At 39.3% G+C, this 60948-nt stretch overlaps 2 protein-coding genes across 3 annotated transcripts; one reads left to right on the forward strand and one right to left on the reverse strand.

The window, feature by feature from the left end:
• Window positions 1-9905: 9905 nt before the first annotated feature.
• znrf2b (zinc and ring finger 2b) lies at window positions 9906-45705 on the forward strand. 2 transcript variants are annotated; one of them, XM_062422304.1, is made up of 5 exons: window positions 9906-10826; window positions 34587-34682; window positions 42661-42766; window positions 44086-44159; window positions 44265-45705. In XM_062422304.1, the coding sequence occupies exons 1-4, from the start codon at window positions 10430-10432 to the stop codon at window positions 44141-44143; spliced, it is 657 nt and encodes a 218-aa protein (XP_062278288.1). In that variant the 5' UTR covers window positions 9906-10429; the 3' UTR covers window positions 44144-44159; window positions 44265-45705. The 2 variants fall into 2 exon arrangements, with proteins under 2 accessions (XP_062278288.1, XP_062278289.1); XM_062422305.1 differs by having other exon boundaries at window positions 44086-44158; window positions 44260-45705.
• Window positions 45706-50671: 4966 nt separating this feature from the next.
• nod1 (nucleotide-binding oligomerization domain containing 1) lies at window positions 50672-59503 on the reverse strand. Its single transcript, XM_062422306.1, has 12 exons — window positions 59367-59503; window positions 57737-57935; window positions 57407-57581; window positions 54637-56449; window positions 54455-54538; window positions 53306-53389; window positions 53126-53209; window positions 52298-52381; window positions 52141-52224; window positions 51980-52063; window positions 51782-51865; window positions 50672-50910 (listed from the first exon to the last, which is right to left on the reverse strand). The coding sequence occupies exons 2-12, from the start codon at window positions 57911-57913 to the stop codon at window positions 50838-50840; spliced, it is 2826 nt and encodes a 941-aa protein (XP_062278290.1). The 5' UTR covers window positions 57914-57935; window positions 59367-59503; the 3' UTR covers window positions 50672-50837.
• Between the last annotated feature and the right edge of the window lie 1445 nt (window positions 59504-60948).

Genomic DNA, 60948 nt, shown 5'->3' on the forward strand with positions numbered 1-60948 from the left:
ACTCTTTTAGCTTAGCTTTGATTTCCATCAGCTCCTGAGGGGAATATCTGTCTCTTTAGCTGCTTAATGATAAACAATGTTGACCAGCTAATCACTAACTGTGTCTGCAGACAACTGCATGCCGTGCCAGAAAATGGGTTTGATTAGAGTGATGAGATTGACTCGACACTGTGGACTCTAAAACCAAAATAATGACTTGAAAAACACAAAAATGCTCCGTAAAGCTGAGTGACACCTGTCACATTACAAGTTGTCATTTGATCTTTTGATTATATGAAATTATTGATTGTGCAGCTTTAATTTTGTAGTTGCAAAGTCATTTGAGACTCAGCCAATCATGCAAGACTTGTCAACATAAACACTAGCTAAAACCAAAAGCACTTTACTGTGTGGTGAACAAGTGACAAGGGGACAGTTGAAATTCATTGCTTAAATAAAGGAATCAATCTAACAAACAAAGAAAACACTAGATGTATTTTCCATGAAGTGTTCAGCACCCTCTGTAGGGCAGAACAACCTCCAGGTAATTAAAGTTTTAGACCTATGCTTTGCCGACTCTATTCATTTGTTAAATTTATGGTCACAACAGCTAATTGATAATCCAAAATGTCCAAAAATAGTGAATAAAACAGTGGTAACTAGAGATAAAACCAATCAATCAATCTTTATTTATATACCAGGCAGATAGACTGTGTTTCTGCGGTCTTTTGCATTCAGTATACCAATTAATGTATACTACTAATGTTATTGTACTAAATCAGAGCAAAACATTACTACAAGTATGTTTTTTTTCTGTTACTGTATTGTGTGTGTTGTTAATAAATTATGATTATGGTTGGAATACATTTTCAGTCCTGAAGGCAGCAGATTACTGTTCAGTAGTATGTGTACTGTGTGTGACTCTTTGATTCTTATGTGGTCTGAAACAGCTGTGTTATCTATACACAGTTACGCTATCAACCACAGATCAACGCTACACAAAGACCCATTCTGTTGGGTGTATTGAGCAGGACTGATAGCTGGTCTTTCTATATGTGTGTGTAATACTTGACCACATAGTCTGATTCACTTGCAGCTGTATTAACAGTCAAAATAAAAACTCTCACAACAGAAAGGTGAGAAATCCAGTCTTTACTATTTGGGTCTGCTGCACTTTTGTGGTATAGACATTAGCTGCTATTGTTGACATTGATACTCTTTTGTCCTGTAAAAGTGCCTGAGTTGATTTTAATAAAGCAATTCTGACACCTAGTGGTGAGTAGGAGCTGAACATCTGTTCTCAGTGGGCTCATGAGATGTTACAAGTGTGTAGACTTACACTTACAATACAGTCCACCAAGGAGGAGTTGTATGATGATGTTTTCTGCTCTCTGTGGTATTGTTAGAGATTGTTGCCTCCCACAGCTTGAAGGCGGTTTGTTTCAAGTGTTTGCTTTACGTCTGAGACTTTATCCCTGTGCTGGATCTGTTAGAGGACACTTCTGCTTGGTGTCAAGAAGAGAAAAGGAGAGAAAAGTATGTTTGACCACCACTGACAATGCAAGCATGTTGGTCAGTCCTCTGGTTTGTGTTATGGATTACTTTGCAGTCTGCCTCTGTGTCCTTAGTAGTCATTCTCCACCAGGCCTCCAGAGGCCTTAAGACTTTTCTCTCTTTTTGTTTGGACTGGACTGAGTGGAAGAAAGTGTTTTTGAATTGTATCTCTTAAAGGATTCTGCCATGATATCATTGTCTTAATTGGTTGTCATTATTAGTCAGATTGTATTCATTGTGTTTCCAGGTTTGTGGTTTTCTGTTGGCCCTGTATTTTTCCTGCTTTTCCCTCCACACCTGCCCTGTATTCAGTCTTGTTAGCTCTGCTCCCAGTCTCCTCCCCAGCCAATCAACTCCCATCCAGGCCTTGTATCTCACCACATGTTTCCCATTTTTTCATTTGTTCAGTTTGTATTTAAGTCCTGTGTTTCAGCTCAGTTTTATTGGATTTATTTGGTTTTGTTCTTCTCTGTTTTTGATCTGCCAGCCTTGTGTTGCTTGCATGCGCCTTTAATAAAGAGATTAAAGGCGCCAGAGATTTTTCAGCCAGCAGTCTCCTGTATTGGGGTCAACCTGCTCCATTTCACTTTACAATCTGCTACAGACTGAAAAATCTCAACAACTAACAAAGATTGCCATGAAATGTTGTTCAGACAAAGAGGATGAATCCTACTGACTTTGGTGATCCCCCTGACTTTTATTCTAGTGTCATCATGACACTAATAACATTTATATTTTTAGTAAGATGTCTTAACTGCCTCACACAGTCATATCCACCTCAATCAGAAGATCGCTTTGATGATCCCTTAATTTTATTGTATATACTTCAATTTATGACCAAATACCTGCAAAACTAATGACAAGATGGTGGGCATGGCAAAGACAGTTTCACAGACCCACTGGAAGCGAGTAAATCATGCATCATCTCCCCTGACACTTTTCACCCATGACTATGGATGTGTCAACCCTCACTAGCTGGGTAGTACCCATCTGGTGCTGCGTTCAGTGGACCTTTACTGTTATTTGATTACATCTGACAGTCACCAAAGTTTCAGGAATCATTTCTTTATTTGCTGCCAGTAGACTAATTTAATATTTGAAATTTGCTTGTTGATTCTAAATACTCTAATATGCTAAAACAGCATTTAGATGATAGAACACTAATACTCTCTAAAAACCTTTTTTTTAAGAAATCTGTTTTGGTGGATACATTAGTTGGATTGGCAACAGGACCATATCTTTTCTTTTCTTTTTTCTCATCGACCCCAAACCCACTATAAGCTGAACTGTGGCTCCATGTGAATGAACAAAATGCTGCAAATCAGTACCGCATGTTGACGGTCAAATAGCAGCTGAAAATGCAAAAATGATGTGGAGATGGTGTATTTGACCAAGCAGTGCTGAAAATCCTACCCTGATTTTTACCCCTGGTTTTTGGGCTATCAGAAAGTACTGTCCCTGAAGCAAGGACTTATGGAGGGTAGGAACTGGCCCAAGAACTAAATTTAGATCCTAGTCCCTTTGGCTGAAACACAGGTAAAGATCTTGTGTTACTGGTCTACTGGTTACATAGAGCCTGTGAAGGTCCAGACTATGCCTACGTATTTAAAAAAAAAAAAAAAAAAAAACTCTCACCAGAGAAATCTAAAGGTTTTACATGTATTAGAATCAACTGATGGTGTCTTATTACATTTCAAACTAACTTGATAATAACAACAGACTCTTACAGTAACTGACTTTTAGTGAGCTGCAGTGTCTTCAGTTGACCAGCAGATGGAAGCAGTGCTCTGCTTTTACCTGATGGAATTCTGACAGGTATCTAATTCCTCCTGTCAGGATCACCTTATTATGCTTGCTAACATACCTGTATTCATTATAAAATGTTCTTTTATACTGGGAACAAAAACACAGGGTGATGAGATTGACGATGTGTGAATGATGTAATGTGGTGCTGTGACTCAAGCCGGACGGGCCATCCGTGATGCAACCCCTCTCAGACTGAGATCTGATCTCTGACTGATGAGCTGAGGGATTTGAATTATGGACTTCACCTTGAAGAGGCACAGCATAGTTTGGTCAAAGAGAGGATGAGTGTGAGAACAAGGCTTCAACAAAGACTTATTTCCACATCCTTCCACATGATGAAATGCTGGGTCAGATGTCTCCCTGACACCTTGATTCTACTTCTCAAAATGCTGTTTATCTGCTCGGATGAAGGATAGCAGCTGAGCAAATAGAGAATACCTGCGTTACATCACTGTCTATAGCACCTGGTATTAGACAACTATTTTTGTAATTAATACAGAAGTATTTTGTGTAACAGCTACTGTTATGATACTCAGTGCAGGTTGTGAGAATATAGATTTCCATAATAATAATTATCGCAATTACTTGATTTTTTTGATTTCTTTTAAATTAATTGGTATGGCTAAATCTGTATCCAACATAAATAACCAAAAACAACTGTTACAAAACCAAAAGAAAAAGTAAATAATCAACAAAATTGAGGCAAATGAAACATAAAATGGTAAATCTAATCGGTATGAACCTTTACACATAAAGGTGTGTTAAAACTGCATGATATTTTTATGGTTCTACAAGTAAAATTTAAAAAAAGGTCATCATGTTCATCCCTTCTTAACTACAACGTCTTGAACAGAGTACAGAGGTGTGCATTGCTGCTGCATGTAACACTCATTGTTGATATTATGATTATGATGATTTTTGTTGTTGTGTATTTGTGTTGAAGTTAAAGAGGATCCAAAGCAAAATCTGTATTTATAACTAATAATTGATTGTATCTGCTATTTATTCTAATCATTATGCATTTAGTCTAAAATGACAGAATATAATGAAAGTTGTAATGATAGTTTTATATTAATATATGCAGGGCTCCTTTAGGGCTGGCTGGATGGTTAGACAGGTCAGTAGATTTATCCGTACTATGAATAGTCCAAAACTGCACACACAGACTAAGTAGCTGAAAATATGGGTTAGTTCTTTATTCAGTGTAAACACAATGTGTATGTGTGCGTGTGTGTAGACTTTCTTCCCTGTGAACGGTTGTTTTTCCCTTTGCTTTCCTCCATATCTCTGAGCCATTATAGATGGTTAGTCTGAGTTTGAATTGAATTTGAGAAGTGGTGTTTTGTACTTTTTATATGTTCTGTAAAGAGTTTGTGATAAGTGCTGCACTAACCTCATGAGATCTTCATGGAACAGTTAAACAAGATGTTACACAGAGAGATTAATGCACTTTTGTATAAGTAGGTTTTCATTTCATAGTGGAAAAATGTACTTTTATTGTTTCAACAAAACTATACAATCACATTGTAAAAGTGAGTTGTAAACTACATGTGATGCTGACAGTTTGAACATCTACATTTATGTCTAACAGCTGTGCAGAGAAATAAACGCTGTGAACCTGAGTGAAGCTGTTGACAGGTCTGAGATTGAGCCGGAAAAGACGGTTACAGATGCAGAGATTATTATATCAATTTAGCATCACCAAGCAAAACAGAATATAGTCCCATTATGTTAACTGGCTAAACGTTTTGCTAATAGCTATAGCAACTTAATAAGAATGCATTATTGTGTTTATACTGGCCCCAAATAGCCTTCATGTTTTATTAGGTTTACCCAATCTAAAAATATAGTTAAGGATAAAATATCACTAAACAAAAAAAAAAGATAATTTTCTATATTTAGTCATTAAAATGTCATTGCTACCATTTGACCTATAGGGGGTGCAATTGCATATCTGCTGAAATCACAACTACTGTAGTGCAGATGGTAAAAATAACGTGTTGTCTGATTTTGTGCTTTAAAACATTAAGGTTTCAAGATATTTTGTTATTAATTGTGTTATATGATGCATTTTGACTACCTGTATGTATTTATTTACTGTTCCTGGGTTTTGGTGGACACAAGGTTTTGTGTGTGTTTTGTGTACTTAATACTTATTTCTACTTTCAGAATCCTGGACTTCCTGAAAGCAAAACCGCTCCATGAAATAAAGTGACACCCAGCAGTGCAAAAGTATTTCACCAACGCAGCACCATGAGGGTGTAAATAATACTGCCACACTGACAGTTCATTCAAACAAAAAACAGCCAATTAAGTCTAATGTAAGTGTGGCTGGGCTGGGCTTCCCTGTCCTCACCCTTCATTATGCAGGTGATGATGGATGCTGCTGCCCATCGATTGACAGATAACCCGGGCTATTTCCAGACAGGGGAGATTAGAAGGATTAACGCAGTCGAGGGTGAGAAAACCACTCACCTTCCACACTCTGAACTCGGGCTGTCTACATCATGTGCCTGCTGTTGTTGACAGAAATTCATTCGCCGTTCAAAGCCCTCAGAAGCCCTCGGGGAGCCATCAGTCAAGCTTTCTGCAGACTTTCTTACCACATTTTAATTTACGCTGATTTAGTGGCTCATGGTGTCGAGAAGTCAAACCTTAGCGACCACAAACCAGAGATCCTGCAAGCTATATATTTATACAGCACAAAATCATAACAGAAGTTATCTCATGGGGCTTTTCACAAAGAACAAGTCTAGACCTGCAAACAGTGGCAAAGAAGAACTCCTGTGTCCTGCTATTGACTTTTTAACTGATGACATGAACATTATTACAATTTGAAGACAGCGGTTTGACTATTGGAGATGCTTCGCTTCAGGCCAATCAGGTCCATCACAAACACTGAGTATTCAGGTAGCCATAGGTGAAACATATTGTCTTGTCACATTCACCACCTAAAGAGACGGAAATGTTCTGTCAATAATTTCCCCTCTCGCAGTGAGAGTGAACAGCACCTTCTGACAGGAAACTTGCTGTCCTGGTGTGTTTCCTGTAAACACGAGCTGCTGACTGAGTTTTTGATAGAGGATGGAGCATCTCAGCATGTCATCCTTCTCTGCTGCATGCATCAGGAAACTGTTTTCATTATGTGTTGAGTGTTGAGCCAGATTTTCATGTGCAGGCACGTGCAAGAGAAATAGAAAGAAATTACTGTAAATCCTGAATATTCACGCCCATGAATTTTACTGTCTGAGTTTCATCACTTTCAGACTGAGTGAACTGATTTCGGGGTTGTTTTTTTTACTTGAACTTAAATTTTACACCTGAAAAATACAGATTAAATTTCAACAACTTGAATATAGTTAATACATACAGTCACCGGCCACTTCATTAGGTACACCTGTGCAATGTAATTCAATCCAATACAACAGCTACTATAAATTCTACATTTATGAAGTTTGTTCATTTTCAGTTTTTGTTAACATTGGCAAAAAAGTGATAATTGTACTTTATGTTTATTACTGAGGTCGTACTAAGTGGTGATGGCATACTGGGGTGCATTATATTGACTGGTTTTCCTAATATTTTGCCCCCCTCATCTATGTTAATGTAGTGGACAACATATTAGGAACAACATTCAATGTAATGCACCCTAATACACCACCATCACCCACCACTCAATAATAAACAAAGTAGAATGAATTGGATTGCACATGTGTACCTAATACAGGCCAGTGAGTGTATATTTTAAATAATACATTCCACTTATGAAACCTAAAAAACACTTTTAAAAAAAACGTATCAAGCTGTTGAAATTGCACAATTTTAAATGACTTTCTGTAAATAAATGATCACAAATGATTTTAACTTTAATATTAAGTACTTAGTTACATATTTAGCTGCTCATCCGACATTTTTAAGGCCTCCTGTTGCTTCCATAGACACCATATAATCTCAGGTAATCATTATTGGCCTAACAGAACATCTGCAGCCACTAGTCAAGTCAATTTATGTATAAAGCACAGTGCTTTCATGCAGCATACATATCATTTATTGGATGGCTCTGCAGTGTGAGGCAGTATTAATAACTCCACACTGGACTTGAACACGGCAGGTTGTTTATGACTTTAACACATTTGAATGAGGAGTTCTCCAAGAACACCATAAATGTGGCGTTAGACTCTTTGGTTGTTGTTGACGTTGCTGCGCCGCTGCTGACGTCACCAGACGGGGGTAGTCTGTAACGCATCAAGCTTCCGTGCGTGTACACTCTGTTCTGATTTCAAAATAAGAGCATGACTTCCGTTTTGTACAGAATAAACACTGTCAGGTGTTTTGTTCAGTGGAGTGAGCTGACTTTTAACACGTGTGTTTACATTGCAGCATGTCATTTCATAACAAATAGACCCAGCTGTGCCAAAGGGAGGATGTTTACAGATGTGGCTGTGGTTATGCAGTAGTGTATAAACAGAAATATGTGTTTATTAAACATAAGTTTCAGTCTTCAGCAAAGTGTTATTAAGTGGCTTACGCAGTTGAAATGAATCTTGTGTACAGTAGTAAGTAAATACTGTAAATACTGATATCTATTATTTGGATAAAGCAGCAGATGCAATTCAAGCCAGCTTGACCTTGATCTGTATGTTTGGGAGGTGTTTTGAACATATGAAGCATGTTGTGCAGTTTCATCAAAGCAGTCTACAGAAATCTTTTCAATCAGTTTCACCATATTAAAAAGTAAGAGTTAGAAAGAAAGCGAAATCTCACTCTAGACAACTTCAAATGGTGTAGAATCAATTGCTAGTATCCATGAAAGGTGGTGTATTTTCTGGTATGGTGATAAAACTACTAGAGTACAAAAAGTTTATTACAAAGTGAAACTGTATTGTTATTAAATACACTGGTAGAGAGTGTAGATGCCATGCATACTGATCCCCTATATACAGGTGTGGGCTATATACAACACACCTGTACAACAACAACAAACCTCATTTTCACTGACAGTATTATAATGCTTTCTTTGAAGGATCATTTAATGTTAAAAGTTTTAGATCATTGAATATATTAGTCAGCACAATATACATATTGCTTTTATTGTTGTTAAAGTTATGTTATTGTTGTGTGGTGCATTTGAACATGCAGAATATATAAAATGCTTAAAGGCATGAAAAGGTTAAAAGATACAAGTTATGGTCACATAAAAAAAAATGTCTAGGACCCCTAAACTGACACTACAGACCCCCATCTCATAAGATGTCTGCTTTTTGACATCTTATTAGAGAAAGTAGCCTATATGATTACATGATGTCATTCTGTTACTAACAGGCGGGTATTTCTGGGTCTGAAAAGTGAAGCCAATGCCTTAAACCTACATTCTCTCTAAGGGCTATCAGGGAGCGACTACACTGGCTGCAAAAAATAAGTTTGTATATTAGTCTATGGGAAAATTAAGTGTGTATCTGTATACTGTAAATCATGGTTGGATGAAGAGAACTGGATACAACGTTGGAGGCGGAACCCTGTTCATTCCTATGGAAGTTGCTCAGTGTTGCATGAAGCCAAAGAAGACACTTCATGCTGAACAGAAATTGCCTGGATGAAAACATACAGTACTGTGGAGGTCGAGCTGTCTCGGCAGGAGTAGCGCCAGGTGTGTTGATTGGCACAGCTGGGCTGAGCTGTCTAATCAAGCTGTCCTGTTTCTGGGCAGTAGTGGCTGGACTGAGAGGGAGCTGCACAAAAGGAGTGTCAGAGCCAGAGGAAAGAGCTGAAGTATTTTGAGCTGTAGACTATTTGTAAGAAGAGCTGTGTGCCTGAGCGCGGGGCAGCAACCCATTGAGCATACACCCATTGAGCATGCTCACTAGAGACTTCTGTTGGCTGAGAGGGCTCATTTCTGGTTTAATCCTCCTGCTAACTTGAATGGGGATAAAACAATTCAATTGTGCAGCTCTTCTACACTTTCAAAATGTGATCAGACTGAATTGATCAAATTCTGATAGTGAAATGAGTTGTTTTGCAGGGCTTGCGATGCTCAAAAAATATATCCACTAATTTAAATCTGCCTCTTTCACAATAGAAGTCTACATTGCACAATGCTAACCAATCTAGCAGCTAGCATGAAGGTCAGCTCCACCCCTCTTGTCCAAATATGGTCACTGCAATCAGTCTTTCCTCCTCTTAATATAATTTTCTTGTATATTTTTGCTTCTATCTATCTATCTATCTATCTATCTATCTGTCTGTCTGTCTGTCTGTCTGTCTGTCTGTCTGTCTGTCTGTCTGTCTGTCTGTCTGTCTGTCTGTCTGTCTGTCTATCTATCTATCTATCTATCTATCTATCTATCTATCTATCTATCTATCTATCTATCTATCTATCTATCTATCTATCTATCTATCTATCTATCTATCTATCTATCTATCTATCTATCTATCACTTCTGGCTCCAAAAAACCAAGATGGCAACAGTCAAAATGCCAACGTCTGGACTTCAAAACATTAGTCCACAAACCAGTGGGTGATGTCACGGTGACTATGTCCATTATTTTAATACAGTCTATGGTTACTTAAGGATAGAATTGCAGTGAAAATAAATGATTCCCTTTGAAATCCCTCAATGGCCCCTGAACCAATGCTATAAAACACTGCAACGGCTTTATTTTGAAATCCGGAAGTAGCAGTGAGCGGCTGCAGCTTACTCCGCGTCTGTCTGCTGCCGCTGATTAAACGCTTTTGTGCACAGACTTTGTCCTGCATCACTTCCTCCCTCCCAGCACTGTGCAGTAGGCGGGGAGGTGTGAGGAGCGCGCGGCTCTTCACTCCTTCATGCTGCTCAGGAGCCATGGCGGAGCACCGTGAGCAGCAAGCAGCGGCTCCTGCCCTGCAGCACACAACACACTGCTGACACTCTCTAAAGTTTGACAACACATCTGCTGCTGGAGCTTGTCACACATGACCGCTTTAACTTTTCTCTCAGTGGCATGTACCTGACCTCCGTGGGATCATAGCGACGCAGAAAGTGCTTTTTCTTCTTACAGGACGTCCGTGCAGAGCGACTCTTTCATATTTTCAATCCGTGTCAGAGGAGGTGATCATGGGGGCGAAGCAGAGCAGCCCGTCGGCTAATCCAGCTGCTAACGGACGGACCAGAGCGTACTCAGGCTCGGATCTGCCCTCCAGCACCTCCAGCAGTAACGGGAGTAACGGGAGCAGGACAGCCGCCGGAGGGGTGAGGTACCACGCTTACAGTGCGTCCGGAGCCTCCGGAGCCACGTCCAGCACCAGCCAGCACATCGGAGCCAGGGCCAGGTCTGCGGGGGGCTCAGGAGGCTCAGGGATCAGACCACAGTCCGGCATCAACATACCGAACAGCAGCGGAGCCTACAGCTCCCAGGAGTCCGGAGGCAGCAGTCCGGAGGAGGCGGCGGACAGAGATAGGAGGCTGCTGATAGGTTCATTACCAGCACACCTCTCACCTCATCTGTTTGGAGGTAAGAGGGCAGAGAGAGAGTGTGTGTGTGTGTGTGTGTGTGTGTGTGTGTGTGTGTGTGTGTGTGTGTGTGTGTGTGTGTGTGTGTGTGTGTGTGTGTGTGTGTGTGTGTGTGTGTGTGTGTGTGTGTATACAGCTCAGTGAACTCAAGTGACACTGACACATGACTGTTTACGAGCAGGGCTGTCAGGATGAGGGCTAGTCTAATCCAAATGATACTGTGTAATTAATATACAATATTATAGAGGAATGATTGTTATTACTTTAGAAAGAGGTCACTACTGAACATCATTTCACATAAACATAAATGACATACAGATCATCAGACAAGCAGTGATTTTAGAAATACAGTGATCATGAACCCAAGTGCTTCATCACTCAATTATTATCCAACACCAAAACTTAAATTCATAAACGTGTTAACTTATTTGGATTTGTCATATTTATTCATAACCTGTGTCACTACATCTCCTTTCAAAGCCTGTTTTCAGAGCTGTCTCCACATTGGCCAGAAATCAAACCATGGCCATGTAAACATTTAAATCCTACAAATAGTCTATTTAAACACACCGAGTCTTAAAATAGTGGGATCAGCCAAGAAAATACAGTGTGTGTTACTTTAGTACATTTTTATAATGTAAATCCCCTCCATGTTGCTAAAACACACAGACTATTAGTGAGGTTATGACCTCTCTGCTCTGGGGTCGCTGAGGCTGTGGAGCCAAGTCGTAGAAATGAATGATGCTGAAACAATCAGTGGATTCAGTTCATTGGTTAATCAACAGTAATTCTGATATGAAGTGTTTCTAAATTATGAAGCAAAAATGTCACATCTGCTGGTTTCACTTCCTCAAATGTAACAATTGGCTGTTTTTATAGCACTTAAATGGAATGTTTTTAAACTGCTGGTCGAACAAAACATACATTTTTTAACATTTTTTAACCTCACAGGTTAATGTAGTTCAAAGTGCTTCACGGTTGCTTGACAAGCTGATAATAAGACAAAACAAAACAGGTGACAACATAAAAAAAAGGAACAAAAACAAAGAATCTATAATAAAAATCTAAAAATAAAATCATAAGAGAAAAAGTTTATTAAATGTTAGTGTAAAAACTAGGTTAAAAAAGACAAATAAAATCGATAATAGGATAAAATAAATAGAATAATGAATGATAGTAACAGTAAAATATATATATGCCCGACTGATCCATGCGTGATGGTTTAAAAGAGAAACTGACTAAATAACATACATCCTTATGTTTAAAAGGAAGATCAGTGATTTAAATCAGAGTACCTGTTACAAGCCTCAACACTTTCACCTACACACACACACACACACACACACACACACACTGCGGTTTGATAAGCAGACGTACAGAGAAAGCAGAGCAGTGTTAATATGACTGCTATGTGCACACACAATGGTGGAGATGCCTGGGCGGCCTGCTGGTTTATAATGGCGTTCATGTGTGAGGATGATGACTCACACATGTGATCTGAGCCAAACCTCAATGTAAACAGCAGGAAACCTCTTTGTCTTCTTGGTGGTTTTTTTATTGATCCGCCCGTGACAGCTGCAGGGAGTGCAAGTCTTCTGATGGCTGAACGTCGCTTAATTCAGGTTGTAAGTGAGTGAATCGGCTGCTTTGATTGACAGCAGCATCAACAGGTTCGTCACAGTTACAGCTCTTCATGTCTTAAACTGACCAATCACGCTCCAGGTATCACTGCAGATGTAGTAAGTCCCTAAATGTGCCTTAAATCAACTCAAGTTTGGGTTTTAAAATGCAGAGCTCGTTTAGTCTTTCTTTGTTAGTCACCTACAACACAAGTGTGCCTGTTTCTTCTTTCTTTTCTTTTTTCTATTTTTTTGGCTTACAGAGGAAAAGACAGAAATTCTCAGCAGCATTTGGAATCAGACAATAGGCTCATTTGAGATGAATTTGGCTTTTGTGCAGGGAGTGCGGACGAGAGCGGGCGGTAGCAGCGGCGGAGGGAAGTGACAAAAAAGCTGCAGTCAGGTTGGACCGGCGCCAGTAGAACATACTGTAGAATATTACAGGAAGTCATACATCTGACAGTTGATCGAATGAGATTCACATGACAGGATTTATCTATTTATAGTAAATGATGTCATACAGTAATTTCATAAAGATCCGGTGCACCTTGATCTTATTCACAATATCCTCCCAGTCGCAGTTGTTGCACAGGAGAAATATAAGGCACATGTCTCCATTGTTGACATTGTTTACACTCTCAGTGTCATGTCAGATTTTATAAAATATGTTCTTCCTCTTACCGATAGATAGATAGATAGATAGATAGATAGATAGATAGATCTTGTCACTGTTAAAACACAATGAAAGCCAGTTTGTAACTCTTCAGCAAAAAAAGAAATACACAATTTTATAGTTTAAAATTAAACTAATAAAATCTAAATCTGTGCCCTCAAGCGGAAAATGAAGAGTTTCCACAGTATGACTCAAGCCAAGCATCTCCCACCATGCACTGCAGTCCTGCAGGTCTTTTTCAGCCACCTTATCAGGCGTCCTGTGGATTTATTACAGGAGCTGGATACTGAGCTCAGAGATGCTGGCCATTCACTCCAATGAAAAACGCTTGCCTGGGTGTATAAGCCAGAAATGTTTTATAGCTTCTCGAGGTTTGCCACAGGGTTATGCAGCCCACTGCACATGCTTATTAGTGTCTTTCTCCTGCTGGCTCCACCCACATATTGGGATGACATCACTATTATAGGCCCATGGAAAGTTTTGTAAGTAGAAAACCTTGACGGTTTAAAAAAAATAACAATACAGAGAGTGATAATCGATGATCTTCAAATGACAATAATATCCTTTATCGCGATTATTTCTGAGACAATATATCGTCCAATAAAAGTAGTTATCATGACGGGTCTATGCAGTATTGCGAGTAGCCACTGAGACAAATTAGAGATGGAATATCCAGTTGTCTTAATGTATCCATGGGGAAGTCAAACCTGAAACAGCCCTGTGTTTAAACAACATACGGGATTGTGTTGATGGGATGTTGCTTTAGGTTCCATTGAGACATGAAATACAATCCAGAAAGTCCAGTTTGAGGAGACCGAATTTTACAACCGGCCAAATCATCACCTTGCCTGATGATGTCACATTGTGTCACATAAAAAACTTGAGGCAGGTTCAGCTGTTCTACCAGAGCCATTTGTGTTACCTCCACTGTGCTGACAGACTGATCCCATACAAATGAATGTGAGGGCTGTGTTTGTTGATGTGAACATGGCCCACGTCACTGGAAACACACATGGATCATCTTTCCTCTGTGTCCTCACTTATTGTCCTGACAGCTGATGATTTCCTGATGACATCCACTCATTTTATTGATATTTCACAGTGCCCATAGTCCCTTTAGTCTTAATATTGAATTCATCGAATTGTATGTGCGTGCACGTGAGTGTATTTACTAAAACAAACACACTGCACACCACACACACACACACACACACACACACTCTTGTGGCAGGCTGTGTACACATGTTTATGTGAGCGTGAGTCAGTGGACAGGCACCTGATGATTAGCTCCGCTCGTTAAGTTTCTTTCTTTTACAATGGCTGAATCAATTGTGTACACACACACACACACACACACACACACACACACACACACACAAGCAAACATCTACATATGTAGCTGCAGGCTGTGTTAGCAGGTGGTTTGATGCTCTCTCTGTGAATGGATCGTAATTCAAAGATTCTACATGGAGCCGCCTGATGAACACACAGCAGAGCAGCTTTGACACCTTCATTAACTCACTGATTGGTCAGTTTGGTCACTGCAGCGTGCAGAATGCTGACAGCATGAACGCATGTGAGGAATGCAAGTGACCTGTGTCAAATCGATTCCACATAACAACCTGATGAATGGAACAACAAGACGTGTTTTTCAGTTTGTGTTTGTGTGTGTATGTGTGTGTGTGTGTTAAGAAGCTCTTCAAGAAGCTCTTAAACATTACACAATCACCTAAAGCAGCAGTAACAACAACAGTTAAAGTGTATGTGGCATAAGTAGCAGCTCAATTAAAGGGTTGATTCACCCAGGTGTAACAGCAGCATCTCTTTGCACTCTGGTTAGTCCACAGACCTCATTAATAGCTGTTTCTATCTAAGTCCCTATGCAAACAGTTGACAGTCTGTTCTGTGCATCACCTATAGTGACAGGTGCAGTGAATTACATGCGCAGTAGAGAATAGATTATATAAATTGGGAAATCATAAATTATTGTTATTTCCTGATGCATGAACTTTGTGGGGGAACTCACCTTCAAACATTGACTATGTTTACATGCACATAATATTCCAGGTTTTTGCCCATATTTCAAAAAAGACAATACTCCCACTAAACTGTTTACATGGATAATTCAAATAAATATTCCACTAATATTCCTGTTTACATGCAGAGGGTTTCGAGTGTCCCTCTGCTCCAGTGGGAACGAGAATTTACAAGATTTCCACAGACAGCGAAGTAAACCAGTGAGGTGGAAAAACATTAGTGAGCTGCTGTCTGATGCTTATAAGTGATAGTGATATGACTGATATTATAAATGATGTGTAGTTACAGGCACGTCGTCCCCGTAATGTTTACTACACCGCTGAGTGTTTTCGGAGCATCACACTCATTCCATTCCTCAGTCTGATTTCCTGTTCTAGTGCAGGTGTGCATTACACAACCCAGCCCATCATCCATCTCTATACCAGCCTTACAAACTGTTGGTTTGTTTACAACACAAGAGAGCTGAGTCTGTGTATTGCAGTTTATGGTAAAACCCCAACTGAGACACATCTGAATGAGCTGTATACACGTCCAAAGAAAGCTAATCCCACATGTCTTAATAAGAAAATGCACAATTAGGCCTAATTCGGAATATCCAAATGGATTATGCTGTTTAATTGACCTGTGTCAAATTTGTAATATTGTCATATTCAGAATAATAGTGGACTTTTATAGTGTGCCTGTCAACATAGTTAATTTGGCCACATCCTGTGCTGAATCTTATTTAGTAACACAGTAGGTTTTATAGTAAGTCCTGACAAACATACTTCTCTGTTGTTTCTACAGGTGTTCAGACTTCATTTTTTTTTCACATAAATTTGACTGTGGGATTATTTGAGCAGTTCATGCTTTCTTACCCCGAACAGACACTGTGGTTTTATGCCCCCCAAACCTTGTTTCCAGCAGCAGCAGCAGCATGCAGCTGTTTTCAGCAAACAAGCTCAACACCAGCAACAAATGACACACAACACACAGCTATAGCAGCTACAAGGTAGAACACACAGCGGAGCATTTAGAAGCTAAACAAACAGATAAGAAGAGGCAATACTGAAGTTACATTCATCAGGCGGCCAATTCGAAGTCCAGGTGAATGCTAATGTGGCTTCGTATCGACTTTACAAGCCCATCGTACGACGAACTTGTGTGGTTTTTAGCTTTTGTAGTTGCAATTTAAGTAAAGAAACAGCAGTGAAGCGAGACCAAAACAAGTAAAACCCATTCGGCTTTGTGGTTTGAAGATTCTTGTAGTTTTACAAGAAGACACAGTTCACATTTGCATTTTAAAACATCAACAATGATCCTGGCATATATTTTGTGATTACACGGTGCCAACGGGGGCTGTAACAAAATCGAGGAGTGCATCTTCAACCTCAAAATATGGTACAAGCTGCCAGTACGAGAGTGTCGAACGGGAACATTGACAGAAAGCTGTGTATTAAACATTCCCCGTACCCACAGGCCCACATCTCTAATGTGTTGTACACCCCCATCTTCGATGCCTCACGCTGGAGCTGAAGACACTCTATTAATTTGTCAGTGTGTTGTTTGGAAGCATTTTGGCATTCCAGTTCGGCAACGAGATGGCACAGAGACAACTGAGAAGACACAGACACTGCAAGTCTTTTTTAAGAGAGCTTCCAGTTAACTCTGGCAACATGCTGAATCATGCACACGCACAAAACATATCCGTGGAAAGGTACATTGTGCCCTCAGGCTGCCACAAAAAAGGGTCTGGGCTGAACTCTGGATGTCTTCAAATACTGGAAACAAACCCAATGATTGAATTAAGAAAAAAAACAGAGAAAGGTCACATATTGGACGTGGACTTAATTTCCTGCAAGAACACTGGAGTAAACAGGAAGATAATGTCATAGTCCAAAGTCTGTAACCGTTCTGTTTGGGTTGTTTGGAGACTTTCCGTCCCTGATAAACCCTCTGAAAACATGATGGAAAGGCTCACCCATTGTCAGTTTGCGATTTGAATGAATCACAGAGCATGATAACAGTGCAACAGACTCCGTTTATCCAAATTCTAGCAAACTTTGAATTGAGCCAAGACTGACAAATTACATTGAAGGTCCTTTGAGGGATTTTTGTGCAGGCAGTCAAAAGATTTTCCATCTGCAACTCATCTATTCAGTTGCTACTTATTTCCCTGTATAAAGTCATTACAGCAGGGTCAGAAGGTTTAATATTTTAGTCTTACATGTTGTACAGAGTCTCTGAAGCATACTCTGTACATGTCTCTCTACAACTATAGCAACAGTAGTTTTAAAGGGGCTGTATTATACTCCATTAGTTGTGTTTATTCAGCGAGCGCCAGCAGGCACCGAGTAGTCCCCGACCAGCGTACTGATGTTTTTGAAGCTCAGCCTGAGCGAACCCAAAATAAACTGTGGTTTTGTTGGATGTAAGGTGTCTCCTAAGCCCAGTTCAGACCAAAGATTCATGAGGAGATGGAACCGTTTTAGAATGTTGAGGTGAAAAGTTGCTCGACTCAATCCAATTGGTTGCTTCGCCTGTGACTCAACTTGTCAAGTTGCTAGTGGCTGATTTTAGAACATAAGGCACATCGTTTCGGGATGCTTGATATTGACTTTTCTGCCGATATCCGATATTCGGAGGAACGTCCTCTCACTCGATCTTCTCAGCTGTTGTGTCTCCAGCAGAGTAGGACCCAGATAGGACCCACCTGACTCTGACGGTGACGTCACAGGGGCGACTCGCCGAAAGCATAACAGAGAAAATGACAATGAGGAGGTAAACCTTCTGTTTGTGTGTTCGCGTACGTGGCGGTGGACGCTATGAACTTGTTAGCCACGGTTAGCCACGGTTAGAGACCCACAAGTCTAGCGTGTTGTTGTTGTACGTCAGCAAGCGTGCGCCGGCAAAAAAGCCTGAAAAACCACAAGTTAGAAAGGAAGTCATCACCATGGAGACAATACACAGTCTTGTCTAGTCTCATTGTCTCATAAACTGGGTTCTACTTCACTGTAAAGTCCATTCTTAGTGTTTGTGCACTCACTGGAGGCCTCAGGGCTCCACATTACACTTGTGTAAGTTGAGTATTGGACCAGGATTGGCTTCCAAACTGGCTGCGATGCCACAAAAGCCCATAAGACCCTTAAAATCACATTTTAAATGAGCACAGAGAAAGCTTCAGCAGTCTTCTAGTGTCAAACTCTGCATAAGCTCAAACATTCAACCCTAGGAGCCAGAAAAGAAACATATTTTTGAGTTGAGTGCTTTAAGATGACACATTGCTCTTATAGTGCCATTATTAGCTCTACTTCAACAACGAAAATGTCAATTATATCAAGTCAGACACATTTGTGTTTGGAGTATAATGGAGTGGCACTAAGATAAAAAAAAAAGTGGCTAATGGTCTGTCACCCTTGTTTTAGTGGCAAATGCCAATACTTAGTTGTATACTGTCGTAGTGGTTATTCACTCTCGTACTGCTATTCGAGCTGCACAATTTATCAGAATGCAACCACGATCTCGAATCAGGCCTCTAGCAATCTCATTTTTATGCTACAACAATTCTGCCCTGTTTGTATTTGTGGGAAGACCCGTTGTATCAAAACAAATGCCTAATGTCTCATTTCTTCCTCTGCTGCCTCAACAATGTGTGCGTTGCTCCACGTGACCAACTGTGCATAGGAAGATGGGGTGGTACACTGATGTAATTAAATGCAAATGAATGTAGAAGAAACCTATGAGGAAAACAAGTGAAAGAAAAAGCTTCTTTTTTAGCAACAAACATGTCCAAAGAAAGGCTCAGCAAAGGTGAGAAAGACCAAGTAAAGGTATCCTTGCCCATTTCTGACAACAATGCTGTGCTTTCACTATAAAAAAAGGTGTGGAACCAGATTTAAAGACGATAATGAGACCTTACTTTCCAAAGAAATGTAACACCGTAAATTTGTACAACCACGCCAAATGCAAGTCCGAGGAAATCAGAGAATAATAACTAGTCAAAAACCTGCCCATATCACGTTGATCATACACCAAGTCTTCTACATCTTATATGAAGGAGTGCTACAGTTTATTAAGAGCTGCAGCCCTGATATAGGCAGGTTATTACACTACAGCCAGACTGTAAATGCAGCAGTCGTCCTTGTGTGACCTGTTTGAAACAGTGCCAGCAGTCTACTCATGTAGAATACTGTAGCTCACCTTAGACAAGGTCTGACGGTTAAGCGAGGACACCAAAGCAATATCAGTACATTCAATCAGAGTCTAATCATTTGCGAAATGAACTTTTAGGTCATAATAATGTAAGAGTCAATCAGTCAAAACATGCTAGGAGCTGTGAGGCTAATACCTAATCACATGCCAATTAGATCAATTACTGTACTGCTCAGTTATCGTAGGCTGTAGTTAAGAGTCAGAGTTAGTATTGCTGATCCTGCCACTAATATTAATATCATGATGACTCAATGAAAATCTGCTCCATATGAAAATGTGTTATGGCAGACTAAAAGATGAATGAGATCAACTTTTTAATGGAAAATCTACACTCAAATTAAATTCACATAAAGTATGACACTTTAATGATGTTGCACAGATCAGTTATAATTTATGACCTTGACTGAGTGTCTTCGTAAACTGAGCAGCGGGAAAACAGACTGAAACGATGATGTCATGTAGGAACAAACCCTGGAGCTACTCCAAACCCAGTCAATAGTGTAATTACCCGTTTTTTTTTACTGTCATAGCTGCTTAACAGCTGGAGGCCATAAAACACATCTGGATGAAACGGCCTCCAACTATGACATAATCCCAGATTGTCACTAATTTAGTGTCAATCATCAAATCAAAGTTGTGTTACCTGATGACATCATCGTCTTGTTTTGTATACAGTGTATGTTGACTTGACTGTCCAACATAGTGGGAGGAACCTAACTTTAAAGAATGCTTTACGATTTCTTCAAGTCTGTCTAAAAACAGCAGTCAGGTGTCCATATGAACTGCAATCATTTCTTGTGTTCATATGATTATTAAAACATCTTCTTCAAATGTGCTTTCAATGGAAGTGATGGAGGACTAAATCATCAACATAGTCATTTAAAAGTAGATATGAAGCTTCTATTCAGCTTCATCAGTCTGAGTTAGTCATATCAAGTGATATCTGACACATTTACAGTCTTTTTAGCATCAAATTCCCTCTTAGTGTTTCCCTGTTGAGCTGTGGTGGAAATATAGTAATAGACTGCAACATTGAAAAATTGATTTGCTTTGACTCATTTGGATAGCTGAAGCTTCATATTAGCTTCAGATATCCTTTTAAATTTTTTTTTTGTACAGAAAGACTTTGGATTTTGTCCTCCATCACTTCCATTGTAAGTACAGTACATTATGAAGGGATCTTCTAATGGTCAGTATGAACAGGAGAAATGATTACAGCAAGAAAAACATATTTAAATGTTCATTTGGGCTCCTAACTGTTGTTTTAAGACAGATTTAAAACATATGAATTTGTCCTTTTAATTATGTAATACAGGAAATGTAATTCTAAATTCAACTTTAACATTTGGAATTCGCACCATTAGCTAACTGTCTTGACAGTGCTGATCTTTTAGGGAACAGAGAGCCTGAGAGAGTAACACTAAATGTGACTATATTTTCAAATCCCCAAACCAGGACCCTTAAGTATGTGTGCACGTTCATGCACACATACATATGCACATATGCATTCACTGTGTCTTTATCAGGATGAGGGATAATTATTTCACTGCTTAGCACACCTACCGAGTATACCTTTCAACAGCATGGACGGCACCTTAGCATCAAAATCCATCCCAGTATTTGTCAGGGTGTACAAGCACAGGCTACTGGCTAAATGAGTGACTGTAACACACTCTCTGCTAGCTTTGTTGTTACAATAAAATGAGGTACAAATCTCTGTGGCCTATAGATAAGTTTATAGGCTATAACACAAGATTATTCTACATCTTCGCAACAATGTGCCACAAGCTGGTTGCGAGTTTACAAAGATTAAAACGTCAAAATATTAAATCACAATTGCACCTCGTTAATAGCAAAAACCGAGAAAGAACTTTGAACCGTAGTCACAGCAGACACGTGTACAGTATAACCCTGCTATGTCACACTATAAACTGCTCTACATTTTGCCGGGACGTGCAGAGTCCAGTTATATGCTTTATCTCGACATTAAGTCAGTACTTTATAAACTGTCATGGAACAGCATAGGGGAATATTGGATATAATACAATGAATCTTTTATAGACAGAAGTATACACACCCATTTAATACCATATAATACATATATGTACTTATTGGTATGTAATAATAGTTAAATATGACAGACTAACTGAGGTTACCGTTCTGCAAAGTTGCTCAGGTGGAAGTTTAACATTCCACAGTGTTTCATACAGAGACAGTTTGAAGTTTGAATTTCTCATGAGATCAAGCTGTGGCAGTTCTACACCATCACTGATGAAGATTACTTGTAGACAAAGCATTTGATAATATAGGCTGTGAGTCTGAATCTTTCCCAACAATAGCTGAATTATTTCTCTCCTTTTTGATGAAACATCAAAGAAGCTGCTGTATGTTGCCCATCAGTAAAGCGAGGACGGATTTGAAGCTTGCCTGTTTTTCTGCATAGAACTAAAGCCAGACTGAAGCCTGTAAAGAGGAGAGTAAGGAGACACCATGATGTCTGACAGTTACTTCTGCAAGCTGTCATTATTGCATGAACAAGGATGCAAGGACAGTGATCTGAAGCCCGCTGAGGAAAATAACACTGGGTCTGACTGGAGAAATGTCCGACAGGTCAGCATGACGTTGCAGGAGATCATGCACCATGAAGCTGAGCCGTGCCGTGTCTCTGCAGGTTAGCCGAAATCCGTCTTGACGAGATAAGCCGGCGACTACCTAACCTTCTCAATCTTACCTGCGCAGGCCCTTCATTTGAATACTGCAGCGGGACATAGCAGTGTGACGTCTCTCACAGGTTTCTGAAGGGATGTTTTGAAGCTTGGATTTGGTTTGGTTGCTGGACGCACATTAAAAGACGATTTAACCAATTTTCAAGTTGATACCTATGATATTTAAATGACTTTAATGAATACATGAATGTCTGTCTTCCCTTTGTTAAAGCTGCAACACTCCAGCAAGATGACAATTTGGGTCCATGATGTCTTGGTTCCTTGTCGTCCTAGCAACAAAAGAAGCAGTGTTTGTAGTTTTTCACTCCTTCTACAGATGGAGGTGTTTTGACAGACCGATGCGCTCTGGATGCATTCTGGTTTGTGTGCGGCTCTCGTTTGCAATGATCCGCATAACTCCAGCGTGATGTTTGTTGTTACGATCTTGGCGTACACCATCTGTTGCAGTGGGTGGGACCGCATGCATGCATTCTGGTTGTTGTAAGATATAGAGGTATTGGGGTTCTCCAAACTTTTTCTCAAGTTTTCCTTAGTCATAGGGGACCAATTTCAAAGATAATTGCACATTTCTACTACATAGATGAGTTAATTTTAAGAGACACTACATGTCACATTCAGCCATTCACACATTCCTCAGAGGGGTACTAACATTCACACACACATTTATACACCATTGTAGCATCGGGAACAATTTGGGGTTAAGTATCTTGCCCAGGGACACATCGTCATGTGGACTGGAGGAACTGGGAATCTAACCGCCAATCTTCCAGTTGGTGGATGACTGCTCCCTCTCCTGAGCCACAGCTGTGAAATTCCTCTTTAAAAGGAAGAGTTTTCCATTGAGATGCTTAAATAAATTCAACTTGTATTTGGAGAAGGAGGATGGGACTTTTTGGAATCAGTGTCAAGCTATTCTCATAAGTAGTACAGCTTTACAAGTACAGGTAGAAAACTCACTGTTTCCTCATCCAGACTTCTTGGGGCTGTAATAAGATTTTTTTTGCAGTTAAGCTTGTAATGCAAATACTAGAGACTAAGTCTTCCTAGGTACTGCTATGTCATCAAAGCTTTCTAGGATCAATTCTAAATGCAGGGCTACATGAAAAACAAACTACTTTATGCAAAGTGTCAGTGTTATAATTTTTCTAAATGGCAACACTGAACGGTGGAGCGAAAAGCTTTCCATCACTAAGAAGGGCAACACAATGAATCATACAAGTAGAGATAACTGCACACACCTTCACTGTTCAAAGCCATGCATGGTGCTGCACTTCTGTTGTACTGTTGAGAGCTTAGAGAAGTTGCGTGAAGTGGGCGAGATTGTTAGTATAGGGTAAGTATTGGGCCTAAAATCAAAACTGCCCATTTACTTTGCTCTAAGATGGAATAATAGTGATAAGATAGTAAAATAACAAAATGATTTTGGTCTGAAATATTAGTGTTGTAAATGCTAGTGGTACAGCATTTAGTCACTAATGTCAACAACTACAAAAATGTGGGGGGAAAAAGGTCTTGAACATTAAATTTCATATCAGCAGTTCCTTCTCACACACTACTATTGTGTCTACTATAGGGACATATGAGAGAGAGAGTAACGATGTGTGAGAGTGAGAATTATAGTGTTAATGTGAGTACATGTGAATGTGTTGTAGGCAAGTATGATTTATGACCCACACAGCCGCTCATAGTTTGTGATTATCACACAATCGGCTGCTATTCAGCTGTGTCATTGTGTTGCAGTATAGACAATGTTAGTACAGCCTTCCTGCTGATAAGACCAGACCTAGCACACTGCGGGTAGTATACTTTCCAGACTTAACTAGGCTAGGTGTACCATGTGTAAGTGTATTCAGTGCATGTTGTGGCAACACTCATAGAAGCATTCCCTGGGTCAGTCAGCAGGTACTTTAAGCTTGTGGTTTGTTTGCCAGCCATCTTTTCTTCTTTTTTTTAAAAAAAACTGTCCCTGCTGTTTTTCTGAAGTGTCGTCCATCTGCTGAACTTTACATGGCAGAAGATTAAGAGCACACACCACATGATGGAACCCTTACTGTCACTGTGGCCGTGACAGTAAGTTTATTCATGTATTGCTTTCAGTCCCTTTGATAGCCTTTCAAAATGCCTTTTTTCATATTACAACTGGGGGTGCCAAAAGTGAGAATTATTATTATTATTTTGAATTTTACACTTAGTTTTTGTGTATTTTTGGTGTATTTACCTTTTAAAGAAAGAGTCAAAGAATTTGGGGAAAATGGTTATTTGCGTTCTTCCTAAGACTGAGATGAATGATCTTTATTTGTGTGTATACACACGTACAATGGTTTGCTTCTCTTTGGTAACTGAATAAGAAAAAGCAAGACAATTAACTGAAAAACAAAGATAAAAGTAAGACAAATGCATAAAAAACAGATAAATTAAAAGTAAAAGCAACACCAGGATCCAGCGGCAGTGCAAAATGTACACATACACCTTGACCAGCGTGGTTAAACGTCACCCGTTGGTTGCATTGGAGCTGGTTTGAAGCCATCTTTTCCATTCTATTCCAAATAAGGAGTGTGGGTTGTTGCTACGACCCGCTACATTGTAACCAAGCTAACACTAGCGTACTCAGGCTAATGTTAGCTACCATAGCTAAATAGTTCTAACAGGACAGGTATCGAAATCAAGTAGCACTAAACGTACTGAAATATTACGACAGTCACAGTCAATCATAGCTGTCAATCAACACCTATCAACTATATGTCTTCAAATCTTATTAACGGACCAATCTTTTACAAAATGACCACCAGCACATTTATTAGAAGGCCTGGATTTAGAAATTGAAACAAAAATGACTGACTTAGTATTACTACTGTGAAATTGAAGCTTTTTGAATGGTCAGTTAGCATCTAGCAGCCTGGCTTTTGCCTCAATGTGGTAGTTGCCTTGACAAAAAACTAAAGTATTTATCTATCAGCCCGGCACTTTTATGGCAAGAGAAATTATTACCGCACTTCACTCCCCCTAAAACTACAAATTGTCTACTCTATACTCAAATAAAAATGTGAAAACTATAAAATAAATACACCACATTACTAGCTATTAAGCTAGTTATTTCCCCCTGCTTCAACTCGTTATGCTAAGCTAGGCTAACCACATCCTTCTGGCTGACTGAAGAGTGGTATTCATCTTCTCATCTCACTCTTGAGGGAAAAAAAGCATATTTCCCAAAATGTTGAACTATTCCTTTAAATGTATGACTTTAACTCTTATTTACCGCTCTTCTATGACCTAAAAATCAACCTGCTGTTAGAGGTTAGCTTTAAATGCTAATGGCACCAACTCAATATAATGTATTGATTCTCTTTGTTCGTTTGTGTTGTGACGGTGTTGGACTGTTATTTTCTAGATCACCTGACTGGGATAGTTTAGTCTTTCCGTTGCTGCCTCCTGCAGGTGCTCTGTGTTTGTGTGTGATGCTAATATTTACTGAGGGAGAGATGGAGACACACCGCCTGACGTAGGTAGAAGGCAGTGTTACATTAGCCTGATAACAGGAAGCCCTCTCATCATTTACCCTACTTAAAGCCATTTCCCAGCAGCCCAAAGCATATTTATTTATACTCCTCTTTTCCCTGCCCTCTCCAGCCCCCCCACCCCTCCCTTCTGTTCCTTTTTTTTTACTCTTCTCCCTTTTTTACCCTCTCCAAGTCCCTTGGAGTGCAGGTGGCAAGCAGTATGAATTATACATGCATCAACTGGCCAACTGTTTTCTCAGCTCTATCAATAGGGTGACCCTCAGTTGTCTCCAGTATTGACTCAGCTCTACTGCCTCTAGTATGGGTCCATAATGTTTTATCCAATCACAATCAAGCAGTAAATCTGCATATCTAATCTGAATTATTTAGAATCCCATATCAAATCAGTTTAGGCTGAGCTTGTCCACATTTTTAAGTAACTTAAACTTACTTATAAATAACTAAAACTCAGTAACTGAATTATAACAAGTGTATTTATCATATGCATAACAGTTTCACTGATTCTGACTAATGAAGCTGAATTGACATGAATTAGATTGTTTCAGAAGAGTAGACTGTCCACTCATTATTGTAGAGTGATGTTACAGACTGACGCTTCTTTTACCTCACAATCAATACAGTCTATAAATAGGCCGAGCGCAGACACTGGCCTACGAAGAGCACAACATGAGACGTCGCTAAATTTCATTACTCGCAGAATTATTATATACCACCTACAGCTGATATAATCTGCTGCTGGTGTCATTTCAACCAAAGAAAGTGACAGCAGGAATAAGAATATGCTGTTTATTGGTCTTTGTTAATAAAAAGAGAGGGATGAGGGACATATGTGGCTCTGTATGATGCTGATCTGGGCATATTTTAAAGGATCGATATCAACTAAAATAAAACCGATAAAATGTAGATTCTCTCACTGCTGCACTCTGATGGGTTTTGTCCACTTCTGCTGCTGCACTTCCACCCTGCTTGTATAGCTTTTTATAACAGTCTACTGTGTGCAAATGTGAAAAATGAATAGGATACACTGGTGCGAGTGACTGGGTTCTGACACCTGGATGGGCAACATACACAGATTTGTTAAATTCCAACGCTAACAAATATGTCACCTCTTCTCTTTCTTTCTTGTTACAGTAAGAGCAGATGTGTATTTTTATGCTTTTATTATGGTAAATGTTGCAGGGCAGATCAAATATGAATTCTGTGAGTCACTTGATTACACGCCAAAATGAAACACAGTGAAGCTGTGTCCAAAAATCTAATCACTCCATATTTACTTTATGCTGCACTTTATTTACCCCTCCTACCTTTTTATTTGAACGTCTAAATTCTGTCAATGTGTGTATTTATTCGGTATACATAAATAACCTATATATATGCATCTGGTGCCCTCACAATTTCTACAGTGGAGCATGGAAACAATCCCACAATGCAATTTCAAGATATTATAGATGCTAAAATTACTGTAGTTTGATTCTACAGCATAAAGTCATGATGCAAAATGATGACGATTACTGAGTGTCTGAAATCTGGATTTAAAATATAGAGTTTCTGTTATATAGAGAGTATTGAAAGAGTGATTTTCAGTGTTGGTTCAGGTTGAGGTTTGTGTGCTTTGCAGCTGATGTCTGTACTTGTGAGAGAAGAAACTCCAATCTGCAACACTGCTATGGACAGAGTTTTTATAGTTCCCACAAATCTTTTCTTGCTAATCGTGTCATATATATATTGTCATTTCCATTCACATTTTCCCAGTTAAACTTTAATTTATATGATTTTAATAATTTAAGTTTATCAGCTTAAAAGTGTACCAAATTTAGTAACTACGGCTGTATTGTTGTTATTATTATTATGTGAATATAAATATTTTCTCCTGAGACCTGAGCTTTTGTTTAATATGCATTTTTAAGTCCTCCCTAGGTATTTTGGATTAGTAGGATCTCATAAGTACAAAAACAAAGCATTGTCTTTGAACAGGAAGTAGGTTTTGAAAAAATAATGTCCTCATATGGGGACGATGGGTTTATTTTACTGGACGACACAAATAATTCACCAGTGTATAAAAATATTAATTTCCTTACATTTACACCTTCTCTTTGCATGAACGATAATAAAGTCCCAACGTCCTCAAACGAGTACTTCCTTATGAGCAGTGTCATGGCTTGTTGCTATCACTAAAATTAGTCAAATTTGTACAGAATATCAAACTACAAACATTATTAAGCATCGTGTTTTTACACCAATTGATGTATTATCTACCACTAGGCGGCACAAAAAAGTGTGTATGAACAAGGACAACAGGTCAAAGTTCAGCAGAATTAAGTAAAAGGTCCAGCAAAGCCCAAATGTACAGTAATGTTCCCATATGAGGATGCAGGGTTGCAGGAGGCTATATCAGAGTATGGATTATGACCAAGAAAAATGTACACATTAATGATAAAACTGTTGATAAGAGATTTGTTAGTTTCTAAGTATAGTGAATCATCCTTTTTTTTTTTCAAACTAGAACTGTACTCCTAGTGAAACCAAATATCTGAGCATAACACCCGCAGACCAAAGGCTTCATTTACAGGAAGGTCTATGTTTGAGTTCTCCTTTTGGTGCTTGGATTAAAATAAATTTCATCAGAACTACCTAAAAATGCTTGTTTCCTCTTTGTGGAGGAGTCTCGATGCTGCTCCTGTTGTGAAACTGTCAGCAGGCATGGCAAAGAAGTGCACTGCAGAGAGAGAAAGGAGGTGGTGATTCGGTCAGTCCTGATTGATGTCTTCCCTCTGAATAACCTACTGTTCCTTCTCCCAGCCACTGTCCAACACTGCATCTACATTTGCCTGCTTGTGAGAATTAAAGTGATTCCAAGCACCTGTGTTCACAGCATATTCATGTATGTGTGTTGTGTTGGACACACAGATCAGGAAAACGGGAGGGATGCAGCAATGCCGACGGATGATCGATGAAATCATGACTCATAAATTCCATTTATTAGCTCAGAGTCCGAGATGTGCTGATTCAGGGGCTGGAGCAGAGCTGAGTTAAGGACTGTGGATAATGAACACGGTGCCACTGGATGCCCTCCAAACAGGAGATTAGATGGGGAGCAGCGAGACAGTGCTTATACAGTAAAAAACGGAGGAATTGTGTTTAACAGTGTGTGACGTTTTTAAGTTATGGCCAAGTATCTGTTGCATAGCCCCACTGCTTGATCAGGAAGACCTTTAGGTTGTGTGTCAGAGAGTCCAATCTAGGAGAACAGAAGTGATGTTTGGACTTTCCTAAAGTAAAAAGTTCCAGGAACTGCTGTGCTAGGTTTAGATACATCCCGATAGGTTTCTTGTCATATTTCTCACTTTAAAGTTGTGATTCAGCTCAATGCTGGTTTATGAGGTGATTGTGGTCAGGCACATACCAGGCCAGCTGTGTGATGTAATCCCTCCAGCATGTCCCGGGTTGAACTTGACTCCTGGGGTTTCCTCTTGGGTTGGATCAGGGGACAAATACATCAGTTATCAGAAAACAGCCAGAATTTATTTCCTCTTACAGTACATCCACTTTTTCTGCCTCTTCAGCACTTTGGGTATCGGACTTGAATGAAAAAAAAATGTAATTTGTGAGTAGTTGAAGTGCAACGAACCAGGACCATTTTTCATTCACCTGCAGTGCATCACATCTAGTTTTCTCTTGGTCAGTCTTGGTCAGGCTGGTCACCTCAGAAAGCATCAACCTGCAGGCGTCCTTGAGCAAAGACTCGTCTATACAAGCATTTCCTGCACATGTCTGATGGAGCAGATAGGCTTGTGTTTAATCATCACATCCATCTTCAGATTTATTATATTCCAGCAAGAACTACTTTGTACAATGAACTGTGCAAAAGTCAAAAAACATGTATACCAGTGCACCCCAGGATACAAGGATTGTTTTCAGTATCAGTATCCTGGTGTGTGTGCTGAGCGTACTTGATGATTGTAATTTGCCTCAGAAACAGACACTGTTGTGCATGAGGTATCTTCAGTTTTCTGAAATGTACAAAGTGTTTATAGATGTTTCGAACAGCCACACTCAAAGGAGAGGTGAAAAGCTGGCCATTGTTTTCAAGGCTGCATTAGACCCCACAGAAGCCCCTTAAGCCTAGGCCTGTCACAATAATTACATTATCGACTTATCGTACAATAATATACAATAATGTATATTATTATAGTATCAGTGGTATAAAATGATCTTCAAATGACAATAATATTGGTTATCGTGATTTTTTCTGAGACAATATATCGTTCAATAAAAGTATTGTTATCATGACAGACCTAGTAGGCGCACTAATTCAAATAAATGTATTCACTTTCTTTTTGAGAGTAAGATGAGAGGATGAATACTAATGTCATGTTTGTATTTTTAGTACCCAGCTGGAGGCAGGAAGTGGTAAACTAACTAACGGGAAACACTAGCCTGAGTGATGTGTTCATTAGTCAGTATGAGAGATGATGGTAGACGTATTTTTATGCTTTGGTCAGAGCCATGCTCGCATTAATACGAGTCAAATAATCACATTTCCTGTTCTTTCATGCAACGTTTGTCTGGTTTGACTATTTAGAAAGCATAAGGTATAAGTCATATACAGGTTTACTTTAGGACCCTGTGACATCACTGTGAGATGTGGTAACAGGTGCTACAAAGCACACTTCTGACCACATCCAACACACCCTTCAGTATATGTGTGTGATCAGTCATAGATGGTAGGTTACATGTGACTGCCTCCGTGTACAGCCCAACATGTGTGACTGTGTTAACTGTACACAGACATGTAATGTTGTCTGAACACAGCTGCATGAATATCAGTAAATGTGGTACAACAGCATTAGCATTGTAAGGCATTCTGCAGACAAAGTTGGAAGTCTTGTTGGGTTGATACTGCGGTCGCCCTCAATCCCTGAGCTCCAGCCACTATTGTTCGTGTTTCTATTGGAACACGAACCTGTTGAGAAACTGTTTACTGTCAGTAAGTGTAATACTTGTGATTCAAGGATAGTCTATAAATGTTATTATTCTGGAGATGTTCTGCTTAACAGTGTCACATTTTACAACTTTCTCTTTCGAAGACCTCCTCAGCAGTCTGCACCGCAAACATTCATCCAGCGTTTTATTCTTCTGTGTGACCAGCACATTTCCCAGCATGGTTCATCAGGGTTTCAGTAGCTATGGTTTTCAGCACAGCATACTAAACCACAAAAAAAAAAGTTGCGTGCACATATATTCACGTTTTGGTCTTTTCGTTTATTCGTCCGGAACACACGACATTTCAGATTCTACTGATCAGAAGCAGTCACATGTCACACACTGCAGCTGAAGACATCTGCACCTTTCTGTTTTATTTAGGCTTTTCCATTATTTGAGTTTTGTGGAAACCAGACTTACAAATAATAAGACAGAAACTCTGTGGTTTTATGACAGTAAACTAGGGCTGCATGTGATGATTCTTATCGATTATCAATATTATCAATATTAACTTATTTTCACAATTAATCAATTAGTTGTTTGTTCCAAAAATGTCAAAAAATAGTGAAAAATATCCATTATTGTTTTCCACAGCCGGATATGATGTCCTCAAAATGTCTGTTATTCAGTTTAATGTCATATAGGACTAAAATAAACAGGACATATTAAAATCTAAGAGGTTGGACTACAATAACCACAATATTGCAATAGCATACTATATACAAGCCAACCACAGTGGATGGCAAGCAACTGCCAACCACAGTATGTTCACATTTTTGCTTTTTTTAATGAGGTGAGGACTTTTTTTGTTTGTTTGTATTACACTTCAGTGTGTGTGTACTGAATGTCTAGTGGCTTCCCCAGTCTGGTCTGATGGTGCCGGAGGATCCAACCCACATTATATTGCCTTTATAATATGATACAAGACAATACAATAATGATGTAAAATAATACAATACATTTATAATATGTTATGAAACAATACAATACAATTATAATATAATATGAAACAATACAATTAAAATATGATATAAGACAAAGTACAATTATAATACGATATAAAACAATACAATACAATTATAATATATTAGACTATACAATGATAATGATACAAGACAAGACAATACAATTTTAATATAATATAAAACGGTACAATACAGCATGATATAAAATTACAATATGATACAATATAATACAATTATAACATATTAGACAATACAGTACAATTATAATGATACAATACAATTTTAATTTAATATAAAATAGTATGATACAATTATAATATGATACAAGACAATACAGTTAATCTATAATATGATAAACAATACAATACAATTATAATGTAAGACAATACCATACAATTATAATATGATATGAAACAATACAATTACAACATTATATGAAACAATAGAATATGATTATATGATACAATATCACATAATATAATTATAATATGATATAAAACAATACAGTACAATTCTAACATGATATAAAACAATACAATTATAATATGATATAATACAATGCAATATAATAACTGAATATATGTATTGGCAGAACACAAAGGCAGACTGATAAAGCAGGCACCTGATAAAAAGCTTGTGTGCTGGGTTTTGAAAGCATTTCATCAGACTGTGTGTTCAGACAATTTCCTCAAACAACAGGAAAGCATGTGACCCCGATACTGAAACAAAGCCATGAAAAGCATCCAAACTGGCATTTTGAGGTTTTCTTATGAAAACAGTGTCATGCTTACAGCTCTTCCTCTTTTGTTCTTCCTCTTCTTACTTGGAAGTGTAATCAGACACAAAGGATGTACTCCTCTCTTTCTGCAGGATGGTTTTTCTTTTGCCTCATCATCTAAACATTTCCACCTTTTCTTCTGTGTTGTTTTAGGAAATGTACAACCTTTCGTCGTTAACCCGGAGGCAGCAGATGTTTTAGATCATGCTACTTTGTCGCTTTAATTCACCGTTTCTTTTCATCATTTCTGAGGATATAAACACAACAACACAATTTGCTGAAAGACATACATTGCTCTGGGGTCGTACATAACGCTTAAGTCGTTTGTGTTTACATATTCCAGCCTGCGCTCAGAGAAAAACACAGTCAGACTTTTAATGCTGCCAAGAGCAGGTATGAGCTCAGACAGAGATGCATGAGGACACACACAGCAATTTAATTTCCTGGAGAGAGCATCTCATACAGTTTACTGGATGAGTCACGACAGCCTCACAGGCAGCGCGCAGCTTTGGCTTTTAGCAATTTTTCAGAATAACTTGTGGAGTCGTGCAGAACCGCAATTCATCCTCATTTCTCTTTCAAATAAATACACCCAAACTATACATTCCTAATCATCAGCAGATGTGTTAGTTGTGTGTGTGTCTGTGTGTGTGTGTATGCGTGTGTTTTGATTCCTTGCAGTGTAATAGGTTAGACCAAGCAGTAGAGAGCCTGCACTAATCTATTTATCCCATCAGTATCACAGCATGTTGAGAGATTTGACCATTGTTGACGCATTTACACTCCTCTATCCGACGGCGGTCACCTGTCAGGGATACATGCCACTCTGCCCCCTGCTGAAAAACTACTTTGCTAACAGCTCATGGGTGATGGGCGAGGGTTCCCGTGAGGATAATCTGAGGCAAAGGGCAGCAATGACAGTGGAAGCTGCAGGATTTGCTGTTGAGTCGTTTGAGATAGCGACAACATAATGTGATGGAGATTGAAACAAAGGCATAATTAGAATGGGAGCTGTGACTGGAAATATTTAGGGAGGACAGTGTGTTCCATAATAATGATCTCTGACCATTTCATATAAATAAGTCTGTTTTCATGCTTAAATCATTGATTGATACAATTAAATAGTGATTTAATTTACAGCCAGAAAGCAGCTCTGTTTCTCACTGTGTGTGAGTGCATACTTGAGTCATTGCCATACCATGCATATGTCTCCTCTGGTGTTTCATATCTGACACTTGTTATGGTTAATATGCCGAAAATAGAAATTTTTGTTTATCTTCTGCTGCAAATAGGTCGGTGCACCAGATAGATGAGCAGTAAACAGCCACAATTACTCAATGATGAAATGTAGTATTAATACAGTCCAATTATATGAACTGTTAACTGATGGTAATGATCATCTTTATTTGTAGGACGCTCATAAATCAAAAGAACAACAAAAACCCGAATAAAAGTAAATGGAAAAATCTGCATTAATCAATATTTAATATTGACAATAGATGAAATTAATGTAGTGACAAACCCACAGAGAGCTATATGAAGTGTTTTATCTGAATCTTTCATTTCAGCGTTTTGGTTTTACAGCCTTCTGATTTACTGGTTTGGTTCAACATTAATCAGTATTTTCCCCCAGCTGCATCAGGCAGCAGATTTTATCCAAAAAGCTATAATACACCAGCTACCTAGCACCAAACAGCACACAGACAAAGTTAGCAACCAGCTGCTGATACAGATGTTTTTTCTCAGGAGTTGGTGGGAATCAAAACAGAGCTTAAAGGAGAGTGAATGGCGCTCCATGTCTACTGGATGTGTGAACGGTTTGCAAACAAGTTCACTGTATCATCTGCATAACGTGATAATATGTCATTGTTGTGATTACTTGCTTGTTTCTGCTGCCCCCAAGTGGCCAAAAACTTTAAAGAGAATCAATAAAATAAGAAAAGGTCAAGTTTTAAATATATTGCTCAGTGTTTCCTTCTCAGATTTGTTGGAAATAAACTAGAAGATCTAAGTAGTTACCAGCAGTAGCTACTTGCGTTAAATGGAAACAGGAAAGAAAAGCACCTCCTTTAATGTACTGGTGACCAATAGGAACGCAGTACCAAACACTAAGCAAGCAGTGCTGAGGAGACAGGAGAATAGAAATGAACTTGACAACTCAGTGTTCAGCCTTTTTATTGTTCTTTCAGCCTTTGAAACTGTTGATCATATCTTATTGTCCCCTGATTATTCTTCTATTCATTGCTTTGTCTCTCTCTTTCTTCCCTCCAGGCTTCAAGTGCCCTGTGTGCTCCAAGTTTGTGTCCTCAGATGAGATGGATCTGCACCTGGTCTTGTGTTTAACCAAACCCAGAGTGACATATAATGGTGAGACGGAACTGTTTTGCTTTTTAATTCACTCTACACATAGAATATGAAGAAGGCAAGACAGTATGAGTCTGACCAACAATGCCTGATTATAAATAATAGCTCTAAATCAAACTAGAATATAAACTAATAAATCAAATAACTAACAGTGCTGTCATACTGAAACTCATGAGTAGAAATGCATTAACAAATCCCATAAAATGATACAAATGGACAGTGACACTCTCCTCCCACTAACGTTCATAATCATCCTGGAGATGATCATCAATGTTCAAAAAATGACTAACTTCCTCATAAAACTAGAAAGCCAGAGCCGTCTGGTGTTTGCAGTGTGCGTCACTGTCAAATCTTGTGTCATCTCCAAACTTCACAAGTATAATATTGCACTGTGGACGCTTCTTTTAGTTGTAAAATGATCCCTCGTGTCATATTTAATGGTTAATGTGATTGGAGGACGTTTTTATAGCTCTGTAAAGTGCTTTTAGTTCTTCCTGCGATTGAAGTGTCACGAAGGACATTTAAAGAGAACCCCACATTACATTTATACACTGTGTTGGAAACGATCAGGTTTTAGAGACTGCTGAGTCAGATCACCTCACATCTGCAGAATCGTTCCTCTGGTTTTAATTGCACTGTGGATTTCGAAGAGTTTAAAAATGATGATAACAATACTTTTGTTGATATTTCTCTTTTAACATAATGCTGTGATATCAATAAAACAAGCATTTGATATAGTGATACTGTTGAAGATAAACTTTGAGGGACTGTGTTATGTCAAATATAGTTATTGTTATTTCTTTTATGCAGTTACTTTTTAGATAGTAGTTTTCTCCCCACTCTAAAACTGGGGATATACTTGATTTCCCTTATTGGTTATGCCATGGATGGTTTAAGAGAACTGGACTTCATGGTCTAGTTCCACTCTGGCCACTGGGGGCTTAGGTTGCATCATTGACTGTATATAAATATGGACGCACCTCCACTTCCTGCCATTATGCGAAAGTGAAGCCAAACTATTTCCTTTCTGGTATGACATCATTTGGAGCCAGAGACATTTGCGCAGTAGAATCAGACACGCACCCTCAGCCATCTCACTACCTGACGGAGGTTTGGCAGAGGCTATTGCTGCTGTCAATCATGATATCACATCCAATTTTTATATAGTAAAATAACTAATTAAAAACAAACTCATCAGAAAAATGAGGAGTTGGACAAACGGCAGCGTGGTAAGAACAAATTAAAATGATAGAAACCATCTTTGGGAAAATATTTTGTTGACGTCATTTTTTTAGCTTGACTCATCCCATCCGCTCACATGGAAGGGGCAGGATTTATGACCTGTACTGCAGCCAGCCACCAGAGGGCGATTCACATGTTTTGGCTTCACTTTTAGGGAGCTGTCATAACGTCCATGTTTATAAACAGTCAATGGTTTAACTGTTGGAGCTAGCATGGCCAGCTAATAAGCACAGATTGAAACTAATTGAAGGATATATTAGCATATTAGGTCTACCTAATATTACCGACCTAATATGCTAATATATCATTCGACACACAAACTACACGACAAAGAGTGTGTTTTTTTGTCAGTTGAAGAATTGTTAAAAATCGTAAGAATTATTTTGCAAATTAAGAATTACATATGAACTAAATATATTGAATATGTGTACTTACCAACTAAACTTAAAGTTGGAGTGTAGGACATTTATCTCCCCCTTCTGGCAGTGAAAGTCATTACAAAAACTGTAAAACAGTAGATAAATTGTTTTGAACATCACATCACAACACCCCCTCGAAACGACTCATCTCACTGTAAGAATGTGATCCATTTGGTCCGATAATGTTTGGTAAGTCTAGAAGATCCAAATGGTTAAATAAATAAGTCATGATTCAAGCTAGCAGAGAGCTAACAGGCAGAGCAGGAACCCAACGCCAGATTGAAAACCTTGTATACTGTGAAATACAGATTTAGAGATTTACCTGGTGGCGATAGGCTTAATCAGCCTAGTATTTGTATTTTAATTCTTTGAATGTTCCTAAATGACTTTTTAATCCAGGTATGCAGGGAAGCAGGAATATGTGTCGGTTTAAAAAAACACAAATCCATCATAAGCCTAACCTCACTGTGGTTAAAATCTGATGAAACTTGTGGGGATTCTGTCTGTTCTGCGATTATTCATTACAAATCACCTCATCCTGCCTTTCTTTCTCAGCATGCATGACCTACTTTTTACTCGTGTCAGCACAGAAACATGACAGCAGTGAAGTTTAACAACCTTCCTACTGACTGCAACGCATCAAGGAAAATGAGAACAGTAAACAAGTGCATCTCTGTTGTGTTGGTCACATGTCTTGGTACTGACAAAATAACATGTTGAACTTATTATGGTAAAAGTCAGTTTCTCTCTGAACACACACACACACACACACACACTCAAATATATGTAAATCTACTTTCTTCCACATTTTTTTCACTTTCAGCTGTTTCTTGGAACAAATCAAGTTCCTCTTTGGGTAAATTGACTTCCTGTTCATCTGGGCCAGAATCTTCTGTGACTTCCTGTCCACCAGTCATGTGATGATCAAACTATAATCATCACATGACTGCAGTATGTACAGTATGTACAGTATGGAAGTAAAGGCAGTGAAAAACAACTTGCATCTTCATAGATACATGTTATTCCTCAGATTGTCTGACAGATGTGAACTCCAGGGGCCACAAGCTCACAAACTTGCTAGTTTTAATAGTTTGACATTGTGTCCTGTAATATATGGAAATGTTTTTTGTCCCACTATTGGCAAGATATCTCAGCTATCTAAATTTGGTTCTCAGCCATTTGAAGCATGATGACATTTCCTGACATTTCGTCTAACTGCGGCTGAACAATGACCGACACTTTGGTCCACGACAGAGCGTCTCCAAAGCAGACAGCTGGATTTCTATCATATTTGCTGAGGACATTCATGCTTCCCACGAGGATCAAAACTCCTTTGTAACTCCTTGTAATCTTCATCTGGTTGCAACATCTGCATAAATGGATATTCAATTACAGGTCTTTGCATTTATACCTGATATTAATAATGTTCCTATTTATTCCATTGAGCCAAACGCATTCTGATTTCAATGCATTACCTCTGCAATTTTACATTTTGCATTGACACATGCATTTACGTCATGTGATGACGTAGATGTTGTTTAATGGTAGACTGAACTTAACATTTAGTCATCCTATTTGCAGTCCAACATATTTCAACTTTTTTAATGTCATTTTTTAAAATTTGTTTTTAAATGGAGGGAGACATCAGGAAACTAAAAAATATAAATTTGTGTGTGGTTTCCGAGTTTATACTCGGAGGAGAACACAGGACGGATGTGTTGCTGCAGCAGACAAAAAATGTAAACCAGTTTCAGTTGGATTTTAAATATCAGCAGAGATGTTAATGAGAGCAGTCCTGAGTTTAGAAGTCAACAAACAATCTGAGTCTGGCTCATTACGCTTTAATTTATGTATTATCTTTTGAAATATGTCATATGTCGTGTGTGTTTGTGGCTACATAGTCCTTCAATAAGACCCAGTCTCATCTTGAAACTGTTTTTAAACTGGGGAAGGTGGTGTCAAGACAAGAGTTCACTGAAACTGACACTGTGTGCGCGTGTGTGTGTGCGCGCGTGTGTTCCCACTTCATGGTCACTGAGCCCAGTGATCACAGCTGTTCTGTGGTGTTTGTGGCTATTCTAACTAGATAATCAGCCTCTCAGTCTTTCCCACTTTCTGATATACACGCACGCACACACATGCACACATACACACGCACACACACGCACGTACACAGACTCACATGACCCTGAAGATCTTTAATCAGCATGTTTACGCACCTCTCAGTTGTTTGCTTTTAGCCGTCCAAGGACAGCCTTCCACTTTAACGCACACGCACACACACACACACACACACACACACACACACACACCAGCATGTGGGGTATACCAGTAATATGATCATTTACAGGCAACATGACACATTTCCTCTTGATAGATATCAACTTATTTGTAAGTTAATCATTAATTGTCTTTTCTCAGAACAGTTCTACATATAAACATGGATTTTTACCCCCCCGACTTCAGACAGAGGGGCTGTAAAACAAAAACCTGCTCTTATCTGTCACTGACATCATTTCACAATGACTGAAGAAGCCAATCAGAGTAACACAGCCAGAGACAGGAAATGATACAGGTGAAAATTTCCTCGATTTGACGTCAATAAAAGCGTGTGGTCTGACCTCGAAAAGACGCGCACGTCTGACCCCTAAATATATCCGCTCGCTTCATGACACGGACACACACACACAAAACAGCAGCTGTCATGTGTTCATAACATCCCAGCCCCCCCCCCCCCCTCTCTGTCTGTGTGTTATACAGTGTGACAGCTCAGAGGTCGACCAACGGCAGTAAAATACACCACCTCACTCCCTGATCCCTGATCCTTCTTGCTTGGGTCATTACTGAGGTCAAAGATCAGCCATACATTTTTTAACTAATAGCTGCTGTTGTAGTTGGTATTTTGGTTTTAGAGGTAGCGGTATCAATATTTCTAGACTGAACACACAGATATATAATATTCTTAGACAATGTTTAATGGTACATTTGAAGCTTCCAATAAAAGTCAGAACATCGTGGACAGTAAAACTCTTCAGTAAAATGCAGAGTAATGACATTCCCGTAATGTTAGCTGGAAGGTAAGCTCTGTTATACACGAGGCAAATAAAATTAAGACGATTAAATAAAAAAATGTCCAAAATATAGAGGGAATCAAATGTTATTGAAGCGTGAACTTATTAAAAGCTGGGATCAGGGATCGGGCAAGTAGACACATGAGGATAAAAAAAAAAATACATCTATCATATACTGACTAGTTATTAAAGTGACCCTCTGTCCATCCTGCACCTTCAACCAACATGACTCAATGCAATGCATGGTCATGAGTAAAGTAGCACTGTGTACTGTGACTACATTCTCTTCACATCTGGTTTATGAATACTTCAATCAGGAGAGACAAGCGAAGCAAAAATAATTGATGATTAAGTGTTGTCAGAAGTCTACAGGGATTTCAGTCCTGAGCAGCAGCAGCAAGATAAATCCCATTCTCCCCCCCCAGTGGAGTCCAGACACTGGTGCTGCTGGTGGCTGGGTGGCCGATGGGGCTGATGAGGTTGATAAAGGTTGAGATGGTGTGGCGTGCAAAACAGCACCAATGCAGAGAGGGGGAGAAAACATATTTAAAAAGACAGCTGCAAGATGATAGGCTGATAATGAATATGTGTTACTATTGGTTAGATGTCTTCATTGATTTCCAGGAGACTGACAGCAAGGAAATGATGATTGAGCTGTGTGAGGGATCACAATGACAGAGACAACTTTCTCTAAGTGCAGAAGTATAAACACGATATCAGATGTTGACTATGCCATGGTTGAGTACTTGGTTGAACAGGTTCCACGTCCAAGGATGCATCAGTAGACGAAATCTGACACGTCATCTATTCTTTAACCCTCAGGTCAATTTTGACCCATGAGGACAAAGGTTGCATGAAAGAACAGGAAATGTGATTATTTGACTCGTATTAATGCGAGCATGGCTCTGACCAAAGCATAAAAATACGTCTACCATCATCTCTCATACTCACTAATGAACACATCACTCAGGCTAGTGTTTCCCGTTAGTTAGTTTACCACTTCCTGCCTCCAGCTGGGTACTAAAAATACAAACATGACATTAGTATTCATCCTCTCATCTTACTCTCAAAAAGAAAGTGAATACATTTATTTGAATTAGTGCGCCTACTACGTCTGTCATGATAACAATACTTTTATTGGACGATATATTGTCTCAGAAATAATCGCGATAAACGATATTATTGTCATTTGAAGATCATTTTATACCACTGATACTATAATAATATAATAGTATAATAATGCAAGGGGGGCAGTGGGTGGGGGATGGGGGGTCGGATTGGAGAGTGGGAGCTACACTTCTATAAAAACACATTATGGTTGGGGACAGAGTTATTTACCTTTAATTCTTCTACAGTCTCCACTCAGGACGTACACAGTGAGGAATGGAGGACACTACTTTTTTAGACAATGTGACATGAATAGCCTCTTAGCTGCTAATGTGAAGTGTTATAGTGTGTGGTTGTAACTACTGTGACCATTACACCTCATCATTTTTGGTTCACATGATTAATGAACATGTATGAGATGCCACAAAGAGAAATGAGTCCTCCCGTCTTACTGTATCTTTCAGTGTTTATGTAGTTGAGGTTTGGAGAACAATAATGCTCAGAAGCTATAACTAAATATAAAAAAATCTAATATCTGCAACACACGTCAGCGTTCTTCTCTCTGTCTCTGTCTCTGTCTCTGTCTCTCTGTGTGTGAATGGCTGGCTGACGGCACTGTCAGTACATTAAAGATGTTTTCCCCCTCAGCTGAGCAGGATGCCATGTGCTGCAGCCCATAATAACTGGCTTTTCCAGGCCTATGTGGGTTAATCCACTGTTACATAAGGCCAGTTCTAATGACTCTGTGTGTTTTCCTGCAGGTGATGGGTTTAATGGTGCGCACGCTGACTTCCACTTTAGAGCCGGACCGATGCTTTACATAGCAGGGGGAGATGAATACTGTGCAGTGTACACACACACACGCACTGACACACTCACAGTTAACACACCGACTGAGACTAAGGGGTTGGTAGAGGTATTGTACAGATTTCCATGGTGTAAATAAGTGATGGTTACTTATTTATCAGACGTGGTATTGGGCGTCTCAACAGCTGGGCAGATTTTTTATATTCATATTCACCAGAAGGAAAAACTGCTTTAAAACTCTGTAAGCTTTCCTCTAGCACCACCCACTGGACAAAATGAGAAGTTTGCACAAATGTTTCAGATACTAGTGAGAAGACAGCAACACACGTTCATGTTTCTAACCAGATCAATTGCTTTGATTTTTATGACCTTCTGACCTTCAATCATACATACATACACACACACACACACACACACACACACACACACACACACACACACACACACACACACACACACACACACACACACACACACACACACACACACACACACACACACAAAGAAAGTAATAAACCACATAGAGCTCGGTCAATGCTGGATTTTTGAGGCTGGTGCCAGTAAAGATATTTTAAAGTGATACAAATCTGATGATTGGTATATTTTCTAACTGACTTTGTGAAACACTTTTCATACATAGTAATGTAACACAAACTGCTTTACATAGTAAAAAACTAGCAAAAAAAACAAACAAGACAAAAAAGAAAAATAATAATAATAATGTCTCAATAAAATATCATAACTCTTGAGAAATACCAGAGGTAAGATAAAAATGTAAAAATTCAGAATACCCAAATAAAATAAAAGATAATACAAAGATGAATGTCCTGTAAACTCAGAATGATCACCAACAATAATCTGTAAATTAGGTCAATAAGTAAGAAGGTGATAAAAGGCAGGATAGTTAAACCTTTTTAGACTATCAAGCCTTAAACCTGCATGGAAAAGAATATTTTAAATAATAGTAAAAATGACAATAAAACTAAGATATGTTAAAGTTGAAATTAAGATAAAAATGTAGCCAATAGATTGTGTATTTCTTCCTCCCTTCGCTCCACTGCAATTTCTCTTTAGATAATCTCATTTTAAGGTCCACTATTATTAAATATTGAATTGGATGTTGAACACTGCAGCTTATATCGGTCTTCAATGAACCTTCAGAATTGTGTCATTAAAAGAGCAATATCTTTATATCTATAAACAGTGTCCTACTTCTCATTTTTACTAGAATAGAAGAGTTTCAAAGGCAGAGAGTTTCTTATGTCCCTTTTGGAACAAAGGCGTCCTGTAGTGATCCATTCTAATAAGCCTGTGGTGTGTCTGCTGTCTTTCCAGAGGACGTCCTCACCAAGGATGCAGGAGAATGTGCAATCTGCCTGGAGGAGCTGGTACAGGGGGACACCATCGCTCGCCTGCCCTGCCTCTGCATCTATCATAAAGGGTAAGAAAGAGTGTCACTTCATTTATTCTATATGACAAAGATATGGATCAGCTGTTTAGAGGGCAGAAACAATGTTCAAAACAATTTTTGATAATACATTTCCCATTATCATAAATAATACAAAACTGAATACATCTAGTTTATATCTGACTTATTTAAACTCATCTAATGGTTTGAAAATGCATCTCGTCTCAAGCAAGTGTTCAAACTTCAGTTGAGTCACAACTTCCTGATTCTTAATAAAGAAGTCAATACGAAAATCCTGCATCCTATAATAGGGTTATAAATAAGACACTATGTGTGTTCGGATGATGAAATATTATATTGCAATGTTTTATGTCCACACACAGTATTATAATGTGAAATATGTCTGTGTAATATATGTAAGTCATTTAGTTCCAGCTATGCGGTCCTCAATAATAATCCACTATTTAGTCCTAAACAGTCACAAGATGATCACACCAGAAGAAGTCAGTGAAAACAACAGCTCATATTCCCACATAGAGAGTTACAAGTCTGCTGCAGGAGAAACAAAGTGGAGAGATGCTACATTCACACCGTGGTAGCTGATACTTTCCTCTCTCTGGTGGTACATTTAGAGCAATGTTGCAAATCAATGAGCAGGAACATGCCTCGTGATAATACTGGATTTTTATGAATTTTGCATCAATGTGATGATTCACCTTTATTTGTCATTCCCTCAGTCAATACTTAAAGTCATGTCAACCAAAAAAATCCAGACACTGATCCGTTTCACCAGGAAAACATGTAAGCTACAAAATGACTTCTACAAATAGTGAGTCACACTTAAAGGTGTCAAAAGATGCTCGAGAGCTGTCAACACCTGCAGGCTGACAGCTGATCCAGCTGTGCCGACGTCATCAGTTTGCAGTTCAGGCTAAAGGACATCATATTTATCTAAAAAATGTGTTGAATGGTTTCCTCTTTTCATTGAACGGGAAGGACGAAGACACGAGTAAAAGACACAAATAAGTCAAATGAGAAACACCCAATATCTGTTGTTTTGCTTTGTAGTCTACAGTCAAACGTCTCTCACTTATCTCTAGATTTGTCACAATAACTACTTCTGTTGGATGACATATTGTCTCAGAAATAATAATATAATAGTATAATAATGTAAGGGGGAGTGTGGTGATACTGAGGTCAACAAAAAAGATCATGGTCATGTCCATGTATCATACGATAAGTCCATTTATAGACATGATGATGTTGATAATTATGTTATTGTACGATAAGTCGATAATTATTGTGACAGACCTACTTAACTCATCTTCCCTTTTTTTTTTTTTTTTTTCCAGCTGCATCGACGAGTGGTTTGAAGTAAACAGATCATGTCCAGAGCATCCATCTGATTAAAGCTTTTTTTGCACAGGTAAACTTTTCCCAAATCAGGTGACAGATAAATAAAGTTTTCTTAATAGTTTTTGTTGATTTGAATAATTCATTGGATTTTTCTCTGTTGGTTTTTGGGTGACAGGTACCCCTCGATGAGAGCGATCTCCTTCATTAGCAACCAAATGAAGTGCGGATCCAGGGAAGACTGCTGGACGCCGTGACCACTGTGATCAGTTTAACCCCCCCCCCACCCAATAATGTAGTACCACGGTGTGCCAAATCTCATTTAAGCAATCTTCAGGGATACAGACTTTTCTGTTTATGTTTGAGTTGCACATCCACGCTCAGTCTCAGTCCGGACGGACCGATCCACAGGCAGACACTCGCCTCACACCCCCACCCCCACCCCCACCCAACGGCCCTGACAGTCAAAGACACGCAGGGGGGCGCTATGACAGCAGAGGACAGCTGATTGTATGCCAGGACACAAGAGGAGGTGGACGTGGTCCTGGAGGTGGGGGGGGCAGGGGTAGAAGGGGGATTGTCGGATTATCCCTCCCCCCCTCCTCTTACCCGGTGCCTCCCCTCCTCCCTCAGCATTAGTGTCTAGCTAGTGCCTTGTTGTCATGCCCAGCCGCAGCAGGGTGATGGAGAAGGGGGGTGGGGGTGGGGGGGGATGTTGGGGGCTGGAGCAGAGCCAGCTGGATGACTGGATGGACCTGCAGGAACATCTCACCTCAACTGCCATTCTACCAGTCCAGGAGAAACAAGCCAGAGACCACATGTTGCTCTCACAGGTTCAGAAAAAAAACCGCAGCAGCTCTGACATTTACACACACTGAAGCTGATGCAACAATGGTGCCAATCAACTGTGAATACTGTCAAACACACACACACTCACACACACACACATGCATTCGTTTAACAGTTCTTTCCAGTCAATCACACCATGTAGTAGAGGTCTTCATGAGAACAAAAACCTGCACCCGGTCCCGAAGCCGTCTAGCTGAACCCGAGATGAGAAGAAATAAGCAGAGATTGAACCACGTCTGTATCTGAATGTAGTTCGTATCTGACCTTGAAAAATATCAGTCCGTCAGCTTTCAAATACATCTCGGCTCTTTTTTCGCTCCGATTACTCTCTATCAGCTGATGGAGATCGTGTGATGTGATTGAAAGCACCAGTAAGTCGGAGTTCACATCTTCTTTTTTTTGTCAAATTTGCTGGGTTTTTTTCAGCTGTTCAGAAAAAGAAGCTTTGATTGTTTTTTATCATGTTCATCAAAGTCAGATGTAATTGGTATAGGTTGAGTATTCATTCAAGCTTATGATGGTGTACTATGACAGTATTAGTAGCTGAAGGCAAACTGGTTCACACTCAGAGTAAAAACAGAGTTTTGAAGTTTGGCATTTAGTGTATCTTCATCCTTTGGTAAGTCAGAGCAGTAACAAGCACATACTGTGAATTCAGCTGATGTTTTAATCAGTGTGCAGACTCAGTTCAACTATGTTAAGATTGGCTTTACTTTGCTCATAGTTTGGAGTCCCACCAACCATAATGCCCAAAAAAAATGAAATGAAAACATATTGAAAGATGCCAGCCATAGTTTCAGAACCCAATGTGTTTGTTTTGAATGACCAACAAAGATATTCCACTTATAGTAATACACAACAGTGGAAAGCAGGAAATCATCACATACTGTAGATGAAGCTAAAAGTACAGAATGTTTGGTATTTTCCTTTAAACAATGACTTTATTTTCTCACCTTAATGAAACCCAACTCTAGTAGCAATGCATCGTTTGCATTGGCTGCTCTTAAAATGTAATCAGTTTAAAATTGTGTTTCCAAGCAAAGCTCATAAAATGAGGAAGAGTCATTAAATATGAAGGTGATAAAAAAGGTCAGGGTTAATCAGGTAATTTACATAATATGAACAACACTGTTATTGAAATGAACAGGGCGAATTACAAGGAAACTATGTAGAATTCAAATGTTTAAATCACTGAGCCTGCACACAGAGGGAGACGGAAATGTTCTCAGTTGCGTTACAGCAGAAAAAATATGAACTTCAAAAAACTGTTTTTTTCTCTACAAAATTGCTGGTTTAATCACTCCAGGGAAGCGAGGGGTGAGCGCAATGATCTTTCACTGTAATATCATCATCATCATCAAACATCATCCGAAGCCAGTAGTGTGATGTGTGTGGACTGGTCTCGGGTCCTGGCAGCTCCAATCAGAACTTCGATCAAAGTTCTTGCATTTCTACAGACCCAGACCCAGTGAAGTTGACCAGGCGCCCTGGAATGACTGGACTTGTTGGGTTTTCAGGGGGGTGCTAGGTTTGCCTGAAGACCTCTACCATGGAGGAACTAGAGTGTACAGAATTTTAATCCAATGAAAAAAAAAAACCCATCAAAGCTGAATATCGCTGACAAGCATCCCTGCAATCAGAGAGGAGGAGCTCATGGATGATATCACTGATTGGATCCCAAAGGTCAGAAATTCATCATTGTTTTCTTTCACAACCTCCTTTTGTCCATGACTCAGATCCCAGTGCTTGTTTCAACATCCTGATCATATTTTTTATACTGAGGGAAAACAAACTGTTTCTTCATCTCCTCACTAGAATGGTATGAAATGTTGCGTAACTGCACCTCAACACAGAGGACAGTAATGAGGGTGTGGACATGTTTTCGGCCTCCACCTGCCCTTCGCTGCTTGTTCTCCTTACATCGTTTCTCTCCTCATCTCCTCTATGTTACATCCTGAAAGCACAGGAATGCTATCATGAGTGAGAGGAGGATAATTCATGAGAAAATAAAGTAATGTACCGCTACTAATGAAATGGACAACACACATTATAGCATGTTAACAAATCAACTTACAAGCGTGATTATTATGAGTTCAGATTGTGTTTGTGCTGCGCCCAGTCGACATGAGCCATAGCCTACTAGTCCTAACACACTGATGGATGAATGTCTTTCCTCCAGCCTGCAGATATTGGAATTAAAGGGACACTCCACTGATTTTACCTTAAAAACAGAACGCTCTGTGTGGCTCTGGAGGAGGTATCGCTTAGGTTAGTCTGATTTTTTAGGCTTGGACAGTATAGATTTTTAACAAACCCTGTCAAAATTGCAACTGTGAAACTCAGATTTTTTTCTCTTAAATGTTCTAATATATCCAATTTGATGCTAAATAATCTAAAATATGAGTCTTGAGTGCAAACATATTCATATATTTAAGGTAATTAAATGCAAATGTATTGGATTCAGTGTTATATTGGAATTAAAAGTGACCAACTTTCACTATTCTCTCTTTAATCTGTCACTTTAAGAAAGTGCAATACTAAATCACTGGAGTACCCCTTTAAAGCCTTTCATCCTATATGTAATAATCCTTTACATTGTTTTTGTTTTTGTCTTTCAAATTCTTGTTTTTTGTCGTTTTTTAAATACATTTTTCCTCGTATGTCTTGTTGTGGTCGGGGTTACGGAGTGTGGCGGTTAAAGAAACTGCATCAGTTTCTGTTTGACTGAAGTAAAGTAAACTGTTGGAGTTTTGGAATCCACCCCACCCTCCCACCCCCGTCACTTTCAGTGACTACTGCTGCTTCATCATATTGTACATGTAAAAACCTGACAGCCACTCAGAGATTAGCTGAGCCATGTAATACACTGTCCCGGCCACACGGTGGTGCTGCAGGGCGTGAACTCTTCTCATCGTCTCCGCTCTCTGTGGACAAGCAACAGGTCTGGACTTTTGGCTGATTGACGGGACATTTCTCACAGGGCTCATATACTGTGTACCTTCATCATCTCTCACCTTTGACTGACTTCAGCAACAGATTATTATTTATCATCATTTTCATAACTGATTATCAAAATGATTTCTGTGAGCAGGTTTGACTCTGACTAGTTGATGTCTTTTAATTTCTTGTCTGTGAGTTTTAGAGGAAATGTGCAACAGATCTGGCCTTAATAGATATGATGATGACATTCAACTTTCTGTCCTCGTGGTTTTTTATTGTTTCTAACAACTTCCTCTAACAGCACAATGACTCATCCACCTCGCAAAAAGATCAAATGAAGAGGTGCAGACAGTGTCAAATCAAGTAATACAAGAGAGGTAGAATTTTAAAAAAGGGAGGAGGCTAGGTGTAGAACCGGTGCTCCTTTGCATTGAAAGGAGCCAGCTGAGGTTGTTTGGGCACCTGGTTAGGATGCCTACTGAACGCCTCCCTTTAGACGTGTTCTGGGCACATGTTCTGGCAGGAGACCCCAGGGCAGAACATGCTGGAGGGACTATATCTCTTCTGGCCTGGGAACGCCTTGGGATCCCATAGGAGGAGCTGATGGGCATTGCTGGGTAGAAGAATGTCTGGGTTTCATTGCTCAGCCTAATGCCATGGCCCACCCCATTGATATATGGATGGAATTTGAAAAAGCATAAAATCTACTGTGTGACGAAGTCTTGACATTGTGGGTGATTAGAATGGAGCAAACAGCCATAGTTTAGTTGCTATCAATCAATCTTTTGGGGGTATGTTGGTCATTAGAGGTATATGGGGGATATAATAAACCTTGTCTTTGTTTAAGGATGGTTTCTAGCATCACATGTGGACAGCCTCCTTGATTTTTCTGGTTCAATAACCTTTGACCCCTTTGTCAGACAGACCAGAACAACTAAACCAAGCTGCTCCAGCCCTCAAGGAAGGCCATGAGATGAGTTCAAAGCTGTTGAAAAACCAGATAGGTGGACCTCAAGACCATTTGTCCGATAAAGAAACCAGTTTTTCAGTTGTTTTGTAAGGAGAGAATTGAACTACAGAGGCCAGTCTCTCTGGTTGATTGCTTTACAACAGTTATATTAGCTAAAGAATATCACAACTTAATGTGAAATATCCTGTGAATGCCGATTTCATCTTGTAGTTTCTCTACAAGTTGGGTGAACTTATTCTGTTCACTGTATTTTTTGGGCTTCTCCCGTTTGCACGTGCAGTGAGATATCCCCTGTATGTGGTGGTCTTATGTGGGAGGGACTGGGTGGGTTGCATATGTAGACTTTGAATTGTACTGGTGTGAGGCACTGTTCATGCAGTCCTAAGATCCCCCATATCTGAGCTACTAAAGGATCAGTCAGGAACTTTTTAGAATTTTTTTTCCAGAATTATTTCCAGGCAGCATTAGCAATGAAATATACATATATAACTGACACAGAAATACAATCACAATAAACATCATTCTTTTATGTAAAACTATGTAGAAAAATCAGTTGGGAGTGAGTCCTTTGGATACCAGTCATCTTTTACGTATTGTTATGCTGTCATATTTTGAGTTTAAGGCTCCAGATAAAAATATGGCATGGAGCTCTGAACAATTCAGTCAAGCAGTCCACCTTATGCTCTGTGTCTCATTATATGTTATAAACCATTTATTAACTCGTTATATAGCGCTTATAAATGCAAAAGTAAAATCTGGAGATGTACAGTTTGACAGAGATGGGCATTTACCAGGCAGGTCATTGGTAAGTCAAATAAAAGACAATATCAAATTTGCATTAATAATAACCTGGCCCCTGCATTAAAAGTGGTCTAGAACTCCCACTGCATTATGGGAAGTATGGCAGCCAGAAGTTTTAGAGCTTGTCTCATAATTGGACATCTCACCCTTTGCTGGTTAAAGTTTGACTATTCTGTTTTTAAACCAACACAAATCCTAAAACTTTATGAAAGAGCAATACTAAATCACTGAAACATCCCTTTAAAGTGTGGATGATGAAAAGGGATTTGCTCCAATGTAGGAGGAATGGTAGCTTTGGATGACTCTAATCTGGAAGGAGTCTCATTCAGTATGATGTATTTGCTTTTTCACAGCAGAAAGCAGAGAAAGCACAAGTGGAATCTGCAACATGAATACTGGCTGCTTTCCATGTAGATTTATCAGTTTCAGGGCATTGATGTTATCCATGCTGGCTCATTGGAACACTTCAATGGAACATTTTATTAGTGACACCTGTGCTTTTCCTGCTGCAAGTCAAATGTCTGCTGTGAAAAAGCTCTAAAGAGGGAAACAGATCAGTGGCATGATTCTCTTAGCTCCAGGTTTTGTTCATTCACAGTAAATGTCTCATGTCACAATCAGCCTTTTTACCACCAGTGCTGTCTAAATCCATCAGGGGGAAATTCATTAACAGAGAACTGTATTCCCAACAGTAAACCATAGGCACACTTTAACACATTTCATTGGCACAGTGCAAAACTAAACACACCTCTAGTAACAGTCAAATAATAATGAACATTGAGTTCATGTTCATGTATTCATAAAAAATGTACCTTAAGTCTATGAAAGGGTTAATGAAGAAAGAAGTACTTTCATTTCCACTTCCACTTCTTTTTGTAACTTTGATCGAAAACTTCCAAACATTTGGGCACAATTTCAGGTAAACATCCCCTACCTGAAACCTGAAATCCCTTCTGCTAAGTGCAAAAAAATGGAAGATTCTCAACAAGTTATGAATATAAAATATCTACATTAAAGCAGAGAGTGTGACTTTGTGTCCATAGCAGTCAAAACAGGTGCAACTGGGTGAAATCATAGAGTTTAAGCTAAAACTAATACTAAACTTTGGATACAGTGAATGTTCCACATATTTTCTACCATGTAGCCATTTCTCAACACATGCACATGGTTGCTTCTCACATGAGTGCTGAGTCAGTTGAATCGCAGCCTTTTCTCCTCCGAAAATTGTTTCTGTTCCTCTTCAGAGAGCTGGTTGCTTTTCACGCTGCAGGGACATGATCACACACTGTCAGACATTCGTTTATACTCTAAACACATTCTTACAGTCAGCAGAGGGAGAATATGACAAAATTGTCCTGATGCTGAGTCACCCCAATGAATACTAAAACTACTACAGTTATGACTCATTAATCGGAATTTGCGACATGGCGATAGCTAATGGAAGTTTTTGGACTCTAACTCACCTCTCAAATCAAATCTTCCTAGTTGATTCTCTGTTTGTTTTCAGTTTTGATTGACCTCTCATGTGAGAAGCACTTACACCAGCACATTTGTTCTTTCGGTTGTAAGTAGGAATGATTTCAGAGAATTTGTGGCATTCAATCATTTTCTTGTATTTTTGAGATATGAACTAAATTCACAAGTGGTCCAGAGCTGTAGTATGAATCATGCAGAGAAAATCTACACAAGTGAAAATGTGTTTGACTTAAAGTGAACCAAAATGCCTCAATCTGAATGAATGTATAGTTTAAATATGTTCTCAAAATCAACTTAATGCAAATTCATATTTAGATGATTATCAGGATGGCTGTTTAACTTTAGTTTTTGTTTGTTTTTACAAGTGTATCTGCATATTCTGACAGTGTAAAATCATGTATTGTAGAATTTTCTCTCATCCAGGACTGTCACATCTCCATGAGCCTGATGACATAACTATGGCATTAGCAGTTTTTATATTTTCTAATTGTTTTTATTATTGATGCTGTTAAATATATAATGTCGGACAGCAGGACTTGAAACTTTTATATTAACATATGCTTTTAAATGAACTGATTAAGTGCTAGGACTACTTTTAAAGGTAATTTTCATACATTTTATGGGTTATTTAAATGACAGAGGATACAACTTTTCCTCACCATATCTCTTTGAGTGCTGTGTTGTGAGAAAGGGCCTCAGCCAGGTGTTTGATGCCATCCAGAGTGAAGCGGTTATCGATTAACCTAAAGACAAACATGCCAGGCAGGGGAGTTTCTGACAATCAATGTCTGACCAGAGGATTCAACAGCATCAGAGGTAAGGTTAAATACAGAATGTGTGTTGTTTTTTTTCCTTACCAGAGGTTGGTTAGACCGGTGTTTGCTCTTACCAACTCTGCCCAGTGTGGAGCCGAATCATCAGACATCTCGTTCTGCACCAACCTGCAACAGCACACAGTTGGAGTTCTATACAAAAAACAGCAAAAATCACTCAACTCCAAATAAAAAGTGCTGCCTACCAGAATATCCTGAGGCTGCTGTTCTCTTTCAGTGCTTCTGCCAGGCTCTTCCCACCTTTTGACGTGATGCCATTGGCTGAGAGGCTGGAATAGAAACGCAGTTCATGAGTTGTAGTCAGTGGGTTTATATTGGATTTGTAAGTGGTTCCTTTCTCACCTGAGGTTGGCAAGACTTGGGTGGTGCCTCAAAGCTTCTGCGAACGCTTCTGCTCCCTCATCGCCAATGGTGTTCCCCCACATTCTGGAAACAGAGACATCAAGACTTTCATGATAAGCTGCGGTCAGATATATACTAACACCAAGCACCTGACTAATCTCTGATATTCTGCTGCAATATCCTACATTGATTTTGGCATGTTGTCATACTTCCATCTCAATTTTAAAGAAAAAGTTGTGAGGTAGACGTGTACATCCGACATAAAAAAACAGGTGTTGGACCAAAAATGATATCCGTAAAGGCTATAAAGGCTGTGATATCAAGAGTGACATTTCAAGCTTCTTGCTCTTGACAACCCATTAAACTATACCTGCATTGGGAGCTACAGTGTGCTGACTTTTTTCTGCCTTTACAAAGTTTAAGAACTCACATAAAAACTTGGACATAATATCTTTACTCGCCAGATGTTTTAGCCTGGATAGCTAAAATGTCTTGGCTTTGTGTATCTTGTTAATCTTGATGGACGTTTTCTTGTCATTAGTGACATTTGGTTTAAGCTGTTTCAGTGTGTACAGGATTTATATTTTAATCATCTGGCTTTTTACATGTTTGAACATGTTTTGTAGTGCTTTAGGGACACTATCTGAAATGTTCCCTTCCATTAACCCTCTAAAGCCACAACAGCAAAATTGCATCTTAGTCAGATGCTGCTTCTGATCTGTAAATGTCACACATCGTTGGCTTTTTCCTTAAAATTGTACCATGTTAATGTTAACAGCTGTATAAAAAAAAAAATAAAAAAAAATGTTTACAGCAGTGAAGTCTTACCCCACTTCAAATATGGACTTGCTCTTCTGAATTGCGCTGGCCAAATACTTTGCACCGACACTGGTGATCTTGTTCTTACCGATCCTGAAGGACAAAGTGAGGACAATATTCATTTAGAACACATACACATACAAACAAGTATTTGTTGCGTCTTGGTGCAAGTTAGAACTGATATCTTACTTGAGAGTTCGTAGCTTTGGGCATTCCTCAACTATCTTAGCAACTAGCTTGACTCCAACATCTGTGATGTGATTGCTGTAAAGTCTGAGAACAAAAACATGCATATAAATCTTTAATGCTGTAAGAGAAACAGAACAGAATTGTAGTCCCTGGGGGTAAACGCTTGTTGCACCCTACCTTTATTTGCAAAACAATAAGATATTTTTTAACAAATATGTCTCTGAATCTTCCATTTTAAAACTCAGTTCCTGCTGCTGAGCTCACACTTATGTAAGTCTCAGTTTTGGCCCCACCTTTTTTTTCACTTCCACAAATTCAAGAATCCAAAGAAAGAAAGAAAGAAAGACATCAGAATTGTGTATATTAGCTAGGAACTGTTGGGATCATTCGTAAAATACCCCGGTTGGCACACAGACCTACTGCCACCACACTCTGCACAATAAGGATATTTACACTGACAGAGTTCATCAGTAAGCAAAGACAAGCTGGGTTGAACAGAACAATCACTTTGCCTCTCAGTCAGTAAGATGTACCATGTGTCTGAACTTTATTTTATTCAGACTGTTCTACCACAAGAAAATACTACACAATTCATGTTGAGAACCAGTCATCAAACTCTCAACAGGAAGTTAAAGTATTTATTTAACCGAAAAACATCTACAGAAATCAATCAAATGTTAATATTATGAATAACTGTGGCTATAACCATTAACTACGTTTTGGCTGGACTAGCCATGGAGCAACTCTGTAATCACAGTTGTCCATGAGTGAGTGAGTAATGAAGTTACACGATTGGTTGGCCGGCTGAGTGTTGCAGTTTTCCCATTGACTGTTGCTCTTTGTAAATAACACAAAATGACCATTTTATAAATGTTACCAGGTCGCAGGCTTTGTATTTCCCTAATGTATTCAGATCACAAACGATGAACAACAGCATTAAAACACCAGTTTTATATCCAGGAAGTACCACAGACTGCCCCTGTAACAAACTGGCCACAATTTCACATATTGACCATTACACAGTCCAGCCATAGACTAGGCTTTTAGCTAGTCTTGTTATTGTGTAAGTTGCACAGTCTGACCTCAAGCTCACGCACTTTAGGGAAAAATACAGATTATCAGTTTGGAAAATCGGACATGTTTACTCACCCTAAGACTTCCACAACTTTGTGCTTACACAGCTCCTCTGCAAGAATCTCAATGCTGCTGTCTGTCAGTTGATTGACGCAAAATCTGCATGGGAGGAGGTTTGATAATGCGTTAGTTAGCTAATGCGATAGCTATATAGTTTGCATTTACCAGACTGAAGAACAGAGGGTAGTTATTCTTACCTCACTATTGTCATCTTACAGAATGATGGCCTTAGCTGATTAATCCCATAGTCGCTGATGTTGTTGTTGTCCATGTCGAGGCCCAGGTGCTTCTGACGGTGCTGCAGTACAAAGTTCAGGGCGCTGCAGTCACCTGAATACACGTTACAGAAACCCAGCTTGATGAAGCCAGCTTTGATGCCTTTGGCAGTCATCTGAGCGATGTCGTTGTTCCCCGTCTCAAAGATACACCTCAGCATCCATAGGAAGTTGGGCAGAACGTGAACTTTCCTGCCCTCATTACCGTCGTGGTAGGGTAAGCCGTGGAGGTGGATCTTTACACTGTTGGACAGGTAGGACTTTAGCAAGGCCCGTTTTTTCTTTAGTAACGAAGGAGATACCAGATGCTCCATCAGGCTGCTGTGAGCCTTGGAGAGCAGCCCACACAAGAACAGATTAATAAACTGAAGGTGTTCGTTCGGAGTAAAGGGCTTCTTCTCGGTAGCCTTTGAAGATCCACCAATGCAGAAGTTCAAAGGCAAACACGAACGTTCCCTCTTCCTGCTGCACTCTGTGAAAAACTTGAGGATGGAGTCGACAGTGGCCTGCTCATCCAACACAAGAGCAAACGCTGCCAAGAACGACTGCAGAGTCATATGAAGGAATTCAAAGGTAGCGGTGCTTTCGCTGGCGTCATAGTCACTAACAGCTCTGAGAAAGCCAAGGGCTAGATCCTCCTCTGTCAAGCCACAAGCAGTAATCTCCTCTTGGCTGCAAATGAAGCTACCTCTCTCCATACCCTGAAGAGCCAACTTGGCGAATGCTGTGAGGGGCCTGAGCCCTGTTTTGAATGTCTGTGAGGCACAGCGGGTTCTCTTCTTCAGCAGAGATGGAGCTGGTGAGGCCGAGCGACTGAGGAACACCTCTGACAGCATGAGGAAGATGCCGGTGAGTGTGATGCAGGTTTCGGGCAGCTCAAAACTATCGTGCATGGTGTGCAGGTGTGTGAAGCTCTTGAATACGATCCAGCAGAATAGTGGAGTGGAGCACAGGCCGCAGAGGTGGGGGCTAGCTTCCAGCTGAACTAAGACCAGCTCTCGTTGCTCCTGGTCCTTAAAGCGCAGATCAATATAGGTCTTCAGATGAGCTGGGGAGAACCCCCGCAGAACCACCTTCTTTCTGATCACCCTGCTCTGGATCTCGATCCCTGTCCGGGCTGTTAGAACCTTCTGCGAACCCTTGAGTAGTTTCCCACAGAGCAAGCTGAGAAGTAGCTGGAGAGGGTGTGCCTTCTCCTCTGTTGACACACTTTCAGGGACGTTCATCAGGTCCAGATCCTCCTGAATCTCATCGTAGCCATCAAACGTAAAAATAACCTTCTCAGGGTAGCGCAGGATGAAATCAAACACTTCATTATCAGGATCGTGGTCTGGGTAGCAGCTGTATTTGAACAAAAGGTCTCTGAGGGAGATCTGCTCTGTGGCTTTGAAGGTGCTGAACATCCTACAGCGGAACTTAAAGAAGAAGATGGCATCTGTCTGCAGCTCTTTCCTGGACCACACATTCTGGAGTTTCTGCAGGAGGATGGATTTCCCCACACCGGCGTCCCCCATTACGTAGATGGTTTCTCCTTGGGGATTGAAGACCGCATGTTCCCCAAGGAGCTGGTCCAGACTCTCCAAGAAGCCTAGACTTTCATTGCTGTCGTTCATCAGTTCAATCAGGGTGTCAGTATAGAGGTCCTCCAGCCGGGTCTCCTCTCGCTGTCCGTATGACATGATGAAGCCGGTGTCCCGGCTTATTTCATGCCTCAACTTCTCACAATACCTGCTGACTTAGAGGAAATAACCATTTAGCCATTTAGTGCAATATGCATCTCTTAGGTAGGTAGGTTCCCTAGGTATTAGTTGGACCAGAGTCTTGTAATTTGTATTTACTTTACAAATTCTAAAAATTATGAAGTTTGTTTAACTTATATTCAAGGACAGCTTATGGGGGGGTTCAACATTTTTGTCTGTCTTTAAACACCAGTCAGGAGCCCAAATGAGCACTGAAGCAGGATTTTCTTGGTCCTGTTCATACTGACCATTAGAAGATCCCTTCATAATATACTTACAACGTAAGTGATGGAGGACTAAATCCACAGTCCTCCATCTGTGTAAACATGTATTTAAAAGTTGATTTGAAGCTAATATGAAGCTTCAGTGTCCAAATGAGTCAAATCTTCATCTTCTATGTTTCAACGTTACAGTGTTTTTAGTAGCAAAGTCTTTTTGTTACTATACTTCCACCACAGCTCAACAGGGAAACACCAAGAGGGAATCTGATGCTAAAAAGAAATGTAAATGTAAATGTGTCAGATATCACTTGATATGACTAACTCAGACTGCTGAAGCTGAATAGAAGCTGATCATCTACTTTTAAATGACTGTGTGGACTCACTGTGGATTTTGGCCTCAATCACTTCCATTGAAAGCACATTTGAAGGGGATCTTTTAGTAGTCAGACACCTGACTACTGTAAGTTATCCTTTAAACAATTTCTATATTAATTTCATTTTCTTTCAACTATACTCAGAACCCTATTTTAATAGTTATGTAGTGATGATGAGTATGTCGTTCATCTACTTTCATACTTCCATTACTGCGAACTCAGATCTAAAATCCTATTGATTGTCACTCATAACGTTATGCTTCTCAGTCAATAGTTTTCTATAGTTTGAAAATAAACAATGATGTCCATTTTTTTACCCTCATGGCAAAAGAGAAGGATTAGTCATTGCAGCACTTACTGGGATCTGTGTTAACCACCTTCATCACCTTCACATCTTCACTTGGGTTGTAGTTGATCTCTTTCAGCCATGGCTGGAGATCTATGTATGCATCACATACTTTATATATGATGAAAATGAAGTACGTGCAGGCCTCTTCCCCTTTGCATTGGACTAGCTCCAAGATTTTGCGCACCTACAAATTAATTGATGGAAATAAAGACTTTGTTACAATTACATAAACAGCATCTACTGTTTCATGTTGGATTTTTAAAAGAATTATTTTTACAGAGAGATATGATATGGTATATTATATTCTTAAAAAATCATTAAGTTGAGTGGTTTTCCTACCTGATCTGTCTTGGTGGCAGTTCGCTGTACAAACTCAACCTCTTCCTCACAGAGGAAGTCGCAGGCCAGCAGGTTGTCCAGTATGCATTGAATACTCTTCAACCTGGATACCAGCAGCTCTCTGTGGCAGGTGAGGATGTTCACACAGGACACCTTGCTTTCTTCTATTTGACCCATATTTACTGCAGGGTGGTCACCTCTGTGGGATCACACAGGACAGATACAGTCTTTACATAGATAGCATAGACACTGTAACTGGACGCAGCACTTATACTAGGGCTGGGTATTGTTTTAAAAATGACGGTACCAGTACCAATCCAAGTACCCATACCAATTGAGTACTTCATTTGATACACATCATGTGAATAGAAGCATTAAATTGCGACTTCACCACCACAGACGGGATGTAGCTGCTGTGGCAGTGGGCCATTTACATGTCGCATTACATCGAAGAACACTTGCATGGATTGGCTGTGAGCAAGTCCATACAAATAGTCATATTTTCTAGCTCTGGGTGTAAAAGGGATCAATTGCAGGTATCGTTTGACGGGAGACGTTTCCATACTACTTGGTATCGATTCGTTTCGGTCAATACCTTAAAGATATCGAGTACCGATACCCAGCCCTACTTATTACCAATCATAACCAACACCTAAATGTGTTTTAATGAGTCCAAATCATATTGCTGATTTGATCGATTGACTCAGGACCATGAATTACATGGTATATTCTTATTAGGCAACTACATGACCCGAGTCTGATAGAAGAATGGCGACTGTCTATGGTCTATACTGTTAAAGTATTGGCAGTCACACTATTACTAAAGAACAATGCACAAATAAATAAATAATGCTGTAAATTGAAATTCACCAAGGAAATGATGTCTGACAAGATCTTCATTTGATTGGCAGCTGGCAGTTGTTTACTGGGTTGTCACTCATATTATATTATATTATATTATATTATATTATATTATATTATATTAGGGTGGATTAGGGTAATTTGGGACATTGACTAATGTGGTACAACTAAGCTCCAGTGCATTTATCTCGTTTTTCTATTAAATTATTTTAAAGCTAAATAGTATGCCTACTGTGTAAGTTATATTGCTTAAAATTACACATGTGAACATACAGACTACTAGTTTTTTTACGTTTTTTTACTTAAATTTTGTAAGCCTACTTAATTAAATGACCAAATATGAGGATGCACATTTCAGAATGATTTCTAAACTAGTGTCCCAGATTACAAATTCTTAAATGTACCTAATCCACCCTATGTTATATTATATCATATCATATTATATTAGGCATATATTATATATTTCATATTTGAATCTCAATCCATGACAGCCTAAATCATTCTTTCTGACTCAGCTGTTTCCGAAATCAACAGTTCCTATTTCATGATAAGAGACACGCCTAGTGAAGAAGAGCAGCTTACTGTCATGATACATTCTACAGTAGCTTTCTTACTATTCAATATCAATGTTCGCATCTTATTATGACCTTTCTCGCAACACGTAGTCCTGTAAGAGCGTCAGTCAGTGAAGTTACAGTTATAAAGTTGTAGATAACAGATAATAAACAGCTGTAACTGTACTGCTCTTATGATGGTAAATGAGTCCTACCATTATGTCGCGTCCTCACCAAAGTGCTGTAAACACGCAGTGTAACAGCGCACTTTAAAATAAAAACCGAGTGTTAAAAGAAACTAATAGTGGTTAAATATCACTCGTGTCCTTTAGGTTTATTTCTGTAGACTACAGTTTCTGTCTAAACGATGTAAAGAGTCCGCTGAAGCTTTCTGTTGAAGGAAGTGAAAGCAGCAGTAGCAGTTTCACAACCTGCTGCATTCAAGTACCCGCGGAAATGTGGGACTTACAACTATACCAGGTATTTGTTTTACCTTTTTGGGCAATATGATTCATAATACACAACGTAACAGTGGCGGCTGGTCAATGCGGGGCGCTGGGGCGCCGCCCCATTCAATAATCTAGAGAAAGTCTACTTAAACATATTAAATATAAATTAATTAGATAATGCTAAATCATTATGAAATAAAAAGTATTTGCTTGTAAAATGCGCCTGTTAGTCTCTCAGTACCTGTCAGCATGCATTATAAATCGATTCCAAATTGTATTTTATTAATTTCTATATGTACTTCCTGTATGCGGGGTGCCGGCCTAATGGGAGTCAATGCAAGCCCTCAAACTTTTGACAAGCACATGACCTGAGGCTGCTCTCTCATTGGCCTGCGTCACGTTTCCCACGGGGCGCAGCTCAGTGCGCCCCAGACACACCCACTTTTATTGGCAGCGAATTGTTGTTGTTTCATGTTTTTTAATCTACTGTGATTGGACAGTTCTGGCTGTCATTCACGCCCTCCCGTCAGCTGCTGTCACCCAAACTCCTGCTGACGGTAGGTTCAGGAGATGACGTTAAAGTGGAGCCACGGAAATTAAAGAAGATTATTTTGTAATTTCTCTACAAAAACATAATTTCACAAGACTTTCAGTACAAGAGAGAAAGAGGATAAAGCAGCAGCAGGTGATGGAGGAGCTGAGTTTCTCCTGCTGATGTTATGATAAACGGAGCTGGCTAGCTGGATGCAGTGTGAGTTATTCATTTTATTGCTTTATCTGTTTGCTGTTTCAAAGTGTCAGCACCGAAGCGTTGTGGACAACGACAGGGGAACGAGACCTAAAACATCTCTCTGAAAAAATGCAAACAGAAAGCTGCAGCCATCGAGACAATAGCATGGAGCTAAGTTGTTTTTAGCAGACTTAGCATTGCTGAGCTCTTTCTGCAGCTGTTTCACCTCTGCTATGCCAAGCTCCACAAGAGGAACATAGATTCAGTCAGTGGCTGCATCTAGCAGCTCCAACGGGACATATAAAAGATCAGGTAGTACCTGCATTCCTGTTATTAATATTGTAAAGTGTTAAAAAAAATACTTTATAAAATACATAACTATGAAGTGAAAAAAACTAAAATGCATAAATGCAGGATAAGAAATGATGGAAGTAATTTTGACTATTACAGTTGATTTGGGGTACATTTCATTATTAAAATAAGTTAAATAAGTTATGCTTAATCACAGCAGTGTATAGTGCTTAATGCGCCATCTATTGTCATGTTTAGGTATTGCAACAACTAACAGATTACAGTGAAATCAGGACTGAAGACACATAACTAAAATATAGGTGGTGT

This window comes from Scomber scombrus, chromosome 7, assembly GCF_963691925.1.
Source record: "Scomber scombrus chromosome 7, fScoSco1.1, whole genome shotgun sequence".
Classification (NCBI taxonomy): Eukaryota; Metazoa; Chordata; class Actinopteri; order Scombriformes; family Scombridae; genus Scomber; species Scomber scombrus.

Coding starts and splice junctions, on each gene's coding strand:
- znrf2b (XM_062422304.1), top strand. CDS start 10,430: ATGGGGGCGAAGCAGAGCAGCCCGTCGGCTAATCCAGCTGCTAACGGA. Junction 10,827..34,586: donor CTCACCTCATCTGTTTGGAG/GTAAGAGGGCAG, acceptor TCTTCCCTCCAG/GCTTCAAGTGCCCTGTGTGC. Junction 34,683..42,660: donor ACCCAGAGTGACATATAATG/GTGAGACGGAAC, acceptor CTGTCTTTCCAG/AGGACGTCCTCACCAAGGAT.
- nod1 (XM_062422306.1), bottom strand. CDS start 57,913: ATGGGTCAAATAGAAGAAAGCAAGGTGTCCTGTGTGAACATCCTCACC. Junction 54,539..54,636: donor TGTAAGATGACAATAGTGAG/GTAAGAATAACT, acceptor CCTCCCATGCAG/ATTTTGCGTCAATCAACTGA. Junction 52,225..52,297: donor CCAAGTCTTGCCAACCTCAG/GTGAGAAAGGAA, acceptor TTTCTATTCCAG/CCTCTCAGCCAATGGCATCA.